Source organism: Monodon monoceros, unplaced genomic scaffold (genome assembly GCF_005190385.1).
Source record: "Monodon monoceros isolate NGI ecotype Baffin Bay Population unplaced genomic scaffold, NGI_Narwhal_1 Super_Scaffold_7, whole genome shotgun sequence".
NCBI lineage: Eukaryota > Metazoa > Chordata > Mammalia > Artiodactyla > Monodontidae > Monodon > Monodon monoceros.
Genome location: NW_021703784.1, coordinates 61,859,116 through 61,931,204, shown reverse-complemented (window position 1 = coordinate 61,931,204; position 72,089 = coordinate 61,859,116). Strand labels below are relative to the sequence as shown.

The window sequence follows — 72,089 nt, the reverse complement described above, 5'->3', positions numbered from 1 at the left end:
GTTGTTCTTGCTTAGATACACCAACACCACCACACATATAAAAATTAAAGCCTTTGGAAATCAACCTTCTCTGCCTGTCTCATTTTGACACCAGCAGATTTCCTACTATCTAGGCTCTTTATTCCTTCCTTTCCCATACCACTCTTTTCCACAGGTGATTACTGAGAACTGCTAATAATGGAGAAAATTCTCAGTGCATAAACTTCCATGTCATTCAGTTGAAACTAAACTTTAATAAGTATACCAAACCAATCTTGGGTGGTTGGGGAACCACACTGTTGAATAATAAATAACTTACTCATTCCAGTATGTTCTCTTTCTTCTACGACACTGTCCTGAGGAATGAAGTAACACAGAATCTGGAGTAAAAGGATTAATATTCACTTGAGGAGTCTGTCGTATGTCAAATTCCCTTTTTCCTGACTTTTCTGTATCCATGAATAGAGAACCACCTCGGAGTTTAACAGAACTGGAATCGATTCCTCGAGCTTTGGAGAGCAAACTCTAGGAGGGGGAAAAAAATGTTTAGGATCCAAGTGCTATAGCTGGCCTTCTCAACCTAACTTTCAACAAGGCTTTCAGGAGGCTGAATGTGTAGGTCAAAGCAACACACAAGCCTTTGTTATCTTTCAAGCAAAATAAACAGTGGTTAACTTAGGAGCCTGAAGCTGGATACTAACCACCTTTTCTGAAAAGGCCAAGTAAAATAAGGTCTCTAACCCTAAAAAGAATATAAATGCATACTAAAATTAAGTTCATTCTAGAGGATAAAAGTTAACAAAACCTTTCAATCCATCTAAAAGTGGAAAGCAGTCAGGGAGCCCCATAAAAGCTCCCCTCCCCCATCCAAGTAGGGCTTTGAAAGCCTCCTCCGTAGGACTCCTCCCCTCACTTCCAGAGGGATCTTGCCGTGGGCAAGTCGGCTAGCAAACAGTAGAGCACAAAAGCACACATCTTCCTGAGGTTTATGACTAGTAACGGTACTGAAACTGACTCACTTAAAAAGGTGCATTTCCTGCATTAATCTTATAAATGTGGCACCTGTCTTAATTTCGGGAAGTGTCCGTTTTAAAATCTTGTGTTACTTCTAAAGTTCTAGAAGTGGTCATCTGCTTACTCACTAGCCATTCAGCAAACAGGTGCTGAACACCTACTTCTTTAAGATACCTTATTAACGGTATATGAAAGCCTGAGGGTCCAGGCAACAACACCAATGCTGGTTTTTAACAGTTGGACGTTCCTAATCCTGACACTTAGGCTGACCAAACTTGGGAACTGCAAACCCAAGGGTGTAAACAAACGCTTACCCAATAAATATTCTGTCCGGAAAGAGGCTTAAACGCTACCCCTTAGTTATTTACGAATCTTTTTAAGACTGTAAATGCTTGAAGGCCAGCCTTTTCTCCCAAGTCGAAGCGCAGTCTCCCTCCGTATCTCAAACTTTCCCCCATAAGGCCACCTGATACGAAACGATAAGCGCATGAATTTTTTTTTTTAACCGAACTCCTGCGTGCGCCGCCCAAATTACAGGACAGAACACTGCGTTTAAAAGCCACCTGATGGCTGCGGCGCTCGGGAGTGTCAGGTGGTCGGGCCAGGACCACTCGAGCATCATTCCAAACCACGTTATCGGTGCCACACTCCCCGCTGCCACGCTCGGGGAGGCCCCGACTCGGCGGGCGTTAAATCGTCAGCCACCTGGACTGCGCCGATCAGCCCCCTTGAAAGATGAAGTTCCAGACGAGGCCCATTGTTCAGTTACATAATCTTAACGGACAACTTCTGGGCAGGGCCCAAAAGAGGGGCTGCCAACTTTTTTGTTGCGGCGCAGAAGAGCGAGCGCGGGTGCGGCCCGGCGGTTATGTAACCGAACCCGGGCAGCGCCGCGCTCGGCCCCCGGCGCCACTGCCTTTTTAAAAGACTAGGCCGGCGCGGGCTCGGGGCGCCCCAGCAGCTGCGTCCTCTCACCTTGGGGGTGTGCGGCGTGTCGAAGAGCCGCAGCTTGCGGAAGGTCTTGTGGGGCGGGGTGCCCGGGTGGTCGGGCAGCGGCGAGCAGGGGCCCTCGCCAGCCCCGCGCGCTCCGCAGCCCCGCGGGGACGCATCCCCCGGGCCGCCACAGCGCACAGGCGAGAACGAGCTGCCCAGAAAGTAAGCGGCTGCAGGCGACTTGACTGGCGACGAGGAGCCGAAGCCCTCTTCCTCCCACGAGTCGCCCTCGGCCCCGCCGCCCGCCGCGTCCGCGCCTGGGCAGGCGCCCCGCAGCAGCATGTCCTCCTCCAGCTCTCCGGGGCTGCCGGGGGCCGGGCCGGGTGAGCGGCGGCGCTCGGGCCCGGGCTCTGTGGGGCTCCGCGCGGGCGGTAGCGGCGAGTCAGGCTCCTGAAAGGCCGAGTCCTCCCCGGTGCTGTGGCCACTGCCTTCCTCCTCCTCTTCCTCCTCCTCCTCCTCACAGTCGCTGCTGGGCGAGAAGATCAGCTTCTGGCGCAAGGTGCACGAGGCCCCGGCGCGGAGGGGCGGCGGCGGCTGCTGCCGGCTCAGGAAGCTCATCGCGCCCACGGGGCCGGGGCGGAGGACCGGAGAACCTGGGCCCGCGGAGTCCAGGGCACGGCCGGCCCAGGGGGCGGGTCCGCCACGTGCGACTGGGCGCGCCTGGTGGCCGCGGCGGCGGGCCTGCGCTGCGGCTCCGGGACTCTCGGGGCGGCGGCCGGCGGGGGCGGCGGCGGCGGCGGCGCGGACTCTTCTGCAGAGGCGGGGGGGCCCGGGCGCCGAGGCTGGGGTCTCCGCAGGTCCAGCAGCAAGTTCGGGCTCCGCGGCTTCCCGCGACCGTTAACCACGTGAGTGCCCAGTCCACCAATCCCCGCCCAGCCCGGGGTTTGAAAAAAAAGGAGGGCGCGACTCAGCCCGCGGGGGAGGGATCAACTACGCGATTTTGGCGCGAACCTGCTGGCTCCGCCCCCCACGCCCCCGCCCCGCCCCCCGCTCCGCGCGGATCCAGGCCTGGGCGGGCGCAGTGCCGCGGTCCTATGAGCGAGCTGGATGGCTGGGAGCTGGGTCCGCCGCCGCCCGGACAGGGCCGGGCCGGGGAGCAGAGGCAGCCCAATGGGAGGAGCGAAGGGTGCGGACTGGACTAGGCCGAGCCGAGCGCTGGCCTGGACACGACTTCCTCGCCGCCCCTCCGGCTCCCCGGAGTCAGGAGCGGGACTTGCGACGGGGTAGCCCTCGGTGTCCCTGCGGGTCGCTGGGAGAGGGGTACCGCCGTGGCCCTTGGGCGCTGCCCAGGGAGACCGACCTCCTGTCCCGCATCCCTTTGGTGCCGGGCCCTGGGGCTCAGTGGGCGTGGCTGTGGGGAGTCTGGTTGCAGGGTCGAGGTTTGAATCGGGAATGGTGCCTCCGGCCTCTGGACCCTTGCGACCGTGTGCAAATGGGTTAGGCCGATACCGAAGTCAGCCGGAAGACGGACGCTCGAGTTCTCGAGGCGAGGTCACTGGATGCGGGGCGACCTCTGAGCCTCAGTTTTCCCCCAGAGAGTCTGTTGGGGGCCGGTGTGTCCGCCGCGAGGGGAGCGCCCGCAGGCCATAGTCCCCTCTGCCGTCCCCGCTCTCCACCGCCCGCCCCCCACTTGCCCACAGTAAATAAAGCAGCACCACACTGGGCCCTAAGCACAAAACCAAGTGCCCACCACGCGGCCACGGTGTTTATATTTGTTTGCCAGCACGTGGGCAAGTGTTGGCAAAACAGATTGGCTCAGCTCGCTGCAAATTTCAAAGCAACTTGAGAAAAAATTTCTCTAGTACTACGTCAAATTGTGATTTAATCCGTCTCTTACTGTCGCACATAGAAGCTTCTGACAATTTTTCAGTTGTGAGTAACCCCGTAATGAATATTGTTCCTTCTCGTGTTGTTTTTCCTCTGTGTTTTGTTTTTTATTCTTTAGGATACATTCACAGAAGTGAGAATTACTGGCTCAAAGTATATATAAACTGTCAAACTGCCTTCCAGAGAAAAAAATTTACGTTCTCACAATTGGTGGATTAGAGTACACCGTTGGTGAATTCTGGACATCAGTGGGTACTTAATGTTTGTAGATGTAGTTTTGTTTTGATTCATGTCACTGGACAGTTTTCATGGGCTTAATGGCCATTTGCATTTATCTCTCGTCTGTTTTTCTTATTGTGGCACTTTATGGATATTAACACCCGACCATATATGTTGTTCTAACACTTTTCAAAGGTTAAACTCAAGGTGGTTTTTAACAATGGAAACACATGGGAAATTCCCTGAGATCACATAACTGAAGAAGCAGTGAAGGGTAAACAGTCGTCTTCTCCAAATATTTGCTAACTGATGTATAAATGTGTCTTTTTTGTGTGTTAGTCCAGACTTAATTTTAAGCTCTCAGAAGACTGGAACTTAACCCTTTTGTATATATCAGAGAGAGGTGTTCTCTGATAATCCGTGGCCAAAGCCAAGGAGTGGTTTTCAGCACCCTCCCTCTAACACTTCTCTCCTAGTGAGAAATATAAATTCTTTGATATGGATAGTTAACATTTTCTCAATTTCATGTGAACTGTAAATAGAAATAACTTTAGAAAACTTCTACTCTTTATTGATCTGTAACATGAGTTGTAGGTAAAAATAGTGTGCTTCCTAGGTAAACAGAAACTTTAAAGCCGAGTAAACACCTCTCCAGAGAGAGGTTTTTGCCCCTAAGCCTCTCCTATATAGGAATCCTATATCCTCTATCGTTACGCATGCAAGCTCACGCTGCCGCCCCCCGCCACTCTTTCACAACACCCTGCTTTATTTCCTTTACAGGCTTATATCTATTTCAAAGTGTGTTGATTGTTTACTCCTATTCCCTTCTAGAAAATGAGGTCCTTGAGTATAGGGACATTTTCCATTTGTTTATTGCAGTATTCTGATGTGATTTAGGTGCTCAATATCTTCTGAGTGAATAATAGAGCCCTTACTTAAAATATTTGTTGATTGGTTTATTTTTCTCTCTATATTATTAATTCAAATGGTATAGAAGTCTCCGACTTACCCCTGCAACCCCCAGCCCAAGTCCCCTTCCTGGAGGTAAACAAGCTTCTAACATTTTTGGGGTTTTGTCACCTCTTAACTTTTCCACCTCTCTGCTTCCCTGAACTAGGAGGTTCTTGAAATTGGCTGGGGCAAAGGGGCCTGGTTCCGGATGGGAAGAGAAGAGTTCTTGGTTCACACCCAGGTCCTCACACAGAATAGGAAAGGTAAATTCTCAACAAATGTATAAAATTACTGGGGGAAAGAAGGAATTTTTTTTTAAAGTATTGTTAAAAGCAGTAATCAGAGCAAGAACCATTTGACTTTCGCCACTTCCATGTAAAATAGATATTCCCGGCTCCAGACTTTCCACTGCACCCGGCATGGACTATGTAACACTCTTTGTTTACATATCTGGCTTCTCTCCCACCCAGCGCTGAGATCGAGTTTTATTCGTCTTTAGAGCTCCAGCAGCCAGCAGTGTGCCTTGGCCCCAAAGAAGGTTCTTAATAAATGTTTCTGGAATAATTAAAATGTAGTGTTCTTTAAAACAAAAGTGCCAAAATGAGTAAGAAACCCAGGCCCTGCCTCCTCCAGCTGAGAACAAGCACAGCGTTATGGTTTAACGGCAGCAATGTCCTAACTGAAATTCTAAATGATTGTTCCGATTTTTAAAATTTCATGCTCCTCAGAGTACAGCACTCACTGTACGGGTTACGCCCACCTGCCCCAAATTTCCTGTTCTTTCCCTACCCTGTGTTGTTTCTAACTGTAATGTTGCTAGGCAACTTTTGCAGAATCCACAGGCTTGTGGTAATGTTGTAATAACTGAGTGAAAATTTTGCTTCTGGGTATTGGGAGAACAAACTTAACCTGTTTATCTCCTTTAGACTGATTTAGCAAGTAAAAGGCTTTTTCATGCCACTGTTGTCAGCCTATTCACCTTGCTTAGCAGCAAAATAAGCAAGATTCCTGCTCTGAAAATTTATAATTGAGAGTCCTAAATCACCTTCTCAAATACTTTTTTAAAAATAAATTTATTTATTTTTGGCTGCGTTGGGTATTTGTTGCTGCATGTGGGCTTTCTCTAGTTGTAGCGAGCGGGGGCTACTCTTCATTGCGGTGGGCGTGCTTCTCATTGCCGTGGCTTCTCTTGTTGCGGAGCACAGGCTCTAGGTGTGCAGGCTTCAGTAGCTGTGGCACGAGGGCTCAGTAGTTGTGGCACATGGGGTTAGTTGCTCCACGGCATGTGGGATCTTCCCAGACCAGGGATCAAACCCGTGTCCCCCGGCAGGCGATTCTTAACCACTGTGCCACCAGGGAAGTCCTCAAATACTTATAATATATACAGCACATAAATATATGTGCATATTCTCATTAACATGAGCCATGAACTTCCGAATGAAAAGTCCTTCAGAACTAGGACCTAATTTTTCACAGTGATGTAAAGTCTCTAGGAATGTTTGTTAAGACTAGCCAGATTTTACCCAAAGCTGAATCATTTCCAGATTATGTTTTTGATTCTGGAGAAATAATAACTTTTTCTAAAGAAGAGCCTACTCTGATAGATATCTAATTTTTTTAAAAAGCCATGTTGGTCAAATCTGTTTTTCACTTAAAAACCAAATAATATGCTAAAAAAGTTAAACTGTCTTTCTTCATCTTGCTTAATATCTTTACCTATCTCCTTCTGCTGGTTCTCTCAGCAAACCTCATCTCACTTCAACCCAGCTCTGTTACGAACTGCTGGTTGGCCCCAGGAATCCAGTTCTCAGGCTAGAATGTGGTAACTCCTACCACTGCTCCTGTTTGACTTCTCAGGTATAGATTAGATTTCTCTCCTTTGTCACTTGCCTTAATACCCTCTGATGGATGACACTGTTTGACCATTTCACCACATGTTCATCAGCTTACTCTGATACAGAATAATCAAATCCAGTTCCTCCTTAGTTGTTCAATGGATTAAATGTGAGACTAGCATTGTCCCTTACAAATAGTGTTCAATAAATGTTATGTGTGCTTTTACTTATAACAGTGTTATTCGAGAATATTCATACTTGTTAATGGCTTTATACTCAGTAAATGCAACATGTGATCCCTGGTGTCACCAAAATAAGTTTGCTTAACGTGGATCAACAGTTAAAGGTTGTGTACAACCAGCAAGGATAATCAAATCAGAACAGAGATAGTATTGATAAGAACTTGAGAAGTATAGCTAGGGAAGAGTGACCAGTTGAAAGCTTGTATTTTAATGAAATGAGCATAATTTATTTTCATGCCTAATGACTCTTTAAGGATTACTAACATACTATTTTCATTTATCCTTCTGACATTTATATAAGATCAAGGGAAGATTCCATTACATGCAATTATATAGATTATGTACAAAAACTTTGAGGATCTAAGATTCTCATTCAGTTTTGTTTGTGTTTTTTTTTTTGCGGTACGCAGGCCTCTCACTGTTGTGGTCTCTCCCGTTGCGGAGCACAGGCTCTGGACGCGCAGGCATGCGGGATCTTCCCGGACCAGGGCACGAACCCGCGGCCCCTGCATCGGTAGGCAGACTCTTAACCACTGCGCCACCGGGGAAGCCCTCTCATCTAGTTTTTTCTTGAGGGCTTCAACACTGAGAGACCGTGCCGGGGTGCTTAACAGTTGCATCTGTACATACACAAAACCTTGGCTATAACCAGTTTTGTTAGTGAAAGAAGCCTTCAGGCCTGCCCCCAGTTATCTCAGCCTTTACACAGGCCCCCCTAATCTTCAACGACTTGAGAGTCCACTGCAATCAGTAAGGCCTGTGGCAAGAATACTACTTTAAGACTTTTCCCAAGAGAAAATACTGACCACTGGCCATATTATTTCTAGATAAGAGAGGAGTTCTCAACCCACATTTAAAATTATAGCTCTGTGAGGCAGTTAGCCAAAACATCGTGCTTCCTATTTGCTATTTTAGAACTTCTTTTTACTGGAATGGAACGAAGTAGCCCCATTTTCTCCAATATTTCTTGCAAAGGGCTGCTTTTCTCTCTATTCTTCATGAGTTTCAATAACTGAAAAGGTCACTTCACAGAAATGTTATAAACAGGAGGAATCAGTAAGTGAGTGCCCAACAGAATGCCGGTGCTAAATACACAATCGGGTAATTGATTAATTGCCTCTCCTCCTGGGTTAGTGACATACACAGGAAATGACCCGGATGACCACGAGTTGTCTGCTGGCCACACTGTGATTATCTAAACCAGCTTTGTTCAGATTACTGCCGCACAAAAGATGTGATGACTCCTCTCCAGTGAGACAAGGGGCCCAGCCTCAGTAGGAGAGGGAAAGGAGATAAGGCAGACATCCCATGCTGGTCTTTTGTGAAGCAACAGGAGTGTGTTTGGGTATTGCTATGTTTTGATGACTCAGTGGTGAGTCAGTTTTAAAGTTCTGTAAAAGGCCTTGTTCAGCTCAGACAGGATTGAGAGATGAGCTCACCCAGTAGCTGGTTGGGTAGAGAGTACGCGGCAGTGTGGGATACGATCAGCTGATTGGTGGTGTAAATATGTATGTGGAAAAAAACATACCAGTGAGGATGGACTAGTTCCTGAATGCAAAAATCAACTCTACCTGGCATCTTCTATTGAGTGCGTGCCATGTTCAAGCACCATCCATATCCTACCCACTGCCCCTACTTTTTATACAGGTCAGCATATGGGAAATGTCCTAAGTGCCACAAAAAGCTGGAGTGCTTTAAAGGGAGCTGGGAAGGCTATAGTGCCAGCTATATGGTAGGCACCGAGCCAGATGCTTTACATATTTATCTTACTTAATCTTTATAGGAACCCTCCAAGAGGTATTTTTATTCACATTTTACGGATGAAGAAAATGAAACCCAGATACGTTAAATGCCTGTATCACACAGTCATAGAGCCAGCATTACTGAGACTGTGTTACTACTGACTTAAAGAATAGCTCTTTCTACCCTGTCAGGAATGGGGTAAGGTGAGGGTGAGAACTCACTGGGAGACTTGATGAAGACAGTGTCACAGGAACCAGCCATGGGCCAGGCTAGTTGTGCAGTGTGCTGCTAGAGACTGGACTGCAGGGCATACTTCCTGCATGGTGTGATTGAGGGGAGTGGGAATCAGAGACAGTCAGACTTGGCACCTCTACCTTTTTGTTATACCATAAAATCCACATGTATTTTAAATTCTAAAATCAAGAGGAAAGATTATAAAGACTGATACTATGCTGTGTTGCAGAGGGTTTGGAGAAATGCATTCTTGTCTGCTGTGGGGGTGGGTGTAAATTGGTACCACTTTTAAGAGATTGTTTTGTTATTATTTTTTAAAAATTAATTATTTTTGGCTGGGTTGGGTCTTCGTTGCTGTGCGCCGGCTTTCTCTAGTTGTGGCAAGGGGGGGGCTACTCTTGGTTGCGTTGTGTGGGCTTCTCATTGCGGTGGCTTCTCTTGTGGAGCACAGGCTCTAGGCACGCGGGCTTCAGTAGTTGTGGCACACGGGCTCAGCAGTTGTGGCTCGCGGGCTCTAGAGCGCAGGCTCAGTAGTTGTGGCACACAGGCTTAGTCCCTCTGTGGCATGTGGGATCTTCCTGGACTAGGGATCGAACCCGTGTCCCCTGCATTGCTAGGTGGATTCTTAACCACTGCACCACCAGGGAAGTCCCTAAAAGATTGTTTTGAATATTTCTGTTACAATTTAAATATTTATAATCTTTGACTCAGCAATGCTAGTAAACATTTCTACAGGTTTGCAAAAATATATAAAAGAATGTTTATTGTTGTATTAATTCATTCAGTAGATACTTAATGAGATTCCCCTGTGGGCTTGGCACCCTTCTGGGCACTAGGAACACAGCAGTGAAACAAACCAAAGTCCTTACTTTCATAAAACTCTGGTAGAGACAGACAATATATAATTAAACAAAGGTACAAAAAATATCAAGTAGTGATAAGTGCTATAAAAGAAAAAGGGAGGTGTCAGGGATTAAGAAGTGGTAGAGGGTTGGAGGGAGGTGCTATTTTAAATAGGATGATCTAGGAAGGCCTTTCTGAGGAGGTGGCATTTGAGCAGGAATCTGAATGAAGTGAGGGAATCAGCCAAATGGAGATTTGGAGGAATTGTGTTGTAGGCATTGTTTAAAATACCAAAAATTGGAAGCCATCCGAATGTCCATTAAATAATAAGTAACCACAGTTTGCATAATAATGAGATAGAGCTATATGTACAAAATGAAAAGGTATCTAAGATATGAAAAAAAGGTTGCAAAACTGTATAATGATTCAATTTTTTAAAATTAACCTAGAGTAAATATATTTACCACAGGGAAGACATTTGGAGAAATATACAAAATTATCAAAAAATCTCACTTCCAAAATGCCTAGGTACCAACTAAAGAGAAAGCCAAGAGAAAGGCTGAATCATTGCTCTAAAACAGGATGGGGAAGGTGGAATATGGCACAAGTCCTAGAGACCCATACCCTGCCTTTTCTGACACACTAGAGGTCTCCTCTCTTTCTGGTCACTGATGCCCTATCCCTCCTTCCCTTTCCTCGCTTCCCCACCTCCCTATCTCCCTCCCCTGGCTTTGCTCTTGGGAAAGGAGCCTGTGCTTCTGTTTTCTTAGCCTGGTTACTTCATCTGGACTGGTCTTCCTGCAGGTCTGTTCTCTGGCTGCAGTCTGTGGTGAGGTGCTGATAAGGAAAGGGCTTCCAGGAGCCCTCTGATTTATTACAGTCTCACTTTTAAACACAGAATAAGAGGCTTTGTCCCTGGTTACCAGCTTCAGAATCTTAACTGAGCCAGGAGCTCAGTTTGGGACGTAGGATTGCTCACACACGCTCCTGACAATTCTGACTGGATCACCTGCCTTGCCTTCAAGGTTCTTGAAGCAGCCCAGCCTTCTGTTTGATGCCTACCCCGACTCCCACCCACCACTACCAAGCTCTGCTGATTTCCAGGGCCCTGTGTGTCTGTGTGCTTGTAAACCAGTGGTTAGAAACAACAAGAACACAGAAAAATGGCGAGGATGAAATAAAGACACAAAACATGTTCTGTGCTCCTGGATTACTTCTAACAATTTTTCAGTTGATTATTTTGGATTTCTAGGTAGGCAATCATATAATTGATAATTCTGTCCTTCTTCCTGGTATTTATGACTCTTACTTTGTTCTGTTGTCTAATTGCATTAGCTAGCACTTCCAGAACAACATTAAATAAGAGGAGAGGTGTTCAATGGCTCGTTAGCTCAGTTGGTTAGAACATGGTGCTAATTATAGGAGAGGTAGAGAGCATTCCTGTCTTGCTCCTGACTTCAATGGGGATATTAAGAATAATATTGGAGGGCTTCCCTGGTGACGCAGTGGTTGAGAATCTGCCTGCCAATGCAGGGGACACGGGTTCGAGCCCTGATTTGGGAAGATCCCACATGCCGCGGAGCAACTGGGCCCGTGAGCCACAACTACTGAGCCTGCGCATCTGGAGCCTGTGCTCCGCAGCAGGAGAGGCCGCGACAGTGAGAGGCCCGTGCACCGCGATGAAGAGTGGCTCCCACTCGCCGCAACTAGAGAAAGCCCTCGCACAGAAACGAAGACCCAACGCAGCCAAATAAATAAAATTTATTAAAAAAACATAATAATAATATTGGAAAAAAATAATATTGGTTGATAAGATGCGATTATGTGTATGTGTGCATGTGGACATCATTTATATCTGTTATATTAGGGAAGTATTCTTTTCGTTTTGTCAGAATATTTATGAGGAATGAATATTCAATTCTATCACATTTTAGCATTTCTCTTCATTATTCTGCTTTTTCCTCCTTTTAATTATTTATGTGGTGAATTAGATGATAGATTTTCCTTCTATTGTGCCACTCTGTTCTTCCTGAAATAAACCGTAGTCATTTTCAGAACATACTGCAAAATTATGTTCATGTATTTCATTTAGTCATTTTGCATCTATATTTATAAATGGAACTGGGCCATAGTTTTTCTGTTGTACAATCTTTATAGGACTAAAACACTGGAATGTTTGCTTCTTTCTCTGTGCTTTAGAGCAGCTTTAATAGTATGAGAATGATTGATTATGTGAAAGTCTGAAAGATGTTGCTCTTAATGTGTCTAGGTTCAGATTTTTTTTTTTTGAGGTATTGCTTTTGACAGCTTTTGTCCATGGTTTATTTATCTGTTTAGATTTTCTACTGTCTTTGTGTCCCTGTTGGTAATTTATATTTCCTTATTATCCATTTCATTCAGATTTTAAATTGTAATAGCATAGGACTGAGCAAAGTTTTCACTTGTATTTCTCATCATTTCCTCTGTACCCATGGTTATAAGCCCTTTCTCATTGTATATTTGTTTTGTCTTTTTTTTTTTATCATGTTAGCTAGTGGTTTATCAGTTTTACTGTTTGCTTTCCTCCCACCCCAAAGAACTAGATCTTAGATTTATTAATCAGTTGTTTTTCTGATATTAAAATAATTCATTTTGCTTTTCTATTAATTCCTTCCTTTTGCTTTCTTTAAATTTTGCTTTGCTGTGACTTTTTTTCCTCTTCTAATTTCCTGCATTGTCTGCTTTGTTAATGAACTTTTATTTTTTCTTATTCAGCAGTAAAAGTGTTTAAGGTCATGAATTTTCTTGTGAATACAACTTTGGCTGCATTCCATAAGTAATGTTTCATTGACTTTTTTTTTTTTTTTTTTGCGTTACGCAGGCCTCTCACTGTTGCGGCCTCTCCCGCTGCGGAGCACAGGCTCCGGACGCTCAGGCTCAGAGGCCATGGCTCACGGGCCCAGCCACTCCGCGGCATGTGGGATCCTCCCGGACTGGGGCACGAACCCGTGTCCCCTGCATTGGCAGGCGGACTCCCAACCACTGCGCCACCAGGGAAGCCCAATTGACTTATTTTTAAAATAATCTATAATTCAACTTTTTTAAACTTCATGTTGAGGTATATACATACAGAAGAGCAAACATATCAAAATATGTACACTTTGGTGAATATTCACAAATTCAACACTCAGATTAAGATATAGAACATTACAGCTACACAGTTTACAGGGTCCAATGAGAAATGAAAATGCAATGTTCCAGTTTTATTAAGAACTTTAAGGTGGTGACAGCAGAGCATTAAACCACCAGTGGGGCCTTTCTAAGTGCAGGGCCCTATGGACATGCCCATGATGCTAGGGCTTCAACCTCCCTCTGGGCTTCCTTCTCACCCCCAGCTCCCCTCCCTACCAATAGTATCCACTGTCCTGACTTCAGATAATGAGAGTAGTTTGGCCCGCACTCTTAGGTCCAGCTTCCTTTGCTGAACATTATATTTATGAGGATCATTCATACTTTTACATGCAGTTGAAGATCATACATTCTCATTGCTGTGTACTTAAAACTAGTCTATAATTTAGTTTTGGTCTGTCACTGATTGAAGAGTTGTTTAGGAAAACTTGAAAATTTTTCCTAGTGATTGAGTGCATTAGACTAAGTTCTAACTTCCTAGTCTCAGAGGTGGAGCTAGAAACAGGCTCTTCTTCCTCCGAATGAGCAGGTCCTTAGTCAGAAAACATATAGTATGAATAAGGAACAGTCAGCTTCGGAATAAAAAGCTCCTCCTCGGGCTTCCCTGGTGGCGCAGTGGTTGAGAGTCCGCCTGCCGATGCAGGGGACACGGGTTCGTGCCCTGGTCCGGGAAGATCCCACGTGCCGCGGAGCGGCTGGGCCCGTGAGCCATGGCCGCTGAGCCTGCGCGTCCGGAGCCTGTGCTCCGCAACGGGAGAGGCCACAGCAGTGAGAGGCCCGCATACCGCAAAAAAAAAAAAAAAAAAAAAAAAGAATGGAGACTGAGACGGTGGGTGACTGAGACCTTTTCTAATGTTATCTATCTATGAAGAGCTTTGAAGGGAAAGCAGCCAATCCCCCTGCCCAACCCTGAAGGGTTTCCCATTTCAAATGACTAAATCATGACCCTTTTTAGCAAGACTTCAAAGAACCTGATCAAAGATAACATTTATATTAAATAAAACAGCACAACATTTTTTCCTTTTTACTGTAAGGCTTGAAATGAAAAACAGCCACGTTTCAGCCCCCTGGCAAACAAAGCATGGTGAACAACAGCAAAGAAGTGATTGTTGCAGGACAACCCTCACACACCCTCCCCCCCTTTTTTTGGACCTTGGTAGACCCCACACTGATTTTCCAACATTAGAGATGGTTTTTCAGGTGCTCAGGTCATTGGGCAATCGAGATCACCAAAGCTCATCTTGATAATTTCTGCCACAGGTTATCATCTGAGAAGGTAGTTGTGGTGTGGTGAAAAAACACCCTGGACTTGGGAGTCAGAAAGTCTGGGTTCTTAAGTCTTTGCCCTGCCTCACCACAGCTGTAAGGCCTGGGTAGACACTTAACCTCTTTGGACCTTCAGCTTCCTTATGTACAAACAGGAGTAGTAAATCCCACATATCTCACAAAATTGTTATGAGTGGATAAAAATGTATGGAAAAGTACTTATTTTGTGCTTGATACACAATATATGTGTTGTATTTTATTATGTTCGTGATATTTTCTACAACACTTCCCCCCACCTCCATACCAATTTAATGAAACAAATATAAAGGTAACATTTAAAAAATTGCTGTATTCAAAATTAATAATAAACTTTAGGGTAAATAAGCTTTAAAACAAAAGTACATAAGCAAAAATAAATAATTTACACCAACCCACTAACCTAATTTTCAGAGTAAAGCCATTTCCAATTACAGCACTATTATCCCGGGCTCCAGCCTGTGGTCAAACTTTGATAGTTTATTATTTTTAAAAAACAGTAACAAGAAACTGAACGCTAAGGAAAATCTTTAACAAAACCAAAGTACTGGATTTAACTTTTTAATTTTAAATAACCAAACTTTGTAATTTTATATATAATCCAATGTAATGCTAATACAGTTAGCACTTCAGCTTGAAGAGCTGTTAGTTAACAGGGATGGAAAACTATAATGAATAGTCTTCAAACCGTAAGATACAAATAAAAATGGACAAGTATACAGTAGAACAAAAACTGCAGACACTCTACTAGGTGAGGGAAATATGTGAAGGCTTTACATCCTTTATTATCCATGATGGCTTTTGGAATTATGATTGTTTGATGTATAGAACCTTTGACATTTTAGATACAGCCTTTAATTTTTCACAGTAAGTTAAAAATCCATCATAAGTCTCCATAAGACTTCACTGGTCTTGCATGTAGACTCTAGGATTTTGCAATCTGATAAAAGAGTAACATAAAAATTTACTGTATTACCCTAACTTCATACTTCCTTGTACACAATGAATCAGTTTGGGAAATCTTTTCCAAGGGTTATATACACAAAAGTGTCAAGAATAAATTGTTCTCCACTCTTGCATAAAAATGTGTACAGTGTTTCAGGAATGAAAAATTTCTAATTTTCCTGGGCCCGGGCTTCATGGATCTCTGCTGCCTGAAGATGAAAGGCTCCTCTTGCTTTATTGCTCCATTGTTCTGAGGATTAATCATCCAACCCTGGCGTTTCTCCTTGTTGGATCCTGGATGCTATTCTGATGGCTTCTTCCAGAGATGGCTGTTCTCCAAGCTGAAACAGGAACATACACAAAACCACAGTCAAGATGCCAAAGAAATATAACATACCAGAAGTAAAATTTCTCTCTGTAACTCTGACACCTGGGCTTGTTAAGGTACTACTGCTGATCCACAAAACATAAAAACAAATTCCTGCTGGGGATGCAGTTTCTTTATTTAGGATTTTGATAAACCTTCATGCATGCAAGGAACAAAAGATGCTCATCTTTTCCAGTGGAGATAGAGAGCTTCCTGAGCCTTTAGCTTTTATGCCCATAAACTAAATTAAAACCAATAGCTGACATTTTCCTGAGTATGTTCTAACCCTTTTCCAAGTAAATACATTTAAAAAAAAATCTTCCCAAGGAAAGGTAATCTACACCTAGCATTCTAGATTCTCTGCCTGAATGCAGTGACTTCCCAGAGAATGTGTTCTTCACAGTCTTCTGACATTTCCCACCATAAAATACAGCTGTGCAGTGATTCTCAGAGGACTAACTTGGGGTCTATGTTTACAGGAGGTCCATTTCCAAGGAATAACTCTTAAGTGCTTTATAAAATCCTGCCTAATTAGACTTTTATTCTGAGAGTAAAGATAGCTGGCCAGGTACACACAGGTATATATATATATACCAGGATCTTTATTTTTCTTGTTATAAATTCCCCTAGAATATACAAGGATGGTAGAAAACAAAGTTTTAGTCTGAGTCTACTTCAAACGCAGCAATTTCCTTAATGTGGCTAAGTAATACAGATGATTCTGTGCCCTGCCTCTGTGAAGGTTACGCATAAAGCAGAGAGTACAAGGCTGAGAGCTGAGCAGCACTGCTGTCAATGGAGGACAGTTGCCATTGTACCCACCTGAACTGCAATCTGGGTGCCGTTGGATGTTGCCACTAAGGTCAAAGGTCTGGTTTCTGTGGTTACTAAGTGATGGCTATGCTGTTGGTGCCCCATTTCTGATGATGCAGTATGGAATGCTGCCAAGTCCTGAGCCACAATTGCAACCTTAAAAAATACACAGAAAAATTAAAACTATGATTTAAATAAGTTAAAATCCATTTAACACAAGGGACTGTCTTCAAATTCAAAAGGAAAACCTCCCTTCTGACCATACACTTGTAGAAGCCTAAAGCTGGAAAAGACCTTACATATTGTCTATTCTGGACTCTTTTTTTTTTTGGCTGTGCCACGCAGCTTGTGGGATTTTAGTTCCCTGACCGGGGATTGAACTCAGGCCCTTGGCAGTGAGAAGCAGCAGTCCTAACCACTGGACCACGAGGGAATTCCCATGGACTCCTCTTTTTTATTTGAACAAGTTGAGGCTCAGATAGACGGGACGTATCTAAGGTTATAAAGTGAGCCAATGGCAAAACAGGGTAGAGGACACTGAAAAAGTGGATTCGCTATGTCAGTCTCCATTAACCAGGAGAGACATGACTGTGCCTAGATTCTATTATCCCTAAGAGGCTGCCTGGGAAGTTACACACGTGGACTAATTCACACCTCATATGTCTATTTATTCCCGAGTTTGGATCATTGGTAGATATACTATTTTCTCCTGTTTATCTGTTGCATTTAAAATTAGATTTCCATAAAAAAATTAAAAATTAAAAAAATAAAAAACAATTAAAAATTTTAAAACTAAAAAATAAGACAAAAGAATTAAAAATAAAGTTAGATTTCCATTGGGAATTCCCTGGCGGTCCAGTGGTTAGGACTCGGTGCTTTCACTGCCAAGGGCCCAGTTTCGATCCCTGGTCAGGGAACTAAGATCCTGGCAAGCTGCATGGTGCTGCCAAAAAAAACAACAAAAAAAAGATTTCCATTAACTAGGAAAACAAAGTACCAGTACCATTACTGACAAAATAGCAACTATCTTTTTTTTGGGGGTGGGGCTCACCATGGCCTGAGGGATCTTAGTTCTGACCAGGGATGGAACCCATGACCCCTGCAGTGGAAGCGCAGAGTCCTAACCACTGGACCGCCAGGGAATTCGAAGCAACACATCTTGTTATACTCACTTCCTCTTTTAGATTCCATGCAATCTTTCCATCTTGTTCCTGAAGCATCTAGTCAAAGTGGTTAAAAGTGCTTTTGTGGCTCTTAAACCACAAATATAGCTTTTGCTATGTGGATACCAAAGAAAATGGCATCAATTACTTCTGTTATATATTTAAGAATTTTGTCCAGCCAAACTCAGAGAAAGAATAAGTTAAAAACTGAAACTACTATTTTACTTGGCCATTAATCCATTAAAAATGCTAGATTTTAGAGCTAATAGATATTCAGCTTGGATCAATTCCAGTAATGTTCCATAGTCCAGCAACAGATTTCAGTATGGCAGTGGGGGAATAGCTTATATTGGACTAACCCTTCCTGCAGATAACAATCATAAAGTGTGGAAAAAAATATAAAAAAGCAACCATTTGAAGGCAGTGGTGAATGATGAAAAGCAGGCAGGAAATGGAGGGGATTCTTAAAAGAAGGGAACCACACTGGGTCACATCTATGTTTAAACAGCTTTTCCACTGAGGGCACTCACCAGTCTGAGCAGCACAGGGCAACTTAAGCTATCAGAGATAATGGAGTCTATGGCTGCCAGAATGGCTATGTATTGAGAGGGATATCCTAGAAAGGAGAAAACCAGAGGGAGAGGGGCTCCCAAACCTGTGTATAAACTCCCCTCAATTCTTTAAGACCTCAGAACTGCAAACACGTTGGGGGGGGTTCCAATAAATCTGGTAGAAAGCAGCAGCTAGAAGGCTGAAAAGCTGAGAAGAGATTTCAGCGATACCACAGGACAGACAGGATTTAGAATTTCAATCCCACCAAGTTAGAAGGGTTTGGAAAATACCTCAGGCTTTCCATTGAAACCCTAAGAGCCACACTTTAGGAGTAAAGATTGTATCCCAGGACTGAAGATTCACCCTGAGACTAAATGGCAAAACTAAAACAGAACTACTTTAATAAAGTATAAAACCCAGCCTCTACAAGTAACTTAACTACCTGACAAAGCAAAATGAACATTCTTCAGAGAAAGATAACAAAATTAAGAATCTCTATAATGTATCATCCATAATGTCCAGAATACAATAAAAAAATTACAACACATAAGAAGAGGAAAATGTAACCCAGAGTCAAGAGAAAATGAACTCAGTAGAAACAGACCATGAGATGACCAAAACGTTAGAATTAGTAAACAGGGACTTTAACACAGTTATTATAAATATGTTAAAAGGCTTATGGAATGCATACAAGAGGAAATCTCAGTAAATAAATGAAAACTATAAAAAAAAAGTAAATTCTACAATCAAAAATGAGAACATCTAAAATTATCTGAATGGGCCTAATAGAAGATGATGATGTCAAAAGAAAAGGTCAGTGAACTCTAAGATCAATAGGAATTATCCATCTGAAGAACCAAGAAAAAAAGATTAAAAAAAAAAAGAATGGCTCCCCAGCAACTTGTGGGACAATACCAAGTTAATATACATATAATTAGAGACCGAGAAGGAAAAGAGAAACAAATGAGGCAGAATAAAATCTTTTGATGAAATTATGGCCAGACTTTTCCTAAATCTGGTAAAAAAAACAAATACCCCACAAAATATTATATAATGTTTTATAATATTATATATTGTCTTATAATTATATAAAAGAAACCTAGTAGATAAATACAAAGAAAATCACACCATAATCACATTGCTAAAAAAATCTAGAAAATAGCCAGAGAAAAACTGATATATTATATACAGGGGAACAATGATATGAAGATGGCAGATTTCTCATCAGAAACAATGAAGGACAGAGACAATTTAAAGTGCTGAAAGAAAAAAATTAACTGCCAACCAAAAATTCCATATCTAGCAAAAATATCCTTCAAAACAAAAATGTTTCAAAAAGAACGGTGAAATAATATATTTTCAAATAAACAAAAACAGAATTTGTCACTGTAGATCTGCACTACAAATAATGCTGAAGCATATCCTTCAGGCCAAAGGGATGATTCCATATGGAAACTCAAATCTACAGAAAGGAATAAAAGGCACTGGAAATGATAAATTAGTGGGTAAGTATAAAATATTATGTTTCCTGTCGTCCTATAACTTAAAAGATTAACTGTTTAATGCTAAAATATAATGTTGCATTGCCGGGGTTATAACATGTAAATGTAAAATATATTACAGCAGCACAAAGAGTAGGGGCATGAATGAAAATATACTGTTGCAAGGTTCTTAGATTTTATGTAAAGTAGTACAATGTTAAGTCTAAGTAGACTTCAATACCTTAAGGATGCACATTTTAATCCCTGGAGCAGCCACAAAAAAGTAACACAGAAGGGTATAATTAGGAAGTTATTTGAGGAATTAAAATGAAATATGTATGCACCTAATAACAGAGATTTAAAATACTGGAAGTAAAAAAACCCCTAACAACTAAAAGGGAAATACAAATCCACAATCATAGTTGGAGGTATTAATTCCTTTTTCTTAGTAACTAGTAGAACAAATACAGAAATGATTAATAAGGTTATAGAATATTTGAACAACACTATCAACCACCTTAACCTAATGTGTAGTATGCTACACCCAACAAGTGCAGAACATACATTCTTTTCAAATACATATGGAATATAATGGGAAATCAATGAAAGACACAGGGAAAACAAGTCTCAAATTTCAAAATAATGAAATCTTACAGAATATGTTCTCTGACCATAACAGATTTAAATTAAAAATCAAGAACAACAGGTATCTTGGACTTCTCTGGTGGCACAGTGGTTAGGAATCCGCCTGCCAAAGCAGGGAACACGGGTTTGAGCCCTGATCTGGGAAGATCCCACGTGCCGCAGTGCAACTAAGCCCGCTAGCCACAACTACTAAGCCTGTGTGCCACAACTACTGAAGCCTGCGTGCCTAGAGCCTGTGCTCCGCACCAAGAAAAGCCACCACAATGAGAAGCCTGCGCACCCCAAGGAAGAGTAGTCCCCGCTCTCCACAACTAAAGAGCCCGTGTACAGCAATGAAGACCCAATGCAGCCAAAAATAAAATAAATTTATTTAAAAAAAAAAAAGAAAACACATTTCCTTATAAAAAAAAAAGAACAACAGGTATCTAGAGAAGTACCAGATATTAAGAAATTAAGCAACCTACATGCAAATTAAAACCACAATGATATATCATTTCACATCCACTAGAATGGCTAAAATTTTTTAAAGTAACAACACAAAATGTTGACGCTGTGAAACAAACAGAAATCTTATACATTGCTAGTGTGAGTGTATGATGGTCAAACCACTGTGGAGGACTGTTTGGCACTTTCACATAAAGTTAAATATACCTCTACCCCATGGCCCAGCAATTCCACTAACAGGTATTTAGCTAAGAGAATGAGACCATATGTGTACAAATATACTTGTACTAGAATTTTCACCGCCACCTTATTCACAATAATCAAAGATTGGAAGCATCCCAAATGTTCATCAAGGGGAGAATCTATCAACAAATTGTGATATATTCCTACCACAGAATACTGCTCAGCAATAAAAAACAATGAACTGATGTTATAAAGAAGAACATGGATAAATCTCCAAAATATTATGTTAAAAGAAAAAACCCCAAAACAGAAGAGTTCATACTCTGGCTCCACTATGCAAAGTTTAAGAACAAACAAAATAATACAATCAGAATAACTAGGTGGAGACTGACTGGAAGGGGTCTCAAGAGAACTTTCTGGGGTGATAGAAATGTTCTAGATCCTGTTTGGGATGGGATGGGTGTGTATGTTTAATAACTCACTGAACTGTAAATTTAAGATCTGTGCAGGGAATTCCCTGGCAGTCCAGGGGTTAGGACTCTGTGCTTCCACTGTCAGGGGCCCGGATTTAATCCTTGGTTGGGAAACTAAGATCGCACAAACAGCGTGCTGTGGCCAAAAAAACCCAACAAACAAACAAACAAACAAAAAACCCGTGCGTTTCACTGTATGTAAATTTTACCTCAATGAAGAAAAAACAGATTTCAGGCTAATATGAAAAACATGTTCAACCTCACCCAACAAATGAAAGTAAAAATATAATTTATCCTTGGCTTGTGAATTATGCAAATATATTAAAAAAATCCTAATGCTAGTGAGAATACAGTGAAAACAAGAACACTTTTAGATCCATGGCATGATTGCTAAAACTTTCCAGAAAATAATTTGGCAATATGTAGCAAGAAGCTTAAAATAGTTCATACCATTAATCTAATAATTCCATGTCTAGAATTTGTTTCCTATGAAAATAATCAAGGGGCTTGCAGAACAATTTATGAATGTGGAATGAGTTAATGTTATGTATATCCATTTTATAGTTTATTTTGTAAATATTAAAAATCCTTTTAAAAGAATGTTTAGGGACTTCCCTGATGTCACAGTGGTTAAGACTCCAAGCTCCCAATGCAGGGGGCCCGGGTTCAACCCTTGGTCAGGGAACTAGATCCCACATGCATGCCGCAACTAAGGAGCCCACCTGCCGCAACTAAGACCCAGCACAACCAAATAAATAAATAAAATATTAAAAAAAGAACACTTAATTGGTATGAGAAAGTACTCAGGATGTAGTGTTAAGTGGATGACAAGCATACAAAATTGTATTATAATCCTAACTTTGTTCACATATGCATACACACAGAAAAAAAGATGAAGTAAATAGTCTTAAATGTTGAGACCGGTTATTTTAACATCAAGGTAAATAGCTGACTTTTAGTTTGAGTCTCTAGTTTCAAATTCTCTTGGGTAGATACCTTTAAGTGGAATTACTGGATCATATGTAATTCTATGTTCAAGTTTTTAAGGAACTGCCACACTGTTTTCCACAGCAGCTGCACCATTTCACATTCCCATGAGCAATGCACAAGAGTTCCAATTTCTCCACATCATCCCCAAAACTTGTTATTTTCTGTTTTCTGGATAACGGTCATCCTAATGTAGGTGAAGTGGGATCTCATTGTGGTGTTTATTTGTATTTCCCTAATGATAATGATGTTGAATATCTTTTCATGTGCTAATTGACCATCTGTAAATCTTCTTGGAGAAATGTCTATTCAAGTCCTTCACTCATTTTTTAAAAAAATTTACTTATTTTTGGCTGTGTTGGGTCTTTGTTGCTGCGCGTGGGCTTTTTCTAGTTGCGGCGAGCAGGGGTACTCTTCGTTGCAGTGTGTGGGCTCCTCATTGTGGTGGCTTCTCTTGTTGTTGAGCACAGGCTGTAGGCGTGCGGGCTTCAGTAGTTGTGGCACACGGGCTCAGTAGTTGTGGCTCGCGGGCTCTAGAGCACAGGCTCAGTAGTTGTGGTGCATGGGCTTAGTTGCTCCGCGGCATGTGGGATCTTCCTGGCCCAGGGCTCGAACCTGTGTTCCCTGCATTGGCAGGCGGATTCTTAACCACTGCGCCACCAGGGAAGTCCCCTTCACTCATTTTTAAATTCGTTTGCTTGCTTTTTTCTTGTTGAGTTATAGGAATTCTTTATATAGTCTAGATATTTTCCCCCTCATAATATTATTATTTTATTTTATTATTTTAAAATATATTCTAGGGACTTCCATGACAGTCCAGTGGTTAAGACTTCGCCTTCCAATGCAGAGGGTGAGGGTTCAATCCCTGGTCGGGGAGCTAAGAGCCCACAGTCCTCTCAGCCAAAAAACCAAAACAGAAAACAGAAGCAATATTGTAACAAGTTCAATAAAGACTTTAAAAATGGTCTACATCAAAAAAAAAAAAATGGTCTACATCAAAAAAATCCTAAAAAAAAAAATATATATATATATATATTCTAGATATTAATCCCTTATTAGATGTATGATTTGCAAATATTTTCCCTCATTTTGTAGATTGTCTTTTCACTTTCTTGGTAGTGGCTTTTGATGCACAAGTGTTTTTAATTTTTTTTTTTAGCCGTTCCCCGTGGCTTGTGGGATTTCAGTTCCCCGACCATGGATTGAACCAGGGCAATGGCAGTGAAAGCCTGGAATCCTAACCACTAGGCCACCAGGGAACTTCCAAGTGTTTTTAGTTTTGAAGAAGTTCAATTAATTTTTTTCTTTCATCACTTATCATTTTGGTGTCATATGTAAGAAATAATCTCCTAATCCAATTTATCTATTTTTTCTTTCATTGCCTGTGCATTTGGTATCATACATAAGCAATAAGATCATGAAGATTTTCACCTATGTTTTATTCTAAGAGTTTCATAGTTTTAGCTCTTAAGTTTAGGTCTTTAATCCATCTTGAGCTAATTTTTATATATGGTATAAGATAAGGGTCCAACTTTATTTTTTCTCATGTGGATATACAGGTTTCCCGGCACCATTTGTTGAAAAGACAAATGAAAAGCCCTTTCCCACTGAAAGATCAAATTCTGACTGTCAAAATTTAGTTGACTATATATGTGAGGGTTTATTTCCAGATTCTCTATTTTATTCCACTGGGAATATGTATTACTTTTGTAATCTGAAATTAACTAACTAAAATAGATGGAAAGCACTGACTCTTTAGTCTATACCTGCTAACTAGGCTTCCAAAGGCACCTGGAAAAATGAGTCTCAGAAATGCAATTACCTTAACGACCAAAAAACAAAAAAAAAGACTTAGGGAAGGACTGACTACTTTCTTCCCATGCATGTAAAGAAATGGTTACAACCAATTTAAGTGTTACAGATAATTCACAGGTGGGGCCCAAACACCCCAGTGGATAGCCAACTTTTGCCCGATGGCCTACATGTAGTTAACAGCAGAAGGAACAGTAGCAGCAGCAGGTCCTTAAGTGAAACCCCATCCCTGTTGTGATATCCCTAGTTGCTGGAAGCTGCCTGGCTTCATTCTAGCCCTCAAAGCCTTCTCTCTTGAGAACTTTTCTAGCTCACAGGCTACAGATAAGCTACATAAGAATGTGTGCTTTAGGGTCACTATCTTTCCAGACCTGCAACTGTACAAGGTGTATTTACCCAAGCTGGGCTATAAACCCATCCAGGAATCCCAGAGCCACGGAAATGACTGCAAACTGGTTAGGTGGGACCATTCCATAAGACAGCCTGAAAGCTAGTGGCTGCGTTTTTTGTTTGTTTTGGCATAAGGTAAAATTAGAAACAATAAAAATGCATGGATCTTAGGTGTTCTGTTGAGTTTTGACAGTTAGATACAACTGTGAAACCACCACTTAAAACAAGATGTAGAATAGTTCCTTCACATTTCATTCCATCAATTTCCTCCCCAGCCAAGCAGCACTTTCTGATTTCTATCGCCATGGATCGTCTTGTCTGTTCTTGGATTTCGTGTAAGTGGAATCATATGGTATATATTCTAGAAGGAATTGCTGAGTCATAGAGTAGAGGTATGTTCGACTTCATAAGAAACTGCCAAACAGTTCTTCAAAATGGTTGTAACATTCTATACTCTCACTAGTGTGTTCAATGTCCTAGTTGCTTCATTTCTTTGCCAACATTTGGTTTTGTTTGTCTTTTTTATTTTAGCCATTTCCCTGTGTCTGAAATGTTGTCTCTTTGTGATTTTAACTTGCATTTCTTTGATGATTAAAGATGTTGAGCACTTTTTTGTGTTATTGCCTTTCATGTAACTTTTTTTTGTGAGGGGTCTGTTCAAATAAGCAATCAGATGATTTGATCTTTTTTTTTTTTGCGGTATGCGGGCCTCTCACTGTTGTGGCCTCTCCTGTTGCGGAGCACAGGCTCCAGACACGCAGGCTCAGCGGCCATGACTCACAGGCCCAGCCGCTCCGCAGCATGTGGGATCTTCCCAGACTGGGGCACGAACCTGTGTCCCCTGCATCGGCAGGCGGACTCTCAACCACTGCGCCACCAGGGAAGCCCCTGATTTGCTCATTTTTAATGGGTTATTCACCTTTTTATTATTGACTTATAGAAGTTTGTCATATATTTTCAATACAAGTCCACTGTCAGATATAGTGTGAATATTTTTTTCCCAGTTTGGGGCTTATCTAATCTTTTACTACACATTGTCTTTGGTGAGCAGAACTAATTTTGAAGAAGTCCAATTTATCAGAAAAGAAAAAAATTTATTATTAGTGCATTTTGTATCCTGTCCAAGAAATCTTTACCTTAAGGTTGCAAAAACATTCACTTTTCTTCTAGAAGCTTTATGATTCTGAGTTTTCTAATTCAAGGTGTAGAAAACCTTCAATTTTGTTCGTTTTTTCAGAACTGTTTTGGCTATTTTAGGTCCTTTGTATTTTCATGTAAATTTTAGAATCGGATTATCTGTATCTTCAAAAATTCCTGCTAGAATTTTTATTGTGATGGTATTGAATCTATAACCGAATTTAAGAAGAATGACAGCTACTAACTGACAGAATTTTTCACTGAACAGGGTAAGGCAGCTGCAGTGAAACCCCGCACTGCCTTCAGCATAGCACAAGAAGGGTTTTTAAATGTTATTAACCAATATCATTTATTTTAAAAGAAATGAAAAATTAAACTACAAAGAGATACATTAGATTGGCAAAAATCCAAAGGTTTTACCACTATATTGACTGTCAGAAGGGGAGGAGGCACTCTCAAAGGCTGCAGCTAGGAATGTAGATGGGTATAACCCTAGAAAGGAAGTCTGGGAATATCTATCACAATTACCAATGCATATGTTTTTTCACCCAGCAATTCCACTCTAGGGATTTATCTAGTAGCAGATGTACTCACACACATGCAAAATCACATGTGCACAAGGTTATGTGTTGTCTGAAACAGCAAAAGACTTTAAATGAATTATGGCATGTCCAATATAGTGGAATATGATATAGCTTAAAAAAAGAATGAGGAGGGAATTCCCTGGTAGTCCAGTGGTTAGGACTCGGTGCTTTCTCTGCCGGGGCCCGGGTTCAATCCTTGGTTGGAGAACTACGATAACTAAGATCCCTCAAGCCATGCTGCATGGCAGGAAAAAAAAAAAAAAAGAGGAAACTCTCTATAAAATGAAATAGAAAGATTTCCTAGATGTATTATTAAGGTTAAAAAAAAAAAGGTGAAGACGAGTATAGAATTTACTATCATAAAAAGGGAAGGAGGGGAAGATGACTATTTATTTGTATTTGTTTGTATATGCTTAATGAGTTGTTGGGAAAATTACGCAAGAAACTGATAAAAGTGGATTCTCTCTACGGGGGCAGGGGTGGAAAGAAGACTTTTCACTGCCTATCTGTATATACTTTTTGACTTTTGAATTATGTGAAGATATTACATATTCAAAAGATTAACTTTTGCACATGAATTTTTTTCTAAGCCTCTGATGATGATAATGATGATAGGAAGAGCAACCACTAATGAACACTTAATATATACTTGGGCTGACTACTTTATATGCATTATCTTGCTTAATCCTTCTCTTAACCTCATGGGGTAGATGCAATAATCACTCCTATTTTACAGATGAGGAAAAACTGAGACTCAGAGGGTTATGTAGCTAAGAAGTTGTAAAACTGGGATTCAATCTGAGGTTTGTGTGCTTAACCACTATATCACACTGTACATCTATGTAACGGTTTTGATATTGACATACGTATTGACTGATATAAAAGAAAAAAGCAATTACCTGCTGCCCTTCTGTACCCTCGGCGGTAACCATAGCAACAGAGTGTGTTCCTGCTGAGGAGATGACTGCATCATGAGCAGGTACTGTGATGGGCGTTCCGTCCTGTGTTACCATTGTGATGGTATTGCCAATGGCCTGCATGTCAGCTTGAGATATGTTCACCTGCAATACAATGCATTTTACAATCAGGCAATGTTTCTTGTTTTATCTGGCAGTCTTTATTAAGGGCTAGGCCTAATCCTTGTATAAGTCTACTCTGGGAGCAGATAAGCATTTTACAATGGAAAGAGGTCATCAGAAAAACTGCATATTCCTTTTTTTTTTTAATATCTTTATTGGAAAAACTGAATATTCCTTAAATGCATTTACTCCTCTCCATCTCTACTGCCAATTTAGACCCCTATTTTTCTCTCATCTAATTTTCTGCAATACAATGTCTTTCCAAATATCTAGTCTAACCCGTCCCTAATCATCCTCTACCTTGTCACCTTTCTAAAAAACAAACAAATTTCATTATGCTCCCTGCTCAAATCCCCAGTGACTCCCCATTACTACAGTTCAGACTTCTTACATGGCACTCATGACCTTTCATCATCTGGCCTTAAACAGCTTCTCCAGACTCATCTTTCACTACTTCCAAACCAGCACACAAATCTGGCACTCCAGCCAAAACAGATCATTTGCATCCCCGGGAATGTCATATTCTGTTATATTTTTGTGACTTTGCCCTTTCCTTCACTCTCTGCCTGGCTAACTCATAAAAATTCTTCAAGATCCAGCTGAATGGCCATTCTCTACAAGGGCCTCCAAGATTCCTTCAGGAAGCATCATTTACCCCTTCCTCCAGGTTGCCACAACACTTTACATACCTGTCGATTATATACCCATCATTATGAGAAATTATTTTTCATTTTAGGAACGTCCCTCTCCTACTAGACTACGATACCCCCCCTTCCAGTACTCCCCACACTAACTTTACCAAAATATCTGTCATTGGGTTCAATAAATGTTTGTTTTTTAATTGACCAAAGGAATGGAATAGAAATCCCTAAAGGAAATGGGAAGGTTATATCTAGAGAAAATACAACTTTGGGATGGGGAAAATAGCTGCTTTAAAACATATGAAGAGGGATTAGACTCATTCTATATGGTCAGAGGAAAGCCATGAGTGGATGACACAGTGGTAAGTTCCAGTCTGATAAACCCTCAAATTATCCAGCAATGGAACAGACTATCTCTTCAGAGAGAAACTGCCTCATCTATATGGGGGCTGCTGTAGAGGGAATTTCTCCAGTATAGGAAGGGAAGGAGGTTAGATCAAATGACCTCCACAGAGCCTATCTGTGATGACCTAATTTTTAAAAAAGGCTTAGGGTTGACGCTGAATTAAAATTGTGTTAGTAAATATGTTAAATCTTATATGCCAATCAGTAGACAAAGAGTGTTGTGTAGAATTAGTGATGTCAAAAGTAAGGGGAAGAGGAATGAATGGGATGGTACAAGTGCTTTTTATTTTCCTATCCTGAATACGTTCTGCCTTCTAGCTAACATCAGCACATTAACAGTTATCAACACAAAGGGCAAATTAATCATGGGAGGTAAAGGTCCGAGAGAGACAGGTAAGAAGAGAGTTCTCCATGGAAGAGGTAGATATAAAAGGATAAAGAACCCCATATGTCTATTTCCACCAGTTATTAAGACAACCTTAGCTAGAGCTTAAAAATGAAATCAAGTCAATTATTTTATGCTAGTGGCATCTAGAAAACAATGACAAGTTTGACTATTGAACAACAGCCATTATATTGCTTTTCCTGGGGAAATCAAGATACCTCTTCTATTAATTCTGTGAAGCTAGTTAAGTGAACTCCCATGATTCCAGGTAGGGAGAGAGTCACACTCTGGAAATTTTACAGATGTGCCCATCACTGACTTGCCAGGATCTTTTAATAATGTCCTCGTCACCTCAGCCAAACCTCTGCTGACTTCTCAATCCTATCCCTTCTCTGAATTGGGTTTCATATGGATCTATTACTTTTTAAGCACTCAATTTCACTGTGGTTCTGACCTTCACCACCTCACATTTGAACAATACCCATAACACCATTTGAATTCTACAGAGTCACAAACCTTCTCTCTTTACTAATCTCCCTGCAGGTAGTCGCTTTCAACAGGCTACTAGAAAGCCTCCAGGAGATCCAGCACTGCCTACAAGCTAAACTCCAAACTCTGTGCCCCAATTCAAGGCTTTCCTCAATTGGGACCCAACCTGCCTTTCAAGCCCAGGCTCAGAGAAATATTATTTAACTTGTTTGACTTTTGGTGGGTACTTACATGCTGAGTCCCGTCCTGGGATATGAGTGTAACCTGTTGACTCAACCCAGACTGGGTTACTGTGGCTACTTGTGTAGACACAACATCGTCCCCTTCTACACCTGTAACATACGTGATCTGGGACCCTTTAAGAACATCTTCACTTTGACCTGTTTAAAACAAATGAATTATTTATTTGATCAAACAACCAAGCTGTTTAGAAAACAGAGGAGATTTTAAATATTACAGAGAAAACTGACAAAAGTTAAATGGCATGTGTATTAAATTCTAAATCATGGTTTTTTTCTTTGGCCATGTGGCATCTTAGTTCCCTGACTAGGGATTGAACCCGAGGCCCTTGCATTGGAAGTGCAGTCTTAACCATTGGACCACCAGGGAAGTCCCTAAATTCTAAACCATGAAAATGGCTTCCAGCACCTCCGGCCAATCTCTCCACCTCCTCTTTTGCAAAGCTAAACCAAATCAAAGCAGACCAAACCAAACTTTTCCACATAAAGTGTAACTGTTTTAATTTTGAGAGACCTTGCTTATTCTCTTATTTGGAGTAATTATGTGATACCATGCATGTGTGCTGGGGCAGGGACTGGGGGAACTGTACAGGGAGACTAACTGGCAAATAACCCTTCCAACATGGCAAGTATGCACTAAGTCCTTGCAGTCACTTAAGAAGCTGCTAAAAATGATAAGACAACCTTCATAAACATTAACCACAAAACCAGAATGGTATGTAAACACAACGTACTAACACTAAGTTACTTACTCTTTTAACGCAAGTGACTGATTATAAGTCATCAGTACACAGTGACATCATTGTGTAAAGACAACGTAATGGCATATTATCTGGGTTAAGGTTAACCATTTAGTAAGTAACAGAACAGGAGCCCCCCTCCACTTCTTTATTTCACAAAGAACCAGCAAGTAAACAGCAATAGTCAATTACTGCCATACTTGGCAACCAGGAAGATTATCGATCCCTCTCTTCTATTGCTTTCCACCTCTCATGATGCCAGAAAAATGGTAAATATTTTTTTTTCCTTCAAAGAAGGACCTTATATGCTAATTTATGAGTACTTCTCAAAGTTATGGTTGATGCCTACACTCATACAGCTATAGTCATCATGGTGTAATCTCTATGACACTCATTACTTCATTTCTTTTTGTTCTGTTCCATGGCTATTTATTATATTTATTATTATACCATTATTCCAATGGGTTCAAAACCTAGGGGACCATATGGGAGAAAAGGAACATAAACCCATCCTTATTCTTGGAAAAACAATCTTACTTTAATTTTTTTAACAAAATGTATATTATTATAGATTATCTTCTAGAACACAAGAAATTCTGACAATCTGAAATATCAACATTTAAGGAAGAGACTGAGGAAGCTTAAAAGAGGAACAGTCTTAAACCTAAGTTTGACATCATGAAAGTCTGCTTTCTAATTGCAACGATTTAGCAGCTGTTGTGATATCTAACAATGCACACTTACACTGCTTTGGCTAGAAAACAGCATAGCATTCAAGAGTGAAGGAATTTGGGGGAATTCCCTGGTGGTCCAGTGGTTAGGCACTTTCACTAACAGGGACCCAGGTTCAATCCCTAGTCAGGAAACTAAGATCCCACAAGCCATGTGGCATGGCCAAAAATAAAAAAACTAAAAAATAGAAGAGTGAAGGAATTGTTATTTTCTTACTATCACATGACTGACATCTGAAAAGACAAATTAGAACTCCAGGGAATTATCTGAGTAGACAGTGAATGATCTGTTCTTTTCCTTATTCTCCAACCATTTTTTTCCTACCTAAATGTTTTTCAACACTTCAATCCTAGTTGTTAAGAATGGGTAGAGATGTTTTAATTTTCAAATTTACTCCATTTAGGAGGTACTCAATGAAACAGGACAACATATGTTTCTTTTTATTTGTTTGTTTTAGAAAAACCTACTTCATTTTACCTATTTAACTATGCTGATTTATTTAACTGAAATCATAGAATCTAATTCTCTAAAATATTTTTTCCAAGAGTTTATCCTTATTGAAATGAATGTTTTTGTCTCCAACAACACTACTGAATAGCACATGAATCAACTAAGAGTTATCTGGGAGTGCTTCACCGCTCTTACGATTAAGACCAACATCTTAATACACCCAAATAGTCTAGGCTGCCCCTGCTTTGCTGTGCAGTCTCATTTCATACCACCTTCCCAAGCAGAAGTGCCATGCTGGCCAGGCTTCTTTCAGTCTCTCCGATTTACTTTGCTCTCTCCCACCTCAGGGCTTTTCGCTTGTGCCAATCCCTCTATTTGGATCGTTCTCTTGCCTTTGCTCCCTGTTTACCACCCCCCCAACCCCCCCACATCCCTGACTCTACACCAAGTTAACCCTTATTCACCCTGTAGATCTCTCCAAAAATCACTTCCTCAGGGGAGCCTTCTCTGACCTACGAGACTAGACTAACTTCCCCTCTTATATCCCAGAGCATTAAGCGCCTTTCTTTGATAGCAATTATCACAGCTGTAAATGATATGTTTGTGTGACTATTTGAAAAACTTTATGATTTGAGAAAATGCTTTAAGTCATAAATTACGTTCATAACTGTTGATTTTCAAACACAGACATAGACATACTGGAAAAAACCCTTACCTGGGGGAGGCTCAAAGAAGGCTTCCTGCTCCTCCTCGATGGGCTCAGTGTCATTGTGAGCTGTCCGTTTGTGCATGGCCAGCGTGGAGATCTGCTTGTATGTCTTCCCACAGTGGTTACAGTTGTACGGTTTGGAGTGAGTGTGAACAACATGATGTTTGTACAAACTGGAATATTCTGTGAACCTTTTGTCACACCCAGGGACTGTACAAACATATGGCTTTTCCCCTAAGAACAGCACACACATACAAAAAAATCAACTTTTACCTACGAAGGCATAATCATTCCATACCTTCTGGTGGGGGGAGGGGGGTGGGGGAGGGGGCAGAGAGAGGGAACCTCTAGTGGCAAAAATAAATAGCTGTCAAATCCCTTTCTATCCTGCTAGGAGGCAGTGAACAAGAAAAGACTCCTTAACTATGGTTTCATCTTGGATCAAAAGGTGGTCTGCACCCTGAGTCTCATCCCATGCCTGAATACTACTTTCCCCTTAATTACAAGGGATTTGAAAAATAAGGATGGAGATGTTTATTGCCCAGTTAACTCTAAGATTTGGTGAAACTGTTATTGTTACCTGTAACTAGATAATCTAGATATCATTAGTGATACTTTACTAATAATGGCAATAATAAATGCAATTATTAGTATAACTAATGTAGCTTACCCTAAGGGTTTTTTAAAATATATTTATTTATTTTCTAAAAATTTTTATTTATTTATTTGGTTGCGCCAAGTCTTAGTTGTGGAAGGCGGGTTCCTTAGTTGGGGCTCCAAGCCTCCTTAGTTGCAGCAGGTGGGCTCCTTAGTTGTGTGGCATGCGAACTTTTAGCTGCAGCATGCATGTGGGACCTAGTTCCCTGACCAGGGATTGAACCCAGGCCCCCTGCATTGGGAGCGCAGTCTTATCCACTGCACTACCAGGGAAGTCCCCAAATATATATATATTTATTTATTTACACCGGGTCTTAGTTGTGGCACATGGGCTCCTTAGTTGCGGCAGAAGGGCTCCTTAGTTGCGGCAGGCAGGCTCCTTAGCTGTGGCATGTGAACTCTTAGTTGTGGCATGCATGTGGGATCTAGTTCCCTGACCAGGGATTGAAACCAGGCCCCCTGCACTGGGAGCGCAGGGTCTTAACCACTGTGCCACCAGGGAAATCCCACCCTAAGGGTTTTATAAGGATAATAAACAAAGATTTTCTAAAAAGTCTATGAGACATAGTTTGGACACTTCAGTAAATCTAAAAGGACACACATTTTATATTAACTTCAGTCGACTTCTTGCATCCAATCAAAAGCTATTAAATATTCACTAAAAATAACTCAATACAAAGTAATTCTTTTTCCATGAAACAGTCTGAGAACAACGTAGGCAGTACATATATTTTTAGAACTTTTCATTATAGAAAATTTCAAACATACACAAAAGTATAGAGAAACAGTGCAATAAACCCCCATGTACCAATCATCTAGCTTCAACTATCAATTTATGGCCAATATAGTTTCATTTATTCACATTTCTGCCCCCTATTCCCACCCTGGATTATTCTAAAACAGCTCCAGATAGCATTCTATCTCATCTATAAATTTCAGATTGTATAAAAGATGGATGTTTTTAAATAACAAAATTAACAATAATTATTTAATATCATAAAATATCTAGACACCGTTAATATGTAGTGGGGGGAATCTAACACTGAGAGCAAACTGGAACAAATTAACCTAACTGTAGTTTTTTTTTCTTTTATAAATTTATTTATTTTTGGCTGCATTGGGTCTTTGTTGCGTGCTTGGGCTTTCTCTAGCTGCAGTGAGTGGGGGCTACTCTTCGTTGTGGTGTGTGGGCTTCTCATTGCGGTGGCTTCTCTTGCTGCGCAGCACGGGCTCTAGATCCCAGGCTCAGTAGTTGTGGCGCACGGGCTTAGTTGCTCTGTGGCATGTGGCATCTTCCAGGACCAGGGTTGAAACCTGTGTCCCCTGCATTGGCAGGCAGATTCTTAACCACTGCGCCACCAGCGAAGTCCCCCTAACCTTAGTTTAAATGAATACTTGTAACCACTTAGAAGGGGTATGGGGGCCAGGGCCAGGGTGGGGGGTAGCAGGGGGAGAATAAACTAATTAAAGTAACTCATATACACAGTATTTGACTAATGCTCTCAGTCTTGGACTAGGCTGGAGTGGGGAAAACTGCAAACAAATCTTCAGTTCTTCTTGGTAGGCTTGTTTATTGTAGTGCTATGGGCAAAACAACTCTGAAACTATTTTAGGTGTAATAAAGGATTAAGCAATGAATAAATGTGTCAATGTTGTTGGAAGCTAGAGCACTTACTATGGAAGAAGGGACATACAAATACGGAATGAGGGAAGAAAAGAGCTCTGTAAGATGAGCTGGAATTGGATGTACTAGTGTGAACTCATATACTCTCTAAAATGTGTTTATGTGTGTATACATATGCATATCCCAGTTTGTTCTCATTTTACACCTTTCTTGGGTTAACTCCATCTTTTTCCATGGTTCTGAACCAGTAAAACCAACCACAAATATAAAATCACTAATGTAATCTGTAATATATGTCTTAGACATTAGTAATTGAGATTGCTTCCGTCCTTTGCCCAGCCTGCATTCTCAAAGCAGGGCAGGTTAAAGTTCTTATCTTGGGGAATGGTTGTGGGGGAGATATGACAAGGGCAAGGCCAGGCAGGTCAGGCAATTCCAACTCAGAGAACCAGTCCTATTCATATTTAGGCTGGAGCAGAAACTGCCACTAGGTGGCACCAAACCACAGTCAAGATGGAAATGAATTTGTATTTTTGGTGGGAGGGGGGTTTTGTGATTTTGTCTTGAAATTATAATTTTTTAAATTGAAGTATAATTGACTTACAATATTAGTTTCAGGTGTATATAGCATACTGATTCAATATTTTTATACATTACAAAATGATCACCACAATAAGTCTAGTTACCATTTATCAACGTACCAAGTTATTACAATATTATTGATTATATTCCCTATGCTGTATATCCCATGACTCATTTATTTTAGACCTGGAAGCTTGTACCTCTTAATCTCCCACGCCTATTTCACTCATCCCCCAACCCCCTCCCCTCTGGCAACTACCAGGTTTGTTTTCTCTATCCATGTGTCTGTTTTTGTTTTATGTTTGTCTGTTTTATTTTTAAGCTCCACATAAGTGAAATTATATGGTATTTGTCTTTCTCTGTCTGACTTATTTCACTTAGCTTAATATCCTCTAGGTATCCATGTTGTCACAAATGGCAAGATTTCATTCTTTTTTATGGCTAATATTCCATTGTATGTGTATCACATCTTTTTTTTTTTAATATTTATTTATTTGGCTGCACTGGGTCTTAGTTGTGGCATGCGGGATCTTTTAGTTGCAGCATGTGGGATCTTTAGTTGCAGCATGCACAATCTTTTAGTTGTGGCATGCAGGATCTTTAATTGCGGCATGCAAACTCTTAGTTGAGGCATGTGGGATCTAGTTCCCTGACCAGGGATTGAACCCGGGCCCCCTGCATTGGGAGCATGGAGTCTTAGCCACTGGACCACCAGGGAAGTCCCTATGTGTATCACATCTTTATCCATTCATCTATCAATGGATACTTAGGTTGCTTCCATATCTTGGCTACTGTAAATAATGCTGCAATGAACACAGGGGTGTATATATCTTTTTGAATTAGTGTTTTTGTTTTCTTCATTAAAATACCCAGAAGTGTAATTGCTGGATCATATGGTAGTTCTATTTTTAATTTTTTGAGGAACCTCCATACTGTTTTCCATAGTGGCTGTACCAATTTACATTCCCACCAACAGTGCAATAGGATTTTCTCTTCTCCACATCCTTCCTCATGACTAACTTGGTCACCAGGTCCTTTGCTGATACCTCTTCAATGTCTTTCATTTTTATCCTTCTCCATCTCACTCACTTCAAATATTCGAACGGCCCTTAATCAGTCTCCTTGCTTATGGTCTCATCTCCCTTTAACTTCTTTCTATGGTATTGACAGAGTGATTTTTTTCCTAAAAAAACAAATTTTCTTTAAATCCTCTTAAGGCTTCCCCTCTGTCCATAGCAGTATTCAAAACTTGTTAATGTACCAGTTTCAAAGGAAAGGGATTGTTGTAAATGCCTGAAAACATTTCCAGAGATATCCAGGGGTCTGCAGAATGCAGACTAACTTATGCAACTAAAGTTCCATTCTTCAAAAATGTCTTTTCATTTTGAATTATCACAAGTTTACTCTTAATATCAGTAATAAAAACAATATATTAAAAATCTCCCTCTCATTCACCTTTCCACTCACATCAAAAATACAACCATCTGGGCTTCCCTGGTGGTGCAGTGGTTGAGAGTTCGCCTGCCGATGCAGGGGACACGGGTTCGTGCCCTGGTCTGGGAAGATCCCACATGCCGCGGAGCGGCTAGGCCCGTGAGCCATGGCCACTGAGCCTGTGCATCCGGAGCCTGTGCTCCGCAATGGGAGAAGCCACAAGAGTGAGAGGCCCGCGTACCGCAAAAAAAAACCAAAAAAACAACCATCTGAAACTAACACAATATTATAAATCAACCATACTTCAAATAAAAAAAATACAACCACAAAGTGGAGAATCGAAATTAAAACGTTTTAAGAGGAGGGTGGGACAAACTGGGAGACTAGGATTGATATATATACACTACCATGCGTAAAACAGATAGCTAGCAGGAACATGCTATAAAGGACAGGAAGCTCAGCTCGGTGCTCTGTGGCGACCTAGATGGGTGGGATGAGGGAGGGTGGGAGGGAGGTCCAAGAGGGAGGGGATATAGGTATACATATAGCTGATTCACTTCATTGTACAGCAGAAACTAACACAACATTGTAAAACAATTATACTCCAATTAAAAAAAAAATTAAAAAGTTTTGGGTAATTCCCCAGCAGTCCAGTGGTTAGGACTCAGCGCTTTCACTGCAGGGGGCCGGGTATGATCCCTGGTTGGGGAACTAGGAATCCTGCAAACCATGAAGCGTGGCCAAAAAAAAAAAAATTAAAAACTTTTGAGCTGCAAATGACACCATCAAGAAATTGAAAAAAAAACGAAAACAAAAAACCCACAAAAACAGGAAAAAATGTCTGTAAATCACATACCTAACAAGGGACTTGTATGCAGAATATAATAAAGAATTCTTATAACCCAACAAAAAAAAAGACAACCCAATTTAAAAAATGGGCTAAGAATCTGAACAGACATTTCCCCCCAAAATACATACAAATGGCCAATAATCACATAAAAAGATGCTCAACATCATTAGCAAACTAGGAAAATACAAATCAAAAGCACAATGAGGTAGATACCACTTCACACACACTATGATGGCTATAATCAAAAAGAGAGATAACAACAACTGTTTGCTAGGATGTGGAGAAATTGGAACCCTCATACATTGCTGGTGAGAATGTAAAATGTTGCAGCCACTTTGGAAAACAATTTGGCAGTTCCTCAAAATGTTAAACAAAGTTATCGTAAGATCCAATAACTCCACTCCTAGGTGTATACCCAAGAGGAATAAAAACATATATCCAAAAAAAAAAGAAAAAAAGGGAATTCCCTGGTGGTCCAGTGGTTAGGACTCTGCATTCTCACTGCCAAGGGCCCAGGTTCAATCCCTGGCAAGGGAACTAAGATCCCAAGAGCTGTGTGGTACAGCCAAAATAAAAACACCACACACATCCAGACAAAAAATTGTACATGAATACTCCAGCAGCATTATTCATAATAGCCAAAAAGTGAAAATAACTGGTAAATTGATAAATAAAATTTGATGCATTCATATAAAGGAATACTAGTCAGTAATTAAAAAGGAAAGAACTATTGATATGACATGGCTGAACCTCAGTACTATTATGCTAAGGGAAAGAAACCAGACAATAAACACCATATACTGTACATCTATATGAAATATTCAGAATGGGAAAATCCATAATTGCTTATGGCTGGGGGGTAGGGTAGGAGAAGACTGCTAACAAGTATGGAGTTTCTTTCAGGTGAGATGAAAATGTTCTAAAATTGGATTTTGGTGATGGTTGTACAACCCTGTGAATATAATAAAAAACACTGAATCATACACTTTAAATAGATGAATTGTACAGTGCGTGAATTATATCTCAATAAAGCTGTTAAAAAATATATATCCAAAAAAAAAATATATATATATATATATATATCCATAGACACTCTGCAATAATTATGTCTACTATGCCTCCCTAAATCAACTGTCCTGGAAAATATCTTGTCTGTCTCTGTATTTCTGGTGCCTGGCAGGGGAACAAAGAGCAGATGGTCAATAACTGTTGAATAAATAAATGTAAAAATGCTAAGGTGGGGCTTCCCTGGGGGCGCAGTGGTTGAGAGTCCACCTGCCAATGCAGGGGACACGGGTTCGTGCCCCGGTCCAGGAAGATCCCACATGCCGCGGAGCGGCTAGGCCCGTGAGGCATGGCCGCTGAGCCTGCATGTCCAGAGCCTGTGCTCTGCAACAGGAGAGGCCACAACAGTGAGAGGCCCACATACCGCCAAAAAAAAAAAAAAAAAGCTAAGGTGAAGTTTTTTCAAGTTGCATAATCCATTTCTACCATGCCAAGTGGCAGGAAGGAGGGAAGAGATTACTTGTAAATGGTTTATAGGAGAGGCAGGAATTCAATTGAGCCTTGAAAGACAGAAGACCAAGAACTAGAGACTGTTACCTGTGTGTATCCTCACATGGTTTTTATAATTGGTTGCACTGGCAAATGCCCTCCCACATCCTGGTTCTGTGCAGTAATAAGGTCTTTCTCCTGTGTGTGTCCTAATATGCACTTTTCTGATATTCGATGTTGTGAAAGACCGACCACAGCCTTCAAAGTGACATTTAAAGGGCCTTTCTCCTGAAAACACAAAGGGAAATACATTAAATGGTGCAAAAATACACAGAAAATTGAAATGTCTTATCCTTCAATTCTGCTTAGGATCATTCATGCTCAGACTCTAGCCTTTTTGTATTGAACTTCCCTTTGAGTTTTTTTCTCTTTTTTTCTGTCAACAGCATCATCTACTCCAAACTTAAATTTACATAGGAAAATATGAATAGTATTCAAAACTCATCACTGATTACATGACTTCCCAAAATGGAACTACCCAGAAAGGCATATTAAAAAATGAGCTAAGAAAAGAAGACAAAGAAATACATATCATAAAGAAATACAAAAGAAAAATAGAGTCTGGAATAAGGATTAAGTTAGAACAACCCTAGAATCCCCTAAAAGCTTACCTCCTACTTTATTCTATAATACTTGAAGAAAAAGAATTTTTGGTCCTTTTAAAATCTAGTGTCTAACGCATAATATGAATCAAAAATACTTGCTGAATATATTACTATTCTCAGGAGCTTGGAGACGCTTGCCTCTGATATAACAGATAAAACTAAGAGCATGAATGAAATAGAAGCAGGGACGTACAGCTTTGTTCCTGAACACTGTAAAGTAAAGCCAATTTGGGATCATATTTGAACTAAAAGTTAAACTTTAATGACTGGAAGAATCCTCCATGAAAATCTGCTAAACTATCTCAGAATACTTAGAAGTATTTGGGGACAAAGTGATAACACTATGTTTAAAACATCTGCAGTAAAATCTCAAAGTAAAGGACCTTATGCTATACTACTTAGTCAACAGCTTATAATAGCATCTCTTATCAACAGTTTCTGAAACTCTTCCAGCTCTGATCCAAAGCAAATAATTACCTTTATATTACCAATCTGCAAATAATCAAGTACAAGGAGGGGAGGGGAGGGAAGATAAGAACAAAGTACCCTTTAGGAAAAGCAGAGAAGGAATTTAAGGACAGGGGAGATGATCACAAGGAAGTAACAAGCCTTTCTTTCTGTGGGGCTGTGAGGGGTTCAGACACTTTTTTTAGAAGCAGCTTAATGCAGAAGAAGCAGTACTAAACTGAGAAGTAATTGGGTGCCTTAGGTTCTGGTCTCTGTTGGGCTACTAAGTAGATGTATAATCCTAGGTAAATAAGACTGTTGCTCAGATAATTCCTGAAAACTGAGAGGGTTGGTGGTCTAGGGCCATTGTTAATCTCTTGGAACATGAACCCTTTTGAGAATCTAACAGCGTTACAGGCCCTCATCCTGGAAAGAAGCACACATGCACGAATGGCAAATTGCATGGAGTTTTGGGAGTTTAAGAGAAGCCCTTGACGTTGACTCCCTGAAACGCTTCCAGAAACTACTTCCCCAAGTCCCTTCCTGCAGATTAAGAACTCCTGGCCTAGATATGACATTTCTTCACACCAGTACCTGTATGAGTTCTGATATGTTTTTGTAGATCTCCTGAAGTTTTGAAAGATTTAGTACAATTATCTTCTGAACACCGATATGGCTTTTCTCCTGTATGAGTTCTGACATGACTTTTTAATCCATAACCTTTAAGAAAAATTTAAAAGAAATGTAATTACACAAGACCCCTCTAAGCATGCCCATTGAGATTAAGTTATTGAAAAATATAGTAAACACCAAGGATATAATACTAGGCAAACACAACAGAATAACTATTAAAAAGGTACAAGAGTATGACAACTCAGGACTGTCCTGCTGAAAATTCAATAGTTTCATCTCTGTCTAGAAGAGATTGTGTGCTTCTTTTTTTAAAGTGCCCCAATCTTATTAGATGTTTACAACTCATACCCCAAAATCTTGAAGTAGAATCAAGACATGATACCCAGAGAAAACCATAATTCAAAAAGATACATGCACCCCAATGTTCACTGCAGCACTATTTACAATAGCCAGGATATGGAAGCAACCTAAACATCCATCAACAGAGGAATGGATAAAGAAGATATGTACATATATACAATGGAATATTACTCAGCCATAAAAAAGAACAAAATAATGCCATCTGCAGGAACATGGATGGACCTAGAGATTGCCATACTGAGTGAAGTAAGTCAGACACAGAAAGACAGATATCATATGATATCACTTACATGTGGAATCTAAAAAAAAAGGTACAAATGAACTTATTTACAAAACAGAAGTAGAGTCACGATGTAGAAAACAAACTTACGGTCACCAGGGGATAAGTGGGGGGTGGGAGGGATAAACTGGGAGACTCAGAATGACATATACACACTACTATATATAAAATAACTAATAAGAACCTGTTGCATAGCATAGGGAACTCTACTCAATACTCTGTAATGGCCTATATGGGAAAAGAATCTAAAAAAAAAAAAAAGGGGAGAATGGATATATGAATATGTATAACTGATTCATTTGCTGTACACCTGAAACTATCACAACACTGTAAATCAACTATACTCCAATAAAATTTTTTTTAAAATAAATGAATAAATGGATGAATACAGGAAAAAAACTTATAGAATGTTACAATTAATATTTGTACAGTAAACTGTATGTAAATTTTACCTCAAATAAGAAATGTAAACAAATATTGATATGCATGCTGAACTGTTTATGGTGGTATACTCTAACATTTTTCATTTATATAAATGTTTGTAAATTTTCATAATAAAAAAGAAAAAATCCTGAGAAACAAAACCAAAAAGAATCGTGACATGGAATGAGGAATAGGGTAAAGTCAGGAGGCCTGGCAACGGTCCTGGCCCTCTTGGATGTGTACCTGGGAGGAACCCGTCCCACTGCTAAGCCCCTGTTTCCCATGGTTCCCCCTAAGGTCTGTCCTAATGTTAAACTCTGTGTCAGCTTTAATGCTCGACTTTTGTTTTTCCTGCTAAAAGAAAGCAGAGTGTGGAGTGAAATAACAAACACAGTAGGCAGAAACAGGTCTGAGGAGCAAAATGAGAACACAGAGAGAGAACAGAGCAAGCAGGACAAAATGCAGTAAGGGAGAGATTGGAAAACTAGTCACTGTGTGCCCACTAATTCAGACCAAGGCAAGGGGTCAGTTCCTGCCTCTGACCCGTCTCTGCTTGACCCCCAAGTGGAACCAAGAAACAAAGAAAAATCATGTGTTTACCTGTTGCAAATGCTTTCCCACAGCCTGCATGCTCACACTGATAAGGCCGGTCTCCTGTGTGTGATCGCTCATGCACCTGTTATTAAAACACGGGCATGAGTTTATTTCCTTGAGGCACTCCACAGGTGGATGGTCTCCACAGAGACCTTTTTTATTTCCCCACTGCTGAATTATGTTGTTGCTTGTATGTTATTTTTGAAAAACAAAAGATAACTTCTTTTCTCAAAAACTACAGGTCAATAATTCTCAATATAGACCAAATGTTGTACGTTAAGAAGTACTCATTTTAAATAAGGAACAGGGGACTTCCCTGGTGGCACAGTGGTTAAGAATCCGCCTGCCAATGCAGGGGACACGGCTTCCATCCCTGGTCCGGGAAGATCCCACACAACACAAAGCAACTAAGCCCGTGCACCACAACTACTGAGCCTGCACTCTAGAGCCCGTGAGCCACAACTACTGAAGCCTGCGTGCCACAACTGCTGAGCCCGCATGCTGCAACTACCGAAGCCCACGTGCCTAGAGCCCATGCTCCATAACAAGAGAAGCCACCACAATGAGAAGCCCACTCGCCACAACTAGAGAAAGCCTGTGTGCAGCAACGGAGACCCAACGCAGCCAAAAATAAAAAATATATATATATATAAATTAAAAAATAAGAGGTTCGAGTTTTTCTAGAGTGGTCAAAGGTGTTTGAATGGAACATGTACCTGGTGAGACGCAGGAGTACAAGGAGACGCTACACAACATAAGGCTAAGAGTGTGGAGGCTGCTGGCAGAGGGGCCTCAATCTGAGGCAGGGCTTCACTGCTGACTAGTGGTGTGGCCATGGCACTTGCCTTCTCTCAGCCTCAAAGTCCTCTCTGTAAAGTGGGGACATAATAGTACCTACGATAGAGGGCTGCTGTGACAAATGAATACTCATGACAATGGCCAACATTTACTGAACCTTTACCACATGCCAGGCCATTCTCTTCAGTACTTTACATGTACGGAATTAACTAACTTAATTCTCACAACCACTCATTGAGGGAGGTACTTTTATCATCCAATATTATAGATAAGGAAAATGAGGTACTTAAGAGGTCAAGTAACATGTAAACACTGATAAGTAGTGGAGATGGGCTCTAGGGATGTTATTCCAAATATGCTAAATGCACACTTCCTGACACATTGTGAGTTATTCAATAAATGTTAGCTATTATTTTTATGGGTCATGGTATGTTGTGTTTAGCTGCAATCAAAATACTTGGCCTATGTATTTGACAGACAGGACAAATTAACACCAACTTTCACTACGTTTCAGCAAATCACTGTTAACGGAATGATTACACATATATCTCCCATGTAATTACATAAATTTTACATTTGAGAAAAATGTATTCAAATATGTAGAGTACCCCTATCATGTGTCACGTAGTATGCTGGACCCCTCAGTATGGCTCCCTCAGCCAGAGATAAAAAAAGCATAGTCCAAGCCCTCAAAGAGTTCAGTTTCTAAAATCTGCATAGGCTTTTGTATGAGTGTATTTGTATCTTGATAAGTGGGGGAGAACAATGGTGTTTGAATACTACAAACACATTATATTGGCATTTAATGCCCTATTCTCATAACTAGACACAGCCTTTCCTTCATATATACCTTAAGATGATGAGCTGTTGTATATAATTTTCCACATCCGTCATAGCCACATCGAAAGGCCTTCTCTCCACTCTGTTGAGACTTAGCAGTTACTCTTGTTGCATGTCCTTGTAAGACAATCTAGATGAAACAAAAAGTATGATTTAAATTATTTATACAGAAATAAAGTAGATGAAATTACAATTTTCAGGATAAAAAAGATAAAACTGTAATGTGGTTTTCCAGACTCAGGTCATCATTTTATGAAGATTCTATCATGCTGAGCCAGTTAGGTTAATTCTGTTCCATGGCTGAAGTCAGCAGCTCTGGAAGAAGTCAAAAGGAGATCCACAAGGGGGCATAGTCAGCGCTCACAGGTCGATTCCCACTCTAGAAAAGTCAAGCCAGGGAGCATCCATCAATGCATTATATGCAGATGTTCCTTGACATACTCCAGGGAATTAAGTGTATGTGTGTGTATATATATATATATGTATATGTATATATATATATATATATTTATAATGTATATATGTATTTTAGGACATATGTTCTAAACAATGTAAAAATCAATTTCAAAAGCAAAGGAAAAGAGGGGGTTAGGTCATTTGAGTCACCTGTGGGAGACATTACGATCCATATGATCCTAGTCTATACTTACATAGTGTTAAGTAGAAGATCACTTCTCTGGAACTCAACACAAGACTTTAAACAACTGCACTGATGTTAGAGGTTTTTTAAAGATTATAACCTATTTTAGAAATTGAGGTACCATGAAAATTGAAGAATAACTTTCTACTCTGTGGGCATGTGGTGATGGTGCTGCCACATCCTATCTGTGCAGATTGTCATACTTGGCTCAAAAATGACTCTGGGACTTTGCTGGTGGCGCAGTGGTTAAAAATCCGCCTGCCAATGCAGGGGACACGGGTTCGAGCCCTGGTCCAGGAAGATCCCACATGCCGTGGAGCAACTAAGCCTGTGCACCACAACTACTGAGCCTGAGCTCTAGAGCCGTGAGCCACAACTACTGAGCCCATGCACCTAGAGCCCATGCTCCGCAATAAGAGAAGCCACCACAATGAGAAGCACGTGCACTGCGACCAAGGGTAGCACCCGCTCACCACAAGTAGAGAAAGCCTGCGCAGCAACGAAGACCCAATGCAGCCAAAAATACCAAAAATAAATAAATAAAAATAAATTGTTTAAAAAAACTGCCAAGCCAAAGGACTTTGATCTCCAATGTAAATAAAATTAGTTTTTAATGAAGTCAAAACTAATGGAAACCATGAAAAAGGACCTTGGATTCTAACAGAACATGTAAAACATCAACAATGCTGCATGATGCTAACACGTTTACAAATTACATTCTCATGTGTTACCTAAAATATTAATCAAATGAAACTCTCATTTGGTTTTCATAACCCCACGAGATGGGTAAGGCAAAGATTATTGTTCTCATTTAGTTAATAAGTCTCAGATCCAGAGAAATTAAGTAATTTGCCCACAGTCACACAGATACTACATAGCAGAATGGAAGCTCGACTGAGATGTTTTTATTACAAATTACATGTTACTTTAATAGCATGCTGTTCTGCTTAACTAAGGGTGGTGTAGTTGAAGGGCAATGACAACAGTCATAGCCTCCCTGAAACACACATATCCCATCATCCTTATGGTTCTTACAACTGAACACATGGGCAACCTTAAACAGACTACTTCAGATGAGTGTTTTCAAATTCGGTACTACTGGGGCTTCCCTGGTGGCGCAGTGGTTGAGAGTCCACCTGCCGATGCAGGTGACACAGGTTTGTGCCCCGGTCCGGGAAGATCCCACATGCCGCGGAGCAGCTGGGCCCGTGAGCCATGGCCGCTGAGCCTGCATGTCCGGAGCCTGTGCTCCGCAATGGGAGAGGCCACAACAGTGAGAGGCCCGCGTACCACCAAAAAAACAAAACAAAACAAAACAAAACAAATTCGGTACTGCTGACATTTTGAACAGAATAATTCTTTGTTGTAGTGGGGCTGTTCTATGCCTTGCAGGACATCTACCCAGAATATGTCCCCAATTGTGACGACCAAACTTGTCTTCAGACACTGCCAAATGTCCCCCAGGGGGCAAAACTGCCTTCCCACGAGCGCATTAAGTTTTAGATACTCTAGGTCTTTCTTGTTCTATGAAATCTGGTTTCAAGTAAGAGATCAGCTCAGCAGCACAACTAGTATGCTTATGTTATAGATGAAAGAAAAAGCTCTAAACTGTAAGCATCACAATGAAAAAAAAACTAAAGCTTTGAAACAAGACTGTAAAAAAAATCTATCGCATTAGGTATAGACCTCCTTACTTTAAAGTTCAGCCAGACACAGAGTTACAACTTCTTAAGCAACTCTGGCAGAAGTAGGATGAGTACTAAGAGACAAACCAAGATGTTACAGGTCCTGCTTATTTGCAGCAGTTCTTCTGGGATATTTTGACTTTTTAATACCATGTATTGGGTCCTCAACCTCAACTATGGTACTCAATTGTTTTGGAGGATAGAAGATTCAGAAACTTCTGGTCTAGCACTTAATGAAGAGAAATATGAGTCACAAATACAAGCCACATATATAATTTTTTTTTTTGGCCGTGGTGGGTCTTCGTTGCTGCGCACAGGCTTTCTCTAGCTGCGGCGAGCAGCGGCTACTCTTCGTTGCGGTGCGCAGCCTTCTCATTGAGGTGGTTTCTCTTGTTGTGGCTCGCGAGCTCTAGGCACACAGGCTTTAGTAGTTGTGCACGGGCTTAGCTGCTCCGTGGCATGCGGGATCTTCCCAGGGATGGAACCTGTGTCCCCTGCACCGGCAGGCAGATTGTTAACCACTGCACCACCAGGGAAGTCCCCACATATATAATTTAAAATGTTCTAGTAACTACATTTTAAAAGGAAAAAGAAACAGGTGAAATTAATTTTAGTAATTATTTTATTTTACCTAGTATGTCCAAAATATTATCATTTCAACATGTAATCAACAGGAGACATTATTAATGAGATATTTTACATTCTTTTTTTTTTTTTTTTTTTTTTGCTGTATGCGGGCCTCTCACTGTTGTGGCCTCTCCCGTTGCGGAGCATAGGCTCTGGATGCGCAGGCTCAGCGGCCATGCCTCACGGGCGCAGCCGCTCCGTGGCATGTGGGATCTTCCCGTACCAGGGCACAAACCCGCGTCCCCTGCATCGGCAGGTGGACTCTCAACCACTGTGCCACCAGGGAAGCCCTACATTCTTATTTTCATTTTAAGTCTTTTAACTCTGGTATGTATTTTACACTCACGGCACATGCCAATTCTGACTAGTCATATTTCAAGTGCTCAGTAGCGACAACATTTTGGACAGCATAGATCTAGTCTGTAAGGAGAGGTACAAGGAAAAGGAGAAAAAGCTACAGTCAGAACAAAAATCCTATTCAACTTTCTTCATTTTCTTTGTCTATTGGCACAAACACCAAATGGTTATATATCTGCAGATAAAGAGTAAGCGTGCTTTTTACGACATTCTGTTTCAGCAGTTCTGAATTCCTAGTATGTTTCTGGGTGCAGAAATTAATTACTGATCGTAATAGAATTTTATGCTAATAGTATAATGTTATAATACGGACCAATGGTAAATTCACTCATTTTTTGTAAGACCTATTCTAGTTTATTACAAGTGTAGTTACAACTGTCTTTCTTTAAAAATATTCTATTATTTAAAAACTTAATTGTTAGTCACTAATAAGAGACAGAACCCTATTGGGCCACTCCAAGGCACTGACCTACATCTCTTGTATATATTTACACTGTGTTTGCATTTTAGTAGAGTTTGACTTTGATAGATTTGACATACTGCAGTATAAAAAATATTAAAGTCTCATTTTATGAATTCAGACTTGAAAATTTTGCCAAGAATCATGTAGTTTCAAAGCTGGTGGGCTTAATGATTTACAAACTGTGTTTATATTACTGCTACTTCATGGCATCACTTCAGTGATAAATAGAAATACTGGCTATCCAGCAATGTTTAAAAGGATCAAATTTTTACCAGTGATTTCTTTTATTATTATTTTATTTATTTATTTTTTGCAGTACGCGGGCCTCTCACTGTTGTGGCCTCTCCCGTTGTGGAGCACAGGCTCCGGACACGCAGGCTCAGTGACCATGGCTTATGGGCCTAGGCGCTCCGCGGCATGTGGGATCTTCCCGGACCGGGGCACGAACCCGCGTCTCCTGCATCGGCAGGCGGACTCTCAACCACTGTGCCACCAGGGAAGCCCTCTTTTATTATTTATTATTATTATAAATATAAAATCTTCTTGATAACCCCCAACAGTACTACTCAATGGCATTAAGTGGTGATGCTAATGCTCAAGTTAAAAAGTATTGCCTGAAGCAATAACTTTAGGAGTTAAAAATGATAAAACACTTGGAAGACTGCAAAAAACTATGAGGGAGCAGTCAGCCAAATACTAGAGATAATTGCTGAGAAAAAAAGGAGCAGCATTAAAGCAGTAATATACTACAGTGATTATATAAGCTCCAAGAACATCCACCCACACAAACACCAACCCCTCAAACAAACACAAAAACACATAATTCATAACAGAGTCTTGAAATTTGACTTGTAGATCTCCCAGAATGCATCTGTGACTACTCTGTACTTAACTACAAACCTTGGCGAGGCTCTGCAGCTCTAGGCTGTTATTTGGGTAAGGGATAGCCAAGGACTGGACCCAAGGTGAGCATCTGAATCAAGGGCAGCGAACCCGTGGCCATCTGCAGCCCAGGAAGGAGTCTGGTAGAAGCAGTAAAAACAGCTTTGCCCAGAAGGAACAATGACAATTAGCTAGACTGGACCTTCTCTCCAGAAGTTGAAAAGGAAAGTATGGAGGGAATCAGTTGTAAACAGAAGAAACAAAAACATATACAAAACAAAGTAGCAAGGGTTAGTCAGTCACAGTAAGGGTGAAGGCCCAGAAAAAGGATCCACAAGCTGCCGAGGGTGGGGCAGACAGAAGACCGCCTGGTCTCCAAAACTGCTTTGGACTCCAGAACACAAGCTTCATCTGGATCTCTGTGATATTTCTATTTCTTTAGTGCCACTTTCATCCATATAATGAATTCTGAGACCTGAGGAGGTAATCTGAGAAAGCTGCTGCCTAATGCATACACTGTTTTTCTGAATTGGTAAGATATTCCTAGGGAGGTAATGAGTTCTTGCTTTCATCCCTAGAAGGGCTCAGAAATGCTAAGAGAAAGAGATTCTAATATAAAAAAGTAGCCTTACATACCTGCATTTTTTTCTCTTGCTCATTTTCTCCAATCATTCCTGAACCTGTCACGCTTTCACTTCCATCAATGGACACCTACAGGAATAAAATAAAGCTTAAAAAAATTTTCACATATTGATAACTGTTTAGGCTGGGAGATAAGTACATGGGTACATTATCATTTATTTCTGTGTGTGTTTGAAAATTTCCATTATAAAAAATGGGGGAAAAACCTTTTAAATTATATAAATGATATAATTTCAATGCAGGGAAAAAAACACAGCCCTTTTGATGTAAAACTTAATTGAGGGGCTTCTCCGATGGCGCAGTGGTTGAGAGTCCACCTGCCGATTTGAGGGGCTTCTCCGGTGGCGCAGTGGTTGAGAGTCCACCTGCCGATGCAGGGGACACGGGTTCGTGCCCCGGTCCGGGAAGATCCCACATGCTGCGGAGCGGCTGGGCCCGTGAGCCATGGCCGCTGAGCCTGCGCTCCGCAGCAGGAGAGGCCACAACAGTGAGAGGCCCGTGTACCGCAAAAAAAAAAAAAACTTAATTGAGATTTTCCTTCACCTTTTCCAAACTCTAGGTTCTACTTTATAATTCATAAGCAGTTCCATCTATACCTCATTGTTTCTTTTATGGCACTCATACTTGAGTATATCTTTGTGTGAATTACCTGCCACCCATTTCTCTTCTATAAGCTTTTACTCCATTCCTTTTTTTGTCTTCAAATGTTTCTTTCTACCCTTCACTTCTTTTAAGATAAATGCTGATCTTCTCCTTGATGCTGTCTGATTTTGACTCTGAATTCCTAGTTTCTTATTTTTTTTTTGCTTTCTTTTCTTTTAGTGAAAGATAAAGAAGCTGTATCTGGGATGTTCTTCACATTGTAAAATGCTGTACCTTTGCTGCATACTGTTCCAAAGCACTGATGGTGTCGGGATCAATCGTGGCATCCCCAGTGTGTAGACCTGCCACTGTCCCATCAGCCTGAATTGCCAAAATGGTGTCAGACTGTGGGACTTGCACTGCATGATGGATGTAAGCTGTGGTGCCGTCTTCCAGCTGAACTGCCTGTAATGCACTCTGGTCATAACTATCTGAGGGAGTAGAAGAGAATGGCATTAAATTAAAGGTAGTCTGATAAACAGTTACATATTTAAAGGAAGAAGGGAATGAACTTTTATCGAATATTTACTATGAGCAGGGCCCATGTGCTTTACATATGTTATTTCATTCAATCTTCACAATGATTCTGTGAGGCAGGTATATTTACCACCTTATTGTACGAATGGGAAACTGAGGCTTGAGGAAGTAAAGTCACTTTCCTTAGGACCCAGGAAATAAAAAAAACTAACAATTAACAGTCAAATATCAGTATGCAGGGCTTCCCTGGTGGCGCAGTGGTTAAGAATCCACCTGCAAATGCAGAGGACATGGGTTTGAGCCCTGGTCCAAGAAGATCCCACATGCCACAGAGCAACTAAGCCTATGCGCCACAACTACTAAGCCTGCGCTCTAGGGCCCGTAAGCCACAACTACTGAGGCCCGTGTGCCACAACTACTGAAGCCTGCGCGCCTAGAGCCCGTGCTCCGCAACAAGAGAAGACACCACAATGAGAAGCCCGTGCACTGCAACGAAGAGTACTCCCGCTCTCCAAAACTAGAGAAAGCCCACATGCAGCAATGAAGACCCAATGCAGAAATCAATCAATCAATAAATTTATTTAAATAAAAAAGGAGTACTAAAAAAAAAAAATCAGTATGCAGAGAAACCAGGATCTGAACTCATGTCAGTATGACTCCATGGTTTTTTCCCCCTTCTAAATAACCATACTAAGAAACATACAGCATTGTGAAATAATAAATCTAGCCAATTACAGTGAACCTGTGGTCAACTCCCACTGCTAAGGAAAAAAATTTTCAGAGTTTACTTTTCTCAACTTTAAATAAATTTATTTACAAATTCAAATATTCTATATTTTTAAAAATTTCTTCCTTTGGTTTCACAACTAAATATAGTCTCTTAAAACATTTACAGTCATTCTATAATAAAGTATTTTATAAAGTAATAACAATAGCTAATATTTATTGAGCATTTACTATGTGACAAATATTGTTCCAAGTGCTCTACATGTTTGTACATTTTGTCTTCACAACTACCCTATGATGTGGATACTTATCATAATCCTCATTTCAGATGATGAAATTGAAGCACAAAAAGGTTAAATAATTTGCTCAGGGGCACACAGCTAAAAGACAGCAGACCCAGATTTGAACCCAGATAGTCTGGCTACAGAGCTGTGCTCATTGCTCCTATGCATTCCACCTCAAACCCCTGGTCCTCCCTACACAAAGCTAATAAACATGAACATTTTGCCATGTTTGCTTCAGATAGTTTTAAAATTTTTATTTAGTTTTAAAGACCAACACAAGGGGCAAAGGACCTTGCTAAAGACATTATATTTAAAAGGAAGAAAAAAATCAACAATTTAACTTTCAAGTGTTTAATTTCATATTTTAAAGGCAGCCTCTAGTTAAAGTCTTTCAGAGACCAGGGGTTTGCTATTTCAACCTGTTACTGGACAACTCAAATTGTTAGAAAGTTTTCCCTTAGACTGTGCCAAAATCTACCATCTTATATTTGAGAGAACAAGCATAATCCTTCTTTTACATGACAACAGCATTTCTGCAACTAAAGGCAGGTCTTATTTTTCCCACACCCTACCTCCCCCTTATTTTATTCAAATGTTCAAAGCTAATTTACCTTTGGAGGTATGGTGAATAAATGCTGTAGTTCCATCTTCTAACTGCACTGCTTGCCCATCCTCTAAACGCAAACTGTCCCCTGCTCAAGAACAATGTTTACATTTAGATCCCATATTTTCCAAGCATATTCTGATAACTCAACAACAACAGAGTCAATAAACCATTAAACACATCATACAAACCTACACTTCCTTTATGGATCCTTCAACATTTAAATAATTTCAGCAAAGCTGCTCTGAATAAGTGTTTAAAGGTAAAAAGATATTAGAATACCTGTTTTAGGAATATTTACCAGGGGATAGGAGAATTGAAAGAAGGAAAAAAAAGAAAATGAGAAGGCGTGTAGGATTTATCTCAAATAATAGAAATATTCACTTAGAACTCTTGCCCATTTATCTCCAGAGTAAAGTCTAGTAATTTCTTTTCCATTAACTCCGAGAGAAAATCTCAATTAAGTTAAAATGGTCTTTAGATCCTCTCTTTGACATCTACCTATCTCCCCTTTCAGAAGGAGACCTAGAGATCAGGACTAAGTTTAAGTAGTAAGAGGCAGTTGGAGGCAGCAAATACTGAAGTATGAGAATCAGAAGGGTAAGTAAATATCAAATACTTACTACTTTTAGGTATGGGTACATGTTGAACATAGGCAGCAGAACCATCCTCCAACTGAATGACCTGACCATCTATGAGTTTCCCATCTAGAACAAACAATTTAAGCCAATAAATTAGCACAAGCAAAAATTTTAAACTTTATACAATTTCAAAATGATATCAACTATAAAAACATACACTACTTAAGATCATGTTCATCTTGATTCTTCCCTCAATGTTCTGAGGCAATTCAATAACACATCCAGTGATCCTACAGAAAGCAGAAAATCCTCCCTCAGCCATCCTTTCTCCCCTCCGATTTTCAATTAGACAAGTTCAAGAGGAAGAGTGGCTCATCTGAGCAAGCTACATGGGTCAAACCTCTATATACCTTTCAGAGCCACTTAGGAATCGTGACCCTGACCCCAGCGAAGCTGAAACTGGGAAGATAGAAAGATGTATCAGTGCACATGAGGCCAGCTGTCATTCTCATCCCTGGGGGCTACAAGTCCCTTGACTATGTATACATATGCTCAGTAGCTTTCCAAAAAAGCAAGGAATTTGAGAACTAGGCTATTTCTTGGAGCAAAGTAAACACTGATTTAGAAACAATGTTATAAAAGCAAAACCAAATGTCTACTTTTACGCATATTTTGTAAAAACATTAAATAATAATTTAAAGGGAAAAAGTGAGAAAGGTCTTACTAAAAATAGGTCAGGGACACTACCCCCTCCCCTCTTCCTCACTAATTCTGATACCCCAGAGTATCTTCCAAATATCTCAAAAGGTGTCCTCAAATTATCAAAACAAAATTTAAGTTAAACTGAAATTACTACCATATGTAGTACAGTGTCTGTAGAAGGGATTGGGAAGTGGTATAACTGCTAGGTGTTCCAACTCTGAGGTTATGAATTGCTGATAATAACCAGTGGGCTGTATATGAGGCACATACCTTTAGAATTGTGTTGTATATAAGCAGTAGAACCATCTGCAAGTGTTACTGCTTGCAGGCTTACACCTTCCATATTTTCTAAATTGTCACCATCTATTATAAAAAAAAAAGTTATTTTCTTTAGGTAACTATCATATGTGTGTGCTGTTTAATTTTTTAAAAAATAAAATTTAGTCAAAAGGCAGATTGCTTAACTTAGACTCAAATGGGATTTCTTATAGCATTTACAAAAAATATTTCTACACCCTACTATACCAGCATCCATACCAGGGTAAAAATGCTCATAAAAAGGCTTAGCTTTGTGTTGCCTTTAGCTAAAGGAGGAGGAACAAAGTAAACAGTATTATAAGTTTTCATTCTCCCTTAAGATAAATATTTCCAAACCCACATGATCCCTTCAAATAAGATTGCTCACCTGCCACAGTTACTGCCTCTGTCAGGCACAAGGTAACATGCTGAGCCTCCATTCCTCCTCCAGGAAACTCTGTCATTCCCTGAGAATCTCGATTTATCTGGGCTAACAACATTTTCTACCTTGAAAAAAATGTAGGCATTGAGAACAAAGAACGATGTATATGAAATGAAATCTACAAACAATATTTATGAACCATAAAAAATTGCTACGGAAGTGAACAGAGTTTGAAATAAGCTGAAATTTCACTTAATATGCGGGGTAAAAGTATTTGCCCAAAGTCCAGAGCATGCTTTTAATAATTCATCAGTAAACTACTGAGCACAGCCAAGTCTTGCCCATCAGTTCTGTACCATGTCTGAAATTCCCATAATTTGTGTTCTTTGGGTTTAACATGGTTGAAGATTCCCACTTAGAATCCATGAATGGATTGAGTTACTCCTGTTGACTCAATCTTCAGAAATCTATGCTGAACCTGGCCACTTCTCACAAGCTTCGCCATTACCTCCCTGATCCAAGCCACTACCATCTCTCACCCTGAGATGTTACTGCAATAGCATCCTAACTGGTCTCCTTGCTTCTACTGTGACTTCCCTCATCTCCTCTCAACACAACAGTCAGATTGTCCTTTTGAATGAAAAAGTTAGATCACATCTCTCTTCTGCTCAAAACCCTTTGATGATTTCTCATCAGAGTAAAGCCAAAAGTCCTTACACTAGCCTATGAGGCCAATGATCTTGCCCCCATTTCTACTACTCTCCGTCTCATTCGTTCCATTTCAGCCACACTGGTGCCCTTGCTTTCCCTCAAACATACTGGATGTTCTGCTGCCTCAGGACCTTTACATTTGATGTTCCTTCTGCTTGAAACATTCTTCCTGGTATCTTCATTATTATGCCCTCAACTTCTTCCAGTCTTTGTTCAATGGCACCTCAACGAGAGCTTCCTTATTCACCTCATTGCAAACTGTACCTCCAACCCCACAATGATGATATACTCCAGCCCTCTTCCCTCCTTTATATTTTGGCATAGTACTAATAAATTGACATATTACATGTATTTACTTGTTTTTTTTCTTATCTATTTCTCCCTCAAATAGAATGGACAGGTGTTTTTATGTTTGCTCATTGCTGACTAAAGTGCCTAAAAAGTACTTGGCACACAACAGACACACAATTGGTGCAGAATAAATGGATGAATGGCTCTTTTACCAATCATCACCACAACCCCCTTCCTCCCTTTTCCTATCTCCGGGTCCCATTACCTCTGTAGGCCTTGAGTTGTCTCAAACATGAGTTGGGATAATTTAGCTGCCTTGAGCCAGGGAACTGGATACCAGAGCATCTCTTGAGGACCTTTCCAGGTCTAAAGATCTGATTTCAGTGTCAATATTTAAAAGAGCAATATGCAGATAGTAGTAATAATTTGCAATTATATTTATGTTAGGACTACTTGAAGATTTTTGTTTTATAAACACTATAAACTACGCCCTCTTTGGATTAAAGCCAGGGACTATGGTTTAGACGCTGAAAGGTATCAGTGCTGTGATAAAAGTCAATCACGGGCTGACTTTTCAGGGATTCCTGAAATATTTCTAATCTATAACTGTTCATAAAGCAGACTGAAACTTCAATACTTCCTTGCTACATCTAAGGGCTAACAGAGAAGCCTCAAAGTAAAACTGGTACTCTGCTGTTAAGTCCCCTGATGAGTACAGGATTGGGACAGGCTAATTTTCAGAACAAGTACTGTCACTATATAACAGAAATAAGACAAGGAAATGGAAGGGAAAACACCTATAAAAATGTAGAAAGCACTCTATGATTTTTACAGCATTCGTCTAGAAGACGAATTTTGAAAAAGGCAGATTACAAGTTAATTTGGGTCATGATGTTAAGAAATGACTATGGTTTGACCATAATTCAAGCATCTGTCCTTTTCATTGAATTATCTATAAATCTCCAAATAACTACATCAACAGGTAACTGATATATCTGCAATAAATAAAAGTTATTTCTTGTCTGAAAGCTGGTCAAGTGTTAACTTTCTTTAGGAAGGCTTCAGGACCTATAGTATCTATCCTAAGGGAAAAAAATCTACACTAACTGAAACATCTTGAAGAGACAGCTGATTCCTGGACACAAACTGCTGGCAAATACATGGGGTGGTGAAGGAATCAGAAGAGATCATATGGGCACTACAATTACCAGAGATAATAAGTGATGGCAAGTACACAGCCCATCTTATTCTCAAAAAGGCTCTGTGATACAATTAATGCCCTTTGTTAGAAAATGATCAACTGGGGAAAATATGATAATGAATAGATGAAATAAATAAGCTAGAGATCAAACACTCTATAGTTGCTCATACCATATCCACCATCATGTCTTGATTATTTCTGACACCAACATTTTCAGGTTGTGTGAAAATAAGTATGTAAGATACACATGACACCTTTAGAAAGGGCCACCTTGCAAAAGGTAGTCAGCTTCCTGTGCTTTAATAATGAATCATGGGCCAAAATCAGACACAGAGGAGGCTGTCATGGGGGCACAACAGGAATCTCAAATGAATACATCTGTGTAATAAATAAAGTTCCTGCCTTTCTGGAAGATAATGATGGATATTAGCATAAGAGAATAAACACACTTATGAAATGTAGCAAATGTTATATCCAGAATATATAAAGAAATTCTACAACACAACATCAAAAAACTAATAACCCAATTAAAAATTGGACAAAGGACTTGAATAGAAATTTCTCCAAGGAAGATAAACAAATGCCAAACAAACATATGAAAATATGCTCAATATAACTAACTGTCAAGGAAATGCAAATCAAAACCATAATGAGATATCACCTCACACCTGTTAGAATGCCCACTATCGGGACTTCCCTGGCTAAGTGGTTAAGACTCTGCACTTCTACTGCAGGGGGCCCAGGTTTGATCCCTGGTCCGGGAACTAAGATCCTGCAAGCTGCGTGGCACGGCCAAATAAATAAATAAAAATAAAACAAAAACAGTATGGAGATTCCTCAAAAAATTACAAATAGAATTACCATATGATCCAGCAATTCCACTTCTGGGTACATATCCAAAAGGATTAAAAACAGAATCTCAAAGAAAGATTTGCACACCTCTTCACTGCAGCATTATTCACAATAGCCAAGAGGTGGAAGCAACCTAAATGTCCATCAACGGATGAATGGATAAATAAAATGCAATTTATATATACAGAATGGAATATTAGTCTTAAAAAAGAAGAAAATACTGTCATATGTTACAACATGGATGAACCCTGAGGACATTATTCTAAGTGAAATAAGCCAGTCAAAAAAAGACAAATACTGCATGATTCCACTTATATGAGCTATCTAAAGTAGTCAAACTCTTAGAATTAGAAAGTAGAATGGTAGTTACAAGTACTAGGGGAGTTGTTTGATGATTATAGTTTCAGTTTTGCAAGATGAAAAAGTTCTAGAGATCTATCACACAACAATGTCCATATAGTTAACACTACTGTACCCTACACTTAAAAATGGTTATGACTGTAAATTTTATGTTGTGGGTCTTTAACCATAATTTTTAGAAAAAGGTCTGAACACATATGGAAAAATGTTAGGATCTGTTAAAAACCAAGTGGATACATAAGCTTTTATTCAATTACTTATACAGGTACTCCTCCTTATATTTGATAGATTTCATAATTTTAAAAGTGAAAAATATCCAAAATTATTGGCAGGAAGAAAAAAATGTCTGAAAATTGATGGTTAAAATTAGTAACTAAATACTAGCTGACTTCATCCCTTAAAAAAAAGAATCAGTGTTTCCTCAGTGGTATGAATCTACATCAGACGAATATTTTAAAATGTGAAGCCCTTAGATATTTCAAGTTTGGTCTAATTTGTTAGATACAATTATTACCACAAATTATTATGAAAATATAAATCTAATGGTCCAGGTATAAAGAACTCCAACTACAAGTAACCTTTATTGTGGTAAGAAATGATACAAAAAGAAATCTAGATTAACAAATCTTAGAGGTCTTTTTGCATGAAGCCACAGAAACCAGGCCTTCAGAAATTGTCAACCTCAGATCCTAACCTCAGGCTGGTTTCACCTCAACACTTAACAGAGAAGCTATGCCATTCTATTACCTGGTCTCAATTCCAAATTTTCATCATAAATTTACTACTATACAAAGTGTTTCTCCATTTAAGCATGGTCATTTGTGCTGCATTTTATGACATCTCCTAACCTGGAATGAGGAAGTTCCTTAGTACAGCAACATAAAAATAGCAGGCTAGGGGCTTCCCTGGTGGCGCAGTGATTGAGAGTCCGCCTGCCGATGCTGGGGACATGGATTCGTGCCCAGGTCCGGGAAGATCCCACATGCTGCGGAGCGCCTAGGCCTGTGAGCCATGGCCACTGAGACTGCACATCCGGAGCCTGTGCTCCGCAATGGGAGAGGCCACATCAGTGAGAGGCCCGCGTACCGCCAAAAAAAAAAAAAGCAGGCTATCCTGTACCTTTGCAGTATGCTGATCCAGTAACACTGCTTTGATTAACATTTGTGGAAAACTATCTTTAAATCCCTTCTATTTTATTTAAATACACCCAGGGAATAAGCATGTTCCACTGATGAAATGTAATTCAGTTAAGTACAGAGTAGTTAGAATGTGCTGGTGAATGATGTAGAGTTTTCATAGGCTCTACAGAATGCTAAAGGGTAAAACTGAGGGATAGAGTTTATACTACCTATTTTAAAGAAGTAGAATATTCTATCAGATGGGTGAAATGTTGGAAATTGAAGGCTTTCAAACTTTTTGCCAAGTTCCAGGACCATTCAGAAATAGAATATTTGAAACTGACTGGCAGGTAGTTGAGATGAGGCCTAGGAGACCTGAAACTAAAATACCTGTGAGAAAAAGAGGTGAGAAGAGACAAGAATTGAGAAATGGACACCTAGGTCTAGTCATCAGGAATGTCAATTTTGGTGATGGTTTGTTCTTAACTGAACCACTGATGTGAAAAAGAACCAAAAAAAATCTCTCTCAAACCTCAACAGTGTAGCATTAAAAACAGAGCTTGAGGGCTTCCCTGGTGGCGCAGTGGTTGAGAGTCCGCCTGCCAATGCAGGGGACACGGGTTCATGCCCCAGTCCGGGAAGATCCCACATGCCGCGGAGCGGCTGGGTCCGTGAGCCACGCTGAGCCTGCGCGTCCGGAGCCTGTGCTCCGTGGCAGGAGAGGCCACAACGGTGAGAGGCTCGCATACCGCAAAAACAAAAAACAAAAAACAAAAAACAGGGTGTGATAAGGGCACACCTGCATAGCTCAGTTTGCTAAGCATGCCCTGGCTTGCTTTCACTGAGACTAGGGAGTCTGAGGAAGCATCAGGAGAAAGAGAAAGGTTCTGATATATTCAAACTCAACTTCTGACACTGTTCTGTTAAAAAAAGCATAAAGTCGTTTCAAAATGTTGATGCCACAAAAAAAAAAAACTATGATGCTAGATTGTACTTTATTTCCCTCAAGATAAACACTGTGTATGTTAATATTTTATTACCCAAATTGCTCATCTTGTCATAGGTAAGGGAAGCAAAGCATTGTGAGACAATTTTGAAAATGAGAGACGGCACTCCTGAAACACAACACTATAACAAAATAGATCCTTTGTCCAAAAAAGTATATTGAGTAGGACACTAAACATGGATAGTTAAAACATATACCTCTAGTCAGAAAAAACTGTTTGTATAGGTCATATTTACGAAGCATTTTTCAGATCTAATAACTTATTTGATGGAATAGTCCTGAAGGGCCATAAAAGTTCTTGGGCTCTTCCAACCTCTTCTGAACCCCCAAAGCAGTCCAGCAAACTTACATGTCTTTATTTCTTCATGGTGACTATTTAAAATATTTTCCATTTACCTCAAACCTTCTACCCCACTCCCTCTCCTGCTATCCTCCCACCCCGTCTCCTTCACCACTTCATTTTCAGCAAATTAATCAGCTCCCAACTTCACGGAAAATATAGAAGTCACCAGAGGAATTCTCTGCCAACAAACCTCACTTCACTGCATTTCCACACATTTCTTCCTTCTCTCCTACAATATTACCTTCCTACAAGGTAAGACTAATCCTTCCAACCTGTACTCTGCATTTCATCTGTCTTTCCTCCTTAGGGATCTCAGGGATCTCTCCTGTAAAAAATTTCCCTCTCTCTCCCAGTTCTTTCCCATCAATAACTTAAAAAAACACAAAAACAGGGACTTCCCTGGTGGTCCAGTGGTTAAGACTCCATGCTCCCGATGCAAGGGGTCAGGGAACTAGATCCCTCATGTTGCAACTAAGAGCCCGCGTGCTGCAACTAAAAGATCCTGCATGCCGCAATGAAGATCCCTCACATGGCAACTAAGACCCGGTGCAGCCAAATAAAAATAATAAATATTTTAAAAAACAAAATCGATAAAACAAAATCTTGCCTCTGACTCAGCTACTAGTCTCTCTTTCCCTCCTTATCACAGCTAGATTTCTCTAACAGTTGTTACTAAGACTATTTCCTGATTTCCCACTGCTATCCATCTGGTTTCTGTCCCTAAGTATTGAAACTGCTTTGGCTGGTCACTAATCTCCACTTTAACATGAAGTTCGATGGCCATTCCTATGAATGAGAGATGAAAATATTCATCCACAAAAAGACTTACACAAGAATGTCCATAGCAACTTTATCCATAATAGTTCCAAACTGGAATGAACTCAAATGTCCATCATAAAACAGATTAAAAAGCTGTGATAGGGGCTTCCCTGGTGGTGCAGTGGTTGAGAATCCGCCTGCCAATGCAGGGGACGTAGGATCGAGCCCTGGCCTGGGAAGATCCCACATGCCGCGGAGCACCACAACTACTGAAACCCGTTCATCCTAGAGCCTTCGCGCTACAACTATTGAAGCACACACACTCTAGGGCCCGCGTGCTGCAACTACTGAGTCCACCTGCTGCAACTAGTGAAGCCCGCGCACCAAGAGCCGGTACTCCGCAACAAGAGAAGCCACTGCAATGAGAAGCCCGCTCACCGCAGTGAAGAGTAGCCCCCGCTCGCCACAACTACAGAAAGACCTCACTCAGCAACGAAGACCCAACGCAGCTAAAGAAAAAAAAAAATGTGATGGATACTTTTCTGTCTTATATTGGGTTTGATATCATTGACCTTTATCTCCTTCTTAGAACATTCTCTTACCTTGGCTTCTGTGACTTCCACACGCTCCTGGTTTTTTCCAACTCCCTAGCTAATCCTTTTCCGTTTCTCCTATGGGTTCCTAAATATTGAGAACGCACAAGTTTCCATCCTAGTTTGTTTTTTCATTTTATGCACTTTTCCTCTTGGAATATCATATCCATTCCGTTGGCTTCAAAGATCTCTGGAATTTATAAGCTCTTTAAAATCTCTCTAGTCCTTTCTCTTAAGGGCTCCTGATCTATCTAGCTGCTTACTGGCCTTGGTGACCTTCATGGTCCACAGTCACCTCCATCTCAAAACAGTTTGCCACAAAATTCTACTTTAGTATTTTCTCCCTCAGTGATAAACGCAGTCACCTACCCAGTAGTCAAATCCCCCTTATTCTCCAACCGATCACTAAGAACTATCACTCTACCTCCTAAATATCTGTCAAATCCATTTGCTTCTCTTATTAGGTTGTCTTAATTCAGGGTACCATCACCGCTTGGGTTACTACATCGGCCTCCTAAAATCCACTCCTACCCTCCTCCAATCTAATCTCCATAGCACAGTCCAAGTGCTTTCAAATCCAATCAGAGCATTTCTCTGTCTCAAAACCTTCAAAACTTTCCCATTTCCCCATATAGTCCAAATATCATGATCTGGATTCTACTAACTTCTCCAATAAGACGGACAATCATCCTGCGTTGCCCAAGACTGAGAAGCTTCCTGGGTCATGGGACTCTCAGTTCTTTTTTTTTTTTTTTTGGTGGTGGGGGGACACTTTCTTTTAAAACTGGGATAGTCTTGGGCAAATCAAGACAAGTTGGTCACTCTATCTTCCAGTCTTGTTCTAGCACAACCTCACATTCTACACTCCAGCAATACTGTTTAAAATTCTAGTAGTTAATAATACTGGTATCATTTAATAATAATATTAATTAAAATGTTAATAATACTAATAAATAAAAATGATTATAATGATAACTAACCCTTCCAAAATACTATATGCCAGGCATTACTACTAATTCATTTAATCCTTCTAGCAATCCTATGAATTAAGTACCATTTTATCACAATTTTGCAGACCAAGAAAGTGAAGCTCACAAAGGTTAAATGATGTCCTTAACTTCACAACCTAAGTGGCAAAGTCAACCTTCTAACCATCTGGCTCAACAACTTTTACATGAGCTGCTGGATTATTTGCCACTCCCAGAACAGCCCAAGGTGTCTCCTGCATCTGGGCTCTGAACACTGCTATTCATACCCTCTAGCATACTCTTCCTCCTCTCTTTACTTGGCTAAATTCTTCAGATTCCACCAGAAAGTTTTATCTGGACTCCCCAAATTGGGTCAGAATGCTTTAGATATATTTCCCAAGATACTCTGTCCATACTCTTATAATAACACTTAGCACAGTATACTTTAATTACCTGTTTTTCTCCAGACTGGAAGCAGTATATTTACAGTAACCAGCTACTAAAACATATCTAAGGAGGATTCCCCTATAGATAGATTGGAAAGTATGGGTTATACTTAGGAAGGAATGCTTATGAGCGGTAGTATAACACTATACTTAAGAATAAGGACTCTGGAGCAAAACAGCCTGCTTCAAAATCTCATTTTACCACATATTATCTATGTGACCTTGGGCAAGTTACTTAACCATGCTGTGCCACAGCTTCCCTATCTGTAAAAGGAGGGTACTTCACAGAGGGTATTGTGAGGTATCTGTGTTAAATACAAAGCACTTGTAACAGCACATGGCATTATATATATGTTTGCTATTAATGCTTATCAGTAGTTTAAAGCTAAATGAGAAGAGACTGTACAGCTCTATCTCTTGTCTTATTCACTATTTTCTCCTACTACTGTAAAAGGGTATTGCCAGAGGAGAAAGAAGACAAAAAAAAAAGTTTCAGAGATGTGTTATTCAAGAGGAACTTTCCTCTTGTTCATGCTTTTCCTTTTTGAAAATATCTTTACTGAGATGTAATTCACATATCATAAAATGTACCCATTTAAGGTGTACAATTCAATGACTTTAGTATATTCAGAGTTGTACAAACATCACCACAACCTGAATTCACAATATTTTTATCACCCTTCAAAAGAAAACCCTACCTCCCCCTTTCCAAAGCCCTAGGCAACCACTAATCTACTTTCTATTTCTATAGATTTGCTTATTCTGGACACTTCATGTAAATGGAATCATAGTATGTGGTCTTTTGTGACTGCCTTCTTTCACTTATACATAATGTTTTCAAGGTTTCTCCATAAAAGAATAAAAACTAAAAACTAAAAAAAAAATTTTAATCCATAAAAATAATGAATCACTATGTTGTACACCTTAAAAGAATAATAATGTAAATCAACTATACTTCAATTTTTAAAAGGTAAAAAAGAAATCTCCTTTTCCTTCTGAAAGTCTTTTTCCCCTAAAAAGGAAGAAAAAAAATAATTTCTAAAGGTGATTTTAGGGACTTCCCTGGTGGCGCAGTGGTTAAGAATCTGCCTGCCAATGCAGGGGACATGGGTTCGAGCCCTGGTCCAGGAAGATCCCACATGCCGCGGAGCAACTAAGCCCATGTGCCACAACTAAGCCCTCGTGCCACAACTACTGAAGGGCGCATGCCTAGAGCCCATGCTCTGAAACAAGAGAAGCTACCACAATGAGAAACCCGCCTACTACAACGAAGAGCAGCCCCGGCTCACCACAACTAGAGAAAGCCGGCACGCAACAACAAAGACCCAACACAGCCAAAAATAAACAAATAAACTTATGTTTAAAATAAGATAAAATAAAGGTGATTTTAAGTAATTGACTTTTTAAAAAATTTTTATTTATTTTTGGCCATGCTGCCACATGTGGGATCTTAGCTCCCTGACCAGGGATCGAACCCGTGCCCCCTGCAGTAGAAGCTCAGAGTCCTAGCCACTTCACCACCAGGGAATTCCCTGAATAATTGACTTTTAATAACAGACATTTATCTCCTAGTATATTTTCCTTAAATATTATCTTCTCAACAATAAGCATGTCCACTTATAAAAAGCTCCCCAGTTGAATCTAACATGCACTCCTCATTTAAAAACACAGATCTATAATCCATCAACTAAAAACATTTACATACATTCCTAGGTCTCAAATCAAACTGCCCCATCCAAAAGTCTGCCAGTGATTCTTTTTCCTCTCAGCACTTCTGTTTGAAAGGACAAATGCCAGAGGGAAGGGAAGACACTAACCAATAGGTAGGTGGGGAGGTCTCCTAGGAATGTACCACGTTGTCATTCTTTTTTTTTTTTAAATTTTTATTTATTTTTAGCTTTGTTGGGTCTTCTTTGCTGCACGCAGGCTTTCTCTAGTTGGGGCAAGCGGGGGCTACTCTTCACCGCAGTGCGCATACTTCTCATTGCAGTGGCTTCTCTTGTTGCGGAGCATGGGCTCTAGGTGTGCAAGCCTCAGTAGTTGTGGCACATGGGCTCAGCAGTTGTGGCTCACAGGCTCTAGAGCATAAGCTCAGCAGTTTTGGCACATGGGCCTAGTTGCTCCGCGGCATGTGGGATTTTCCCAGACCAGGGCTCGAACCCATGTCCCCTGCACTGGCAGGCGGATTCCTAACCACTGTGCCACCAGGGAAGTCCCTGTCATTCATTTTATATCAAAATACATCTTGTTTTCTGTCTGAATTAAACACAACACATTCCATATACACCATTAAGGTTTGCCAATTCATCTTTCCACTCTAATCAATTTGCCATATGGACTTGGCTATTTCCACCAAACCCAGACAACAGATTAAAATGATCAAAAGTCATCCTTGACTAAACCCTCATTCTTTTCTTTGCAGTACGCGGGCCTCTCACTGTTGTGGCCTCTCCCGTTGCGGAGCACAGGCTCCAGATGTGCAGGCCTGCGGCCATTGCTCACAGGCCTAGCCTCTCCGTGGCATGTGGGATCTTCCTGGACCGGGGCACGAACCCGTGTCCCCTGCATGAGCAGGCGGACGCTCAACCACTGTGCCACCAGAGAAGCCCACCCTCATTCTTAAATTCACAACAGGGCAATTGTCAACTCCATGATTTTTTTTTTTAATGGAACCATATATATGGGAACTTGGTATGACAGAGAGCATTTCATCTTTTTAATTTTTTTTGGCCACACTGCCCAGCTTGTGGGATCTTAGTTCCCGGACTGGGGACTGAACCCAGACCCTCAGCAATGAGAGTGTGGAGTCTTACCCACTGGACCACCAGGGCATTCCCTTCAACTCCATGATTTTTATCCTTCAAAACCTTTCTTTTCCAACTCCTCACATATTAATAACTACTGCAATAACTTCTTTACTGCTTTCTTTACTCCAGTCTCTCATCCTTCCATTCCAATAACACTGCCAACTATCTTATTTTGTCTTGTACAACAGTAGAATTTTCATTGCATACAATATTGTAAGAAAAATTTGTTAATAAGATTATTTCCCACTAGCTTAATAAATCAAATCTTTTCGTTTCCTGGTTTTCTTCTTTAACTCTTGCTATCCACACACATAAGTTTTTACAGCATTACCTCCCAGAAATGGGACTAGGAGATGAAGGTGGACTGGGGACGGGCCTTTTAATTTCTACCGTATACATTCCATAAGTTAAAAAGAAATTTACCATGTATTATTTTCATGGTTTTAAAACTAGTTACTTTAAAAAAAAAGTTACTATAAACAGAAGCATTAATAAAGTAAGGAGCACCTAACTCTGCCTCAGGTATGCAAAGATGATTACATGTGAATATGGGCATAAGAAAGATAAGTAAACATTTCCTAGGGGTAGGAAGAGTAGAGAAGGCAGTCCAGACACAGGGAACAGCCTTTGTCACTGTCCAGTCTAAATCCATCTTTAAAACAAAATCACTTTGATTTTGACAGTACGGTAAAGTTTAAAACACTGTCTCAGGGACTTCCCTGGTGGCGCAGGGTTGGGAGTCCGCCTGCCAATGCAGGGGACACGGGTTCAAGCCCTGGTCTGGGAAGATCCCACATGCTGCGGAGCAACTAAGGCCGTGCGCTGCAACTACTGAGCCTTCACTCTAGAACCCAAGAGCCACAACTACTGAAGCCCACGCGCCTAGAGCCTATGCTCCGCAACAAGAGAAGCCACCGAACTGAGAAGCCCACGCACCACAATGAAGAGTAGCCCCCACTTGCTGCAACTAGAGAAAGCCCGCGGAAGCAACAAAGACCCAATGCAGCCAAAAATAAATAAATTAAAAAACAAAAAACACTGTCTCACAAAAGCCATCCCTTAAAATGCAAATTAAGCAAAGAACAATGACTCAAGCAACCCAACTCTTTAAAAAATCACTACGTCCTGGGCTTCCCTGGTGGCGCAGTGGTTGAGAGTCCGCCTGCCAATGCAAGGGACACGGGTTCGTGCCCCAGTCCGGGAAGATACCACATGCCGCAGAGCGGCTAGGCCCGTGAGCCAGCCACGGAGCCACCGGGTCGGGCCCCGCCCCGCCCACGCGAAGGGGCAAAAAAAAAAAGGAGCCGGCCACACCTCCAAAAAAAAAAAAAAAAAAAAAAAATCACTATGTCCTGAAATAAAGCCAGGAGCAAAAAGACTCAGAACTGGGTAAAACCTCAGATTAAAAACCAAAAACAAAAACTAGATAAAAACTTCAAAATTAAGTAATGATGAGAACATCAGGACTCAGAAAGTTCTCCTCCCATGATCATAAACTGCACCTACATTATAAATATTTAATAACAGCTAAAGTAATAGTAGAGGCACAATTCCCCAAAACAGCTAGGTCATCTTTCCATGAGGAATATGATGAATCCTTACTTCACAGCAATATCTCAACCTGCAGCAAAGGGCAATGGACATTTTGCAAATCATATATCTGATAAAGGACCTTTATGTAAGAAACTCTTAGAACTCAATAACAGATAAACAATCCAATTTTAAAATGGGGGAAAGACCCAAATAGACATTTCCAAAAAGAAAATATACAAATGGCCAATAAGCACATGAAAAAATGCTCAGCACAATTAGCCATTGGAAAATGCAAATCAAAATCACAAGAGATACCACTTCATACCCACTAGGATGGCTACCATCAAAAAGACTGATAACAACAAGTGTTGGCAAGGATATGGAGAATGGGAGCTCTCATACACTGCTGGTAGGAATGTAAAATGGTACACGCACTTTGGAAAAGTTTGCCACTTCCTCAAAAGATTGAACACAGAGTTACCGTATGACCAAATGACCAAGAAATTCTACTCCTAGGTATATATATACACACAAGAGAAATAAAAACAAATGTCCACACAAAAACTTGTTCCGTAACTGTTCATGGCAGCATTATGCATCATAGACAAAAAAGTGGAAGCAACCTAAATGTCCATCAACAGATGAATGCATAAATAAAAGGTGTTACGTTCATACAGCAAAATATTTGGCAATAAAAAGAAATGAAGTACTCATATATGCTATAACATGCATGAACCTTGCAAATATCATGCTAAATAAAAGAAGCCAGTCACAGAAGTCCACATACTGTGTGATTCCATTTTTATGAAATGTTGGGAATAGACAAATCTGTAGATTAGTGGTTGGGGAAGAAGGAGTGTTATGGGGAAATGGGGAGTAACTTAAGTGGGTACAGAGTTTCTTGGGGGGTGATGAACATGTTTTAAAATTTTGGTGATGGTGGCACAACTCTGTGAATACGTTAAACCTACCTAATTATTATAATACTTTAAATGGGTGAATTGTAAAGGTATATAAATTATATCAATAAAGCCATTATTTTTTAAAAATAAAAGACAGCTATGGAAAAAATAGACACTCAAGTATTTGTACACTAAATAATTTCCAAAGTAATCAAAATACACCTGGATAAATTAGTTACCTGTCTTACCTGAGCTTTTTGTATGATCTCACTACCTATTCTCTTACTAAACACTCAACAATGAATTGAAACTAAGCACTTAGCAAGAGAATATATTAAATGCTGCACAGATTTTTGTCAACTACAGCAAAACACAAGTATCTTCTAGTAAGGTTCGGGACAAAGCCGACCACAACTTCGAACCTACAATTTTTCACATCCCCACTAGGTTATACCAGCTGATTAGACACTTCCAAAGGCTTAAACTGATCTTAAATAATCAGTTTAGCAATTATATTCTTATCTACTTTTTATTTAACTTCCTTAATGCGTAAACTTAAATGTTAAAAAAAGCAAAAGGGGAGAGAAGAAAAATTGATTTACGTTCCACAATAAAATGTTACAAAGCAACCAAAGCATTCGTATACTCTTTGGCCAAAACCGAGAAAAAAGGAGAATGATAAAAATGACAATTTCTAATATTCGCTGTTAGGCCTCAATGACCATAAAAATTTTTTTTTTTTTTTTAGTGAGGGAAACAAGAAATCTGTGCACGATCAGAGTGGGAGGAAATTCTGGGTGCGATCTACAGGCGGGATGCCGACCGGGCCCTCAGCCAGTTCTGCCGCCGGCGCCCCAGCTAGGGCCTGGTGCCGACCGGGGTCCAGCGTCTCAGCCGGAGGAGCTTCGCCTCGGCGGCGCCAGGGGACTCGCTCCGCGCGGAGGTCAAGCCGAGAAGCGCCGCCGGGCTCCCAAGGGCTCCGCCCTCCCCTCCTTCACTCCCTCCCCTCGGCAGTCCCCTGAGGGGAACAGGCGGGGCGCAGTGCGCAGAGACAAGGGCGGGGGGGGGGGGGGTGCGTCCTCAGTGAGAAAAGCTCCGCCGCCCGAGTGGCGGCCGCGGGTTATTAATAAACTCCGCTTCTGCCCAGGCGTCTCTACCGCGGCCGGCCGTAGGATCTGCAAGGCCTGCGGCTGAGGCTGAGCAGCCAGAGTCCGAGCCCGGGCCCTACCGGGCCCGCGCCGCCACGCTAAGGGCGGCGGCCGGGCGGAGAATAATGCACACTGGGTAAAAACACATTTATATACGAACCTCCGAGAAAATTTTCCAACAATTCCTTCGTCCGACCACCATGCACCAGGACAGGAAACAGCCGCCCGGCCCCTCAGCCCCGCAACCAGCATAGTGGGTCTGAAGCCCGCCCCCAGCCTCCATTGGGCTCTCATTACGTCACTCACTGGACGCTTCCTGCTTGCCATTGGCTCAAATTTAGGCGATGCGAAAGGAGACCGCCTTATCCACGCCCCTTTTCCTGACGTCAGCCTCGCCTGGCCTTACAGCCAGCGCCTGAGTGGCTTACCCAAAGTGCGGAACAAAGTTTTCTGCTTCTGACTGGTTGGCAGAACGGCTCGTCCCAGCGCGACACCGCCTCGCTGACAAGTGAATTATGCAGAGTCTGTGGCCCCAGCAGGAGGCGCCATTTTGTAGCGAGGGAGGGAGGCTGGTCCTTGTGACTAGCCGGGAGGGAGACGGGTTCACAGGCGCCATTTTCCCCACAGGGGCTAGGAGGTGGCCTTGGCTCTCCTGATGGGCTTGCTGGAGCGCGTTCTGGAGACCGGGTGGGCTTTGCCTAGCAATTGCCGAGTGTCGTCCCGTTGGGAGGGAAGTGGTAGGGTGGGGTAGGACACGATGGGACGCTTCACCGCTCCCTGGGGGCTCTCGGTGCCAGCTGAGGCCTTTGGTCTTGGGCGGAGGCTCTGCTTTTCCGAGAGCTGCTGTATGCCTGTCACTGGCTGCCAATGCTTTTCCAGTCGCTGGGGCATCATCATTGGTAGGAGGATGAGCCTCCTGCCTCAGCTGAAGCTCCGGCGTAGCTCTACAACGGGGCGGTGGTCTTGGACTCTGCTGGGAGACACTGCGGTTGCTTTTGCGCTTTCATGTTCCTTAGGTTCAAATTTTGAAGTCGTCTGTAATGGTGTCGCTAACTTCTTTTTTACTTTCCCTTTTGTGTGTGTCGCAAATTAAAGGAAAGTCAAAAGGCTGAGGAAATCATTGACTCGGTCTTCCCAGTATTAAGAATGGATACAAATTAGTTGTGAAGTTTAGGTAGTGTTTCTTGCAGCTCTCAACCCAGAATTTTTCTGAGCCATTGGAAATACTAGTCATTTCAGGAGTATTCAGTATGTATTCATATGCTTTGGCAACCAGACTGAATAAAGATGAGGTAAAGTGTGTAGACTCAAGATTTGTTAAATCTGGTGTTCCAAATGTAGATTTGAGTTACTAAGAGATTGAGAAGGATGGTCCCGTTGTAACTGGAGATTTGTGTCCTGCTTACAAAAGCTGGACAAAGCTGGATGATGTTTGATTTAGTGTCTTTGCATTTCAGGTGATTATGGAATGGCCTTAGTGAGGATAATTAAAGTTTTGATTTACATTCGAGTCCAGTTTGAGATTTTTAACGAGACCTTCTTTTAGGTAGGGAGTGAGGTGCAGGCTGCAGACCCTAACCAAGGTATAGCTGCGTAATTGGTGCCCAAATGCCATTGGAAGGAAAATAGGACGTTGAGTGTCGTTTGAATACATAGACTTTGGAAGTTTAAAGCAGTTTTTATATTTTATGCCCTTATAAGAATAAAAGATGTGGCACATAAAATTGGATTAGGTTGCTTGAAACTGGAGGAATTGGCTCATTCAAAAGTCTTGTACCCAATGGATAGATTTCCCTTTTTCACAGAGAGTTCAGATGACAAACGAGGTGTTTTCATTTATACTTTCTGTACCTTCTAGATGTTATATCTGTATTTTATAGTCAGAAATATTATTAAAAGAATCAAAATACTTTTATGCAGTTTAGTCATTTATTACTAAGTCCTGAATCTCTAGTCTGTTAAAACACGGTAATACAGAATCTCAAAAGGAAGTTAAAAATCACTCTGTAATCGTAGTTTGCAGTTACAGGACATCTTTTTATCCCCAGGACTACTGAGTGGTTGTAAACATTGAATGGTGGTGGTGGATAGGATACTATAATTCTAATCTGATTCAGGGAGAAACCTTAATAATGATTTTGTCATAGGTAGTGGAACTTTGTGTTACAGTATTTACCACTGACTATATATAGAACAGAGTTCAAATGTACATACTATTCAGGGCCATCCAGAATCTTCACATTTTCCCTAAATCACTTCCTATCCCTCATATGTTATTACATGTTAACAAATTAATGGCTTGAAAACATTTCACTGCCAATCAGTACTAGTCCATGCTCTTACACAAAGCTGGACCTTTTCCCCAAGTTTTCTAAATAGGCTAACTTATTTCTAGCCCCCTTCAAAAACTGTTGCCATCAGTGTTTTAAAAACATTTCTTTCAGTAACTAAAAACTTCCTGGAGAATTGGTTGATTTTGGTATATTTGTACAATGATATAACCATTAAAGTATTATATGTATAGGGCTTCCCTGGTGGCGCAGTGGTTGGGAGTCCGCCTGCCGGCGCAGGGGACACAGGTTCATGCCCCGGTCCGGGAGTATCCCACGTGCCGCGGAGCGGCTGGTCCCGTGAGCCATGGCCGCTGAGCCTGCGCGTCCGGAGCCTGTGCTCCGCAACGGGAGAGGCCGCAACAGTGAGAGGCCCGCGTACCGCAAAAACAACAAAAACAAAAACAAAAAAAGTATTATATGTATAGAAAAAAGATACGAAGAGAATTTCCTGGCAGTCCAGTGGTTAGGACTCCGTGCTTTCGTTGCCAAGGGCTCGGGTTCAATCACTGGTTGGGGAACTAACATCCCACAAGCCGCACGATGCGCCCAAAAAAAAACAAAACAAAAAAACGTAGAAATAATGCATTCAACTCTTAAAAGTAATTATGTCTAGGAGAAGGTGATTTTGAGTTATCAAATTATTTTCATATAGGTTTATAATAAATTTTTATTATGAATTTGTAGCTTTTTAAACACTGAAGAATTTTTCTTTTTTTAAAAAACTTTATTTCTCTTCTGTTTTTTCTTTTCTGAAAACACTAAAGAATTTAAAACCAACTCTCTCCATTGGAAGCTGTGGCTGTTAGATGTGTCACTTGTCTTACAAACTGTAGCCCCATTTGTAAAGTAGA

The 72,089-nt window shown here is 40.6% G+C and overlaps 2 protein-coding genes and 1 non-coding gene across 7 annotated transcripts in view; 1 reads left to right on the top strand and 2 right to left on the bottom strand.

Moving 5' to 3' along the window:
• WEE1 (WEE1 G2 checkpoint kinase) overlaps positions 1-2,817 on the bottom strand; it is a 14,522-nt gene extending 11,705 nt beyond the window's left edge. The window contains exons 1-2 of the mRNA XM_029208394.1: positions 1,969-2,817; positions 299-504 (exon numbers count right to left, since the gene is read on the bottom strand). Coding sequence (XP_029064227.1) covers positions 299-504; positions 1,969-2,544 — 782 coding nt within the window. The 5' untranslated portion in view covers positions 2,545-2,817. The remainder of the gene's footprint in view (positions 1-298; positions 505-1,968) is intronic.
• An 11,826-nt stretch (positions 2,818-14,643) lies between these two features.
• Positions 14,644-69,177, bottom strand: ZNF143 (zinc finger protein 143). Of its 5 annotated transcripts, none has more exons than XM_029208497.1 (16): positions 69,066-69,177; positions 53,874-53,992; positions 53,459-53,551; positions 52,529-52,612; positions 51,913-51,993; positions 50,049-50,245; positions 49,167-49,241; positions 43,887-44,006; positions 42,245-42,320; positions 40,543-40,668; positions 38,945-39,124; positions 32,202-32,429; positions 29,557-29,705; positions 27,226-27,387; positions 16,485-16,631; positions 14,644-15,636 (listed from the first exon to the last, which is right to left on the bottom strand). In XM_029208497.1, the coding sequence occupies exons 2-16, from the start codon at positions 53,983-53,985 to the stop codon at positions 15,553-15,555; spliced, it is 1,914 nt and encodes a 637-aa protein (XP_029064330.1). In that variant the 5' UTR covers positions 53,986-53,992; positions 69,066-69,177; the 3' UTR covers positions 14,644-15,552. The 5 variants fall into 5 exon arrangements, with proteins under 5 accessions (XP_029064330.1, XP_029064326.1, XP_029064327.1 ...); XM_029208493.1 differs by having other exon boundaries at positions 14,881-15,636; positions 51,913-51,996; positions 69,066-69,176; XM_029208494.1 differs by having other exon boundaries at positions 14,881-15,636; positions 51,913-51,996; positions 53,874-53,988; positions 69,066-69,089.
• On the top strand, positions 37,807-37,879 carry TRNAE-CUC. Its single transcript has one exon. It is a non-coding gene; the product is annotated as a tRNA-Glu (tRNA).
• Positions 69,178-72,089: the final 2,912 nt, after the last annotated feature.

Bases quoted from the DNA above. Each gene is read 5' to 3' on its own strand.
- ZNF143 (XM_029208493.1), bottom strand. From the start codon at position 53,985: ATGTTGTTAGCCCAGATAAATCGAGATTCTCAGGGAATGACAGAGTTT. The intron at 51,997-52,528 runs GTAAGTATTTGA...ATTGTTCTTGAG, and splicing joins TGTACCCATACCTAAAAGTA to CAGGGGACAGTTTGCGTTTA. The intron at 39,125-40,542 runs GTACTGGTGTGA...TTGTGTTTTCAG, and splicing joins ACATATCAGAACTCATACAG to GAGAAAGGCCCTTTAAATGT.